This window comes from Hyperolius riggenbachi, chromosome 3 (genome assembly GCF_040937935.1).
Source record: "Hyperolius riggenbachi isolate aHypRig1 chromosome 3, aHypRig1.pri, whole genome shotgun sequence".
In the NCBI taxonomy this organism is placed as follows: Eukaryota; Metazoa; Chordata; class Amphibia; order Anura; family Hyperoliidae; genus Hyperolius; species Hyperolius riggenbachi.
The window spans coordinates 208,965,283-209,026,230 of NC_090648.1; the positions used below are offsets into that span (position 1 = coordinate 208,965,283).

Sequence of the window (60,948 nt, forward strand, 5' to 3'; positions counted from 1 at the left end):
CTTATCAGGTTGATAAGCTTTTCCAGTCCGCGTCTATTCCACTTGTTTTGCTGTGGAATATCTTGAAAACTTCTTCAGCCCCCGGCCCCTGTCTGCTTGTTCTGCTAGACAGTGTTTAATCAGGGTTTAATCGGCACCATTGTTAGAACCTATTCTATATCACCTTGCTTCGACACCATTAACTTCTTACAGTTGCGTCTCACAGACTGTGAGACCACTTGACTCTCACCACAGCAAGCAGGAGATAGACTTTTCTCAGGCTACTTCAATGTTTAAGGAGTTTATTCAGGAAACAGAAATACAGATAGATACATTCATCATATCCTAGCCATGCCAATCTTCATGTTGCGTTACAAGCTTCTTGATTAGACTTCCTGCTGAAGTCAATCAGGTACCTTCTTCCTAACTACGTTACACTAGACTACCTATGTACAGCATACATTATATCAGATTACATATAGAATGGAAATACTTAGAGGTCCCAGTCAGTATTGAGCTAGTGTGAAAGTCAGAAGCAGAGTGCCCTCCCCATCGCTCACTCCGGGTTTAATACCGACTAGGAAAGAGTTAAATATGACATCATCTTCGCCATCCCCTACATCAGTCTATTGGTGGACCTACTTGTGGTGTCATCATACACACCTACTCGATTAATATTTAATAAGGCATTTGACCTACATGCAGGAATGTGGATATTTACAAAACATGGCTGATGTTTATTGTTCTAGTGGCGGTACATGCCCAGGTCAGGGAGACCTGTGGCCTTGTCCACAGAACAGCTTCTTGGTATGTTCTAGTTCTGCTGACAGAACTGCAGATTTTCTCTCTAAGAGAAAATCCCCTTAAAGGGCAGGTCTGCTCATCAAGCCTTTTTTACTAACTCAGTCCAAATAACTGAGGCCTACTTAAATTATAACAATAGTGTCTGATTTATTGGTGATACTGCAGATCACACAATAACCAGACTTCTGTTTGCTACACCAATCGTTACAGAACAGCAGACCAAAAATGTCTATGGAGACACTGTGCACTCAGGTCAAACTGTTGACCACGGCCGTTAACGATCTTACCAATACGGTCAACACACAACAGACACAAATTAATTTATTGTCTGAGGTAGTGACCCGACTTCAAAAGACCAATGCATCAGTGTCATCCCCTGTAGTTAGTGAGCCCAGGATGCCTCATCCTGAAAGATTCTCAGGGCACCGGTCTGATTTTCGAAATTTTAAGCATCGTTGTTTATCATATTTTGAGTTACGCCCGGTATCTTCGGGTTATGAGAGTCAGCGAGTTACTTTTTTAAAAACTTTATTATCTGGTGACTCGCAGACTTGAGCTTACAGTCTTCCTACTGGTCATGAGGCATTAACATCCGTTCAAGAGTTTTTTAAAGCAATGGCTATTATATATGATGATCTTGATTGAGCTATGACTTCAGAGAGGAAACTCAAAACTCTCCGACAAGGGCATAACGCTGTTGAGACTTACGCTGCTGAGTTTAGAAAGTGGGCAGTGTCAGCCAGATGGGGGCAGTATGCTTTACTAGACTGTTTTTTATCAGGGTTATCTGATGCTGTTGCTGATCTGATGTTAAGCCACCCAGAACCTAAAACAGTAGACGAGGCAATCTCTTTAGCTGTCAAGATTTACCGTCGAGTTCGTTACCAAAGGCAGACTCGAGGTAGAGCTCCAGGAAGACCTTCCCCTGTTCCCTTCTCTGCTACTGCTCCTTCTTCTCCTCCTCAGTATAAACCGATGCAAATCGGACAATCCAAGCTCTCTGAGGTGGAGAGAAACAGGAGACCTACTGAGAGACTCTGCCTGTACTGTGCAGAGAAGGGTCATGTGGTACAGACCTGTCCCAGGAAGGCGGAAAACTCTATCGCCTAGGTGTGGCTGGAGGTACTACCATAGGCGATTCTGTATTACCTTTAAAGAATTGTCGCTTACTTCTCACGTGTTCTATCACCTCGGAAGATCAAGTCCAGTCTACCCAGACCTTTATAGACTCGGGTTCCGCAGCGAATTTTATGGATTATGATTTTGCTGTGAAGTTTGGTTTTCCGCTCCTCTCCTTGGGACGTCAGATTGTTGTTACTGCAGTGGATGAGTCACCACTGCAGGGCAAACAACCTCTTTCTCATACTCCTGTATTATTGTGTCAGATAGGGGCTTTGCATAGAGAACAGATAGTTTTTTTGTACTTAAGATGGCTACCTCCACTGTGATCCTTGGTATGCCGTGGCTTCAAAAACATTCCCCTCAGATCGACTGGAGTTCCAGGCAATTGTTGAGCTGGTCCTCCTATTGCCATCATCATTGTATGGAAAAAGTCACAGTTTGTGCTACCAAGATTCAAGTGAAGGGGTTGCCTATTCAGTATTCTGATTTTGCTGACGTTTTCTGTCCCAAGGCGGCAGACAACTTCCTCCTCATCGAAGTTTTGACTGCCCCATTGATTTAAGATCAGGTTGTATGCCCCCTAGAGGCCATTTATATAACCTTTCTGGACCTGAAAAACTTGCCATGCAGGAGTATATTCAAGAAAATTTAGCCAAAGGTTTAATCCGTCCATCTAGGTCCCCGGCCGGGGCAGGTTTCTTTTTTGTACAAAAAAAAAGACGGTGGCCTTTGGCCATGTATCGATTACAGAGGATTGAACAAAATTACTGTGAAAAATCGTTACCCTCTCCCTCTGATTGATGACTTGTTCGCTCAGATTACTGAATTGGGTGTCTTCACTAAACTCGATCTCAGAGGGGCATACAACCTGACTCGCATAAGAGAGGGTGACGAGTGGAAGACAGCATTCAACACACCCGATGGGCACTACGAGTACCTGGTGATGCCCTTCGGGTTGTGCAACGCACCCGCCGTCTTCCAGGAGTTGATTAATGAAGTCTTTAGGGAGGTTCTGGGGTGGTTCGTCCCAGTCTATTTAGATGACACACTAATTTTTTCATCTAATATTGCGGAACACAGGGAACACGTCATGTATGTTTTAAGGAAACTACAACAGAATTCCTTGTATGCTAAGCTCGAGAAGTGTCTTTTCGAAGTTTCTGAAGTTCCCTTCCTGGGGTACATAATCTCCACCGCAGGTCTCTCTATGGACCCCAAGAAGGTTTCTGCTATCCTAGAGTGGCCCCAGCCTATAGGGTTGAAGGCACTCCAGCGATTTCTTGGCTTCGCCAACTATTACAGAAAGTTTATCAAAGGATTTTCTTCTGTGGTCTCACCTCTCACTGAGCTTAACAAAAAAGGGGGCAGATACCTACAATTGGTCAGCAGATGCACAGTATGAATTCTCATCACTTAAAAAATTGTTCTGCTCCGCCCCCATTTTGAGACATGTGGACGTTACTCTCCCATTCATTGTTGAGGTGGATGATTCCGAGATCGGGGTTGGAGCTGTGTTGTCTCAACACTCCGGTCTGCAGGGCAGGCTGCACCCTTGTGCTTTTTTCTCTAGGAAGTTTTCTTCCGCTGAGAAAAATTATGATATTGGAAATCGAAAACTGTTGGCCATCAAACTTGCGTTTGAGGAATGGCGACATTGGCTCGAGGGGGCTGAACATACTATCACTGTCTATACCGATCGCAAGAACTTAGAGTATATTGAAGGGGCTAAACGTCTCAGCCCCAGAAAAGCCCGTTCGTCCCTGTTTTTCACGAGATTCAGATTCATTATTACTTACAAACCTGGTAGTTAGAACGTCAAGGCTGATGCATTATCCAGATGTTTTGAGACTATACAGCTCCCGACTCCCGAAAGCATCCTTCCCAAGAAAGTGGTTCTCGCTGCTACTGAGACTTGGGAGGATTGGGCATTTACTCTGAAACTTTATCAGCAGGAGGTTACCGAAGGGAAACCAGATGGAGTTCTCTTTGCACCACTACAGTTCAGATTAAAGATTCTTCAGGTTTTCCATTCTCATAAGAATGCAGGGCATCCAGGGGTTGCCAGAACGCAGGAGCTACTAGACAGATGTGTTCGGTGGCCATCCATTGTGTCTGATTGTAAAGAGTTTGTCGGAGATTGTTGTGTGTGTGCCAGAAGTAAGCCATCCAGGCGTGCTCCTGTGGGTACTCTACAGCTGCTACCAGTGCCTGAACAACCATGGACCCATCTGTCCATGGACTTTGTGGGTGAGCTGCCCAGATCTGAGGGGAAAACAGTCATATGGGTGGTAGTCGATAGGTTCAGTAAGATGGCCCATTTTATCCCGCTGGACGGACTCCCCTCTGCTCAAGAACTGGCAGAGCTCTTCATTCACCACATTTTCTGGTTGCATGGTATCCGGAGAATGTGGTGTCAGACAGGGGAGTCCAGTTTGTCTCTAAGTTCTGGAGGGCGTTCTGTCATCACTTAGATATGAACCTTTTTCCTCCGGCTACCACCCACAGACTAATGGGCAAACGGAAAGGGTTAACCAGTCCCTTGAGCAGTTCTTGAGGTGCTATGTGGCAGATGCTCAGTTGGACTGGGTGAAATTTTTGCCATTCGCAGAGTTTGCTCATAATAACTTAAAGAGCACCTCTTCAGGTTTCTCCCCATTCCAGGTAGTAACGGGGAGATCGCCCAAGTTCTCTCCACTGCCGGTAGTGTCATCTCCTTTTCCTGCCCTGGAAGAGTGGCAGGGAGCTTTGAAGGAGATTTGGAGTATGGTCAAAAGAAACCTAGGAAAGGCCTTTCAGACTCAGAAAAGACAGGCAGATAAGAGACGCTCTGTGGAGGAGGATTTTGCACCAGGTGATATGGTGTGGGTTTCTACTCGGCATTTGGCTTTAAAACAGCCTTCTGCAAAATTAAGTTCCCAGCTTTATAGGTCCATACCCCATGTCCAAAAAGATCAATAGTGTCACGTATGTCATTTCTCTACCTTCCAGTATGAGGGGTGTGAAGTCATTCCATGTGTCCCTGTTGAAGCCTGCTGTGCATGTGTATTCCTCTCGCCCCCCCCCCCTGTGGTGATTGATGGGGAACCTGAGTTTGAGATAGAGCAAATTTTGGACTCTCGGTGGGTGCAGAACTCCATACAGTACCTTGTTCACTGGAAGGGGTATGGGCCTGAGGAGAGATCTTGGGTACCAGGGCATCGCATGCATGCGGAGGAACTTAAGGAAAGGTTTCATGAATTACATCCTGAGAAACCAGGTAGACCGTGTCCGGAGTCCACGCCTCAAGGGGGAGGTACTGTAACATTCTCTGGAGATGCAGCTGCGGGCGGTCGGGATGCCCCCGCAGCTGCTTCGGTTTCCCTGTCGGGCGTTTCTCCTGTCCCTCCGGCATCTAGCACGCCGAGGAGGGGATTGTCGGTGGCTCATAGGGTGGCTTTGTCGCGCGCGCGCGCACAGACAGGACCTTTATGCGGGGAGGAGGCGCGTCAGATGACCGGCCGGTCAGCTGACATCAGAGGAGACTCTAGGCAGCTCTGATTGGTTGATGGGCGTGGGTGGGGCCGAAGGGTCTCCTCCGCTTCTTAAGCCTCCGAGAATCACTTGCAAACTGTCTGCTGTTGCGCATGCTTCATGTGAGCACTCAGACCTTAGATAGTTCCGGTGTGCTTTGATCTGGGATCAGGGATTTTACACAAGACTTGGAATTATTATTACTATTGTTATTATTGCTTGATTACCTGTGTATGACTCTGGCTCTCTTCTGACTTCTCTTCCGCTAAACGATTCTGTACTTTAGCCCACCTGATTCTGTTGCTGACTCTGCCTGAATTATCACTATCCTTTTGCCTGCCGATTTTGTACTGTATCCTGCTGTCTGTTGCCGAACTGATCTGTCTGACCACTGTACTCACCAGTGAGCCCTTGTCACTGGTGAGGTTTATTACTTATAGTACCCACCAGCTCCTCTGGTGAGGTCCTGCCAAAACTAATCAGTATTACAGTTGCACCAAGCACTATACACTTGCAATTACCTTGTTAGCTATATTTGAATTATTGGTGATTCTGCAGATCACCATATAATCAGGTATAGTGTCTGATTTATTGGTGATACTGCAGATCACACAATAACCAGACTTCTGTTTGCTACACCAATCGTTACATCTCCTAGCTGATATTTTAACACCTTATCAATAAAATGCCTTTTAATCAACCAGCAAGCAAGAAATTAATCAGAATAATTTTGACAGTACTCTTTCTCTAAGGGCCTATTTCCACTTCACGCAGATTGGATGCAGAATGAATGCAGAAAAACTGACTCCAATGAATGCCTATGAGAAAATCTGCATCAGAAAAATCGCGTTTAGTGGAAACAAGCCCATAGAAATTCATTGGAGTCAGTTTTTCTGCATCCAATCTGCGTGTAGTGGAAATAGGCCCTTAGGCCTGGTGCACACCAAAAACCGCTAGCAGATCCGCAAAATGCTAGCAGATTTTAAAACGCTTTTTCTTATTTTTCTGCAGCGTTTCAGCTAGCGTTTTGCGGTTTTGTGTAGCGGTTTTGGTGTAGTAGATTTCATGTATTGTTACAGTAAAGCTGTTACTGAACAGCTACGGTAACAAAAAACGCCTGGCAAACCGCTCTGAAGTGCCGTTTTTCAGAGCGGTTTGCAGTTTTCCTATACTTAACATTGAGGCAGAAACGCATCCGCAATCCAAAATCTGCAGCAGCCCGGGAGTATGCGTTTCTGCAAAACGCCTCCCGCTCTGGTGTGCACCAGCCCATTGAAATACATTACCCTAGCGGATCCGCACCCGCAAGCAGATCGCAAACCGCAGCGGAAACGCTCCGGTGTGCACTAGGCCTTACTGTTTGGTACTTTTTCAGTTGCAGAGTGCTGAAATGTTGTTCTAAACAGGAGTTGAAAAATGATCTAGAGAAACGTAAGAAAAAAGTGAATTGGATAAGGCATGTAGTGTGAAAGGAGCCGCTTGCACGAAATCGGTTTGTGCACATGTTATGTAATGTGAAAAAGCCCTATCAGCTACTTCAGGAATCTGTGTTTAACTTGGAAATATTTTCTGAGTGCCCGCTTGATCTCTTTATTCCTCAAACTATACACCACTGGGTTTAATAGGGGCGTCAGCACTGTATAATTAATGGTTACCAGTTGGTCATATTTTGGTGCATAGATTGTTTGGGGTCGAATGTACATAAAGGCTACACTTCCAAAAAATATCAAAACTACAGAGAAATGGGCAGTGCAAGTTGAAAACGCCTTCTTTCGTCCTTCTGAAGTGTTCATCATTAGGATTGTTATCAGTATTTTTATATAGGTCAAGGCAATAAATGCAGATGTCAGGATAATAATGCATGAGTTTATGATAAAGTCAGTAATGACATTAAGTGAAGTATCTGCACAAGCCAAATGCAGTAAAGGCGTCAAATCACAGAAAAGATGGTGGATTATGTTAGATCCACAAAATGGCAATAAGGATACCAATATTAGCTTGGTCACTGGACTCATGAAGCCACAGAGCCAACAGCCAAACATTAAAGACCTGCAGAATGTAGAAGTCATAATCATTGTGTATCGGAGGGGATTACAGATGGCCATGTAACGGTCATAGGCCATCACAGTTAGGAGATAATTTTCAGTAATTCCCAGTGAATGAAAAAAATACATTTGAAGCAGACATCCAGTCAGTGCAATATTCACTTCCCCCATCCAAAATATCACCAAGATCTGAGGGATGGTTACAGCAGTATAGCATACGTCCAGGAAGGACAACATGCCTGCAAACATGTACATGGGTGTATGGAGATGGGAGTCAAGCCAGATCACCAGAACTATGGTCACATTGCCAGAAATGATAAGAAAATAGACAAGAAGCAACATAACAAAGACAAGATGGCGAGAGGATTCCAGGCTGGAAAACCCCACAATAATAAATTGAGTAACCGTGTTGTTCATTGTAACATCTGCAAGTAGGAAAGAGCTCTTGTGCATTATCTGAAGGTAGACAAGCCTTGTTATTGCTTACAAATGATCAGCTGATATATTGCAAGAAAAATGTAGAGCTAGATAGTGTTATAATATCAGAGCAAATGTTTGTATAATAGATTAAGCAGGAATGAAGAGCCATAGGTTATCCTTAGTACTGCAGGTCTTTCTTGAGAGATTCAAGAAAACAATCTTCAGAGTTTTCCCGCCTATTTAAAAAGCTAAAAGCTATTTAATTCTGTAAACAAGCAATTCCCTAGCCTGAATGTTTTGCTGTCTAGAGAGTTGGGCAAATTAGTGTTAGGTCCTGTGTGGCCTCCCTGTAGCAATTCACATGGGCATACATAAAGCGTAAACAAATAAAGCATTCAATTAAATTAGATATACAGAATGTATATGTTAAAAATAATAGTTCTATGTTTTTGTTTTAGTTTTTTGTAACACTGTTAAATGTTAACTGTTTTTGTCCATTTCATTGGCGAAAGAGGCAAGATTCACAGTTTGCAGTCAAACTATAACTAGAACACAACTGTAGGGGTATTGCGTATAAAAGTTAAAGCCAATATTAATCAGAAGGGCAAAGGTGATAGAGGTCTAAATGTCCATATACAGAACATCCAAATAGCTGATGAGAGATTACATAATGGAACAGTAATAACAGTATTTTTTAAAGGGGCACTTGTTCGAGAATAAAGTGAGTCATAAATTACTTTTCTCCTATGTTGCTGTCACTTACAGTAGGTAGAAGAAATCTGACAGAAGTGACAGGGTTTGCACTAGTCCATCTCTTCATGGGGGATTCTTAGCAAGGCTTTTATTCTTTATAAAGATATTCCCTAAAAAGGATTTAAACAATGATGCTGGCCAGCTTCCCTGCTTGCTACACAGTTTTTTGGCAGTTGGACAGAGCAACTGCCATTCACTAAGTGCTTTTGAAAATAAATAGATCCCTGAGAATCCCCTATAAAGAGATGGACTAGTGCAAAACCTGTTGCTTCTGTCAGATTTCTACTACCTACTGTAAGTAACAGCAACATAGGAGAAAAATAATTTATGGCTCATTTTACTCTGGAAAAAACATACTTCTTATTTGTATATGTTTGCACATATTTTTCCCAATAGTGGACCTTTAAGTCCTGAATTTATTCATACACACATACAGGGCCGGACCTGCATGCATAATTCGAAAAGGAATATGTAAGTCCATCAGGCCCTGGGGATTTGGATGAGGGAAGTAACCTAATAACTTGTAGAACTTCCATGATAGTGATGGGGGCATTAAGTTATTTAAAGGGAACCTTAAAGCGGTATCGTCACCATAAAAATCAAATTTCAACAGCAACTGGTCTGAGTGTATTAAGTGATAAAGATGCTAATCCTGCATTCAAAACTTTTTCTGCTGTTATGATTTGGAGTTATCATATACCTTAGGAGCACTGGCTCTTTAGTAGTCGTTGCCAAAGAATTGCATGCTGGGGGTTCTTTTTATCTATAATATATTCCTCCTCTTCCCTTTATTTCCTTGCCTGCTGCTTATCTGAAACCTGATCCCCTACTCATTTGTGTTTACAAGCAAGGCTGAGGTGACTCAGCGATTGGAGGAGACAAGAAAAAAAGTAAAGGGCAGAAATGACATCACGAGTTAGCCTTAACTGTGGGCAAAAGGCATGGCCCCCAACAGGAACAGAATTCTCGTCATTTACTATATAACATTCACTGAAATCAAAACATGGACAGTACAATACATGTGTTATATAAGAAGATCAAGTATTTATCTACTTATATATGTGTTTTTTTTCCCTGGAATAGTATTGCTGATCCTACTGCTTTAACTGAGAGGGATATGGATTTTTCCTTTTAAACAATACCAGTTGCTTGGCAGTCCTGCTGCAGTAGTAGCTGAATCACACACCTGAAACAAGCATGCAGCTAATCCAGTCTGACTTCAGTCAGAGCAGCTGATCTGCATGCTTGTTGAGGGGATGTGGCTAAAAAGTATTAGAGACACAGGATCAGCAGGAGAGTCAGGCAACTGGTATTTTTTTAAAAGGAAAAATCCATATCCTTCTCAGTTTAGGTTCCCTTTAAGTTTTTTATCTGATGTTGAGGTATGTTAAGGCGTTTCAAGAAACTGTCAATTTTTGACAATTGGTCAGTGTCTGGGGTAGGTTGTGGAAAGTTATAGTAGTCAGTAAATATACGGGAATCCTACCATGGTCATAATGGGGAGTCCCATCTGAGTCGTTCATAGAATATATTGTTTGCTCAGAGTGTTTTGGGTTGAGCTCACACATGAGGATAGTGTGAGGCTTATTCCCTCATTCAAAGAAAAGTTGTTTAGTCCAATGTAGGCTTTTCTCTAACTGCTCTGTTTGGAGAAGGTGAATATCCTGTTTAACATTCTGAATTTTTTTTTTCGGTCAATAAAGCATGTAGTTTCAGTAGTTTATGTGACATCTGGCGTTTCTGTCAAGTCCCTTCTTCTATAAACATGCCATGTGTGAAAGCTATATGGGCCACCCAAATTACACAAAAGAGGACACAGATACTTCATTTGTGGTAAAAAAAGACTGTTGTTCAGTGACGAGTTTAGCAACAAAGTGTTTATCCAGCAGGAGTGTTTCGTTAAGGCCCCTTTCACAATGGCGCAGAGTAACGCTACACCAATGTAAGTCTATGGGGCGTTTCTTTCCTGCCCAGTGTGATGCAATGCGCTGGAAGTCTCCAACTTCACGTGTGGGAGACACAGGAAGCAGCGTGTTGTGGCCAGAATGCACAGTGACGTGCGGCGAATCAGAAGTCATGTGTAAGATTCTCGGGGCACTAATGGCGCCGGAAAGCTGAGACCCACGTTGAGGTGCAAGCCTCTGGGTCTCAGCAGGCCTCTGATGTCACTGGAGCGCATGGTGCTCAGCTCCCATTGGATAGGCGGCGGACACGCTCTCAGTATGTGCTCTGCCGCTGTAAACAATATTCATGTGTGTTTATGGCGTGTCAGCTCACCTGCTGACATGCCGCAATGTCATTGGTCATTTTGGATGCTTTTGCTTTCTGATTAGTTAGTCCTTGTATTTAACTCAGGTGAGCGCCCCTAGACAACGCTGTGATAGCATTAGCTTTGGGCTTGTTGCTGGATATGCGCTCACAAAAACCTTTTGACTCCTGTTGCCGATTTTGCCTTGTATCATGACCACGCTTACTTTAGATTGGATTACCCGTTGCCGATTCTGCTTGTTTCCTGACCATGCTGTACTGGATCACCGGTTGCCGACTCTGCTTGTTTCCTGACCACGCTATATCGGATCACCTGTTGCTGACTTTGCTATTGTACCTGGACTCTGTTTGATTGCCACCTGGATCGACCTTTGACTGGAAAAGGACTTGCATGAATGCTGCCTGCCCTGATATCTGGCTAGTACTAACCACGCTAACTCTAAGCACCTGATCTGCATACCATTACTCCTGCTTGCAGTCATCTGACTCTCATCTGGATCACCTCATCCGTCAGGCCTCAGGTGACTATATCATTGTGATACTGTGCTTTCTATTATTGCTATTGGTTCTGTTTGGTGGATACTATCTGTCAGTCTGTATGCTACATCTACCTACAGGGTTATTGTAGTTTTGTACTAGGTAGGAGTTTGTGCAGGTGTTATGGGCTGGGCTATATGTCAGTCATATGGGCATACAGCCTGACCTATAGTCATTGACCAGACAAGCCTAAAAGTATCACAGGCCAGACAGGGGCGTAGCTGCAACTCACTAGGCCCCATAGCAATTTTTTTGACCAGGCCCCCCCTCCCCCCGGCCAAACAAACACCTACTTGCCAGTGGTCTCCCTTTGATGGTGCTAACAGCCTTCTACTAATGATGTCTGTCACGGAACATCCGTGAGAAACGCAGGCGAATCGGGAAGATTCGCGCAGTCGATTTTCTGATCGCCCCCGGTTAGATTTGCTCAGTCTTTGCAGCGATCAGAAAATGACATTTTCTTTTTTTTAACTTGATCAAAGAGTCCCCTTCCTGGCCAGTGACTTGTTAATTAGCATGTGACTGGAATCTGGGCCTTAGCAGAGGTGTCAGAGTTTGTCCGAGCTGATCTCACTCAGATGTTAATTACCACACCAAAAGTCCTTTCATTCAGAGGAAGCTCCCCCAGCCAGGGCTCAGACTTGCCCGAGCCAGGGAGCCAGTTTAGAAGTACACGGAGTTTATGATTTTTAGCATGTTTAAGGAATACCGTTTATAGGAGAGATGTGAAAGTTATCTCATTCTGCTGGTCCGGATCTGGTGAATCTTTTGGTACTAAATTGAGGCTACTGACATACCCAGAAACCAAGGTATTCCGCTATTTCGTAACCGGGCATGCGACAGCACCCAAGTTTGATGTCATAGGAATTGTCATAATCTGAGGAATATTATTCTGTTATCCGCGCAAATGTGGCATTTGTCGGTTTTGAGTTACAGCATTTTATAAGTTTAAACCTAAAATTTCTCTCAGAGGGAATGAACTGTCATTGGTGGGTAATTCAGTGGGGGCAGGCATTGCCACACCCCCGAAACCAGCTTCATCAAAAGCACATTGCCAGCAGGCGTACCTTAGTCCTCCAAATTCCATCTTCACGAGAGCATGCTGCTAGCCAGAGGACCATGTGGTTAGCGGCCATCTTGTCTGAACTTTGCTCTTGAACTGAAACAAAGGAACTTTACAAGTTTTCCCAGAAAGGACATATTTCCACGAACTTTAAGTATCCTTTTTTTTCCCTTTTATCTTTTATACTGTGCTATTCGTCTCTATAATTGTTGATTTTAATGATTTTCTGTATATAAGACTATAATCAAAGTGAAGGGCCCGCCGGGTCATACACAGAATAACTATCAGGATAATACACAAAATACAATATAAATATAACTGGTCTAACTAGAGTACATATATATATATATATAGTATATATATATATATATATATATATATATATATATATATATATATATATATATATATAGCTCTGTAACTAACTGACTAGGTACAATGGCAAGACAAGGTCCAGCGCTCAGTGTACTGATAGCTTTCACAGACACCTGACAACTGACCAGACAGGATTTATATACTGGTCAGAGACAGCAAGCCCCGCCCCCTAGAACAGCCAATCAGTAGTTCTCCTGCGGGAGCCAGTATCAGCTGACTCTGTGTCAGCTGACATATCTCATACCTGTCTCCTCAGCCTATTAAGGCTGCCGTGAATCGTGCGCGCCTGCCTGGGGACACGGCCGGGATCGATGCGCCGATTCACGCCTGCAGGGAAGCCGGGGATGCCAGAAGAAGAGGAACACGCGAGCAGCTTCCGACCGCTGCCCGGATACGCCAGCGGAGCTGCCGGCATCAAGGTCTGTGACAGCAAGAAGCAGTCTTTAAACAATTTCATGCAGATAAATCGGCAGGTCATCATGGGGTTAAAAAAACCATTGAGCGCCTCAGGAGGGATGTTTGGTGGCCTTCGCTCAGTAAAGATGTTGATGTTTTTGTGAAATCATGTTCTGTTTGTGCCCGAAGTAAGGTGGCATGTACTGCACCTCAAGGTACCTTATTACCCTTGCCCTTTCCTGAAAAGCCTTGGTCTCATGTGTCCATGAATTTTGTGGTTGATCTTCAGGTTTCTCAGGGTAAAACTGTCATTTGGGTAGTGGTGGACAGATTTAGTAAGATGTCACATTTTGTACCCCTTCCTAAACTTCCATCTGCTAAGGAATTAGCTCAGATATTTGTTGAGAATATTTTTAAAATCCATGGGGCTTGATTCACAAAAGAGTGCTAACTGATAGCATAGCCGTTTCCGCGCGAATTTGGCAAGCTTTCTGTGACAAATTGGGAGTTTCTTTGTCATTTTCCTCTGGGTTTCATCCTGAGTCCAATGGACAAACTGAAAGAATGAATCAGTCAGTGTAACAGTATTTGAGATGTTTTGTTTCAGGTTGTCAAGAAGATTGGGTTCACTTTTTGCCATTTGCTGAATTTGCTATGAACAATCAGGTTAATAGTACTACTAAAATGTCTCCTTTTCAGATCATTTATGGTTCTAACCCCAAGTTCAATGCACTTTCTGGTATTTTCAATCTTCCTGAGTTAAAGGAATGGTCCTCAAGGTGTAACCAAATTGGGAACAAGTACAGAAAAACATTAGGAATGCTGTCAATACCCAGAAATTGTTCTCTGATATGCACCGAACTGTTGAGGATGAATTTATGCCTGGAGATTTAGTTTGGGTCTCTACCCGTCACATTCCTCTACGCCAGTCTTCTGCCAAGCTGGGACCAGAGTTCATTGGTCCATATCCAGTCATGGAGAAAATTAACTGTGTAACTTATAAAGTCAAATTGCCCAGATCTATTAGAGGGGTTAACTCTTTTCATGTTTCTCTGTTGAAATCCGCAGCTAATTATAGTACTTAAGACCCGCCACCTCCACCCATGGAAGTTGATGGTGAACTAGAATTTGAGGTTGAAAGAATTCTTGACTCTCGTATGGTGAGAAATTCATTACAATTCTTAATTGACTGGAAAGGATATGGGCAAGAAGTTTCTGCTAAACCAGTTCATGCTGATTTAGCTATAAGTGAGTTTTTTTTAGAAGAATCCTGGGAAATCCAGGTTGGAGTGTCCAGAGACCACTCCTAAGGGAAGAGGTACTGTAAGATCCTTGGGGCACTCATGACGGCCGCGAGACCCACGCTGAGGTAAAAGCCTCTGGGTCTCGACAGGCCGCGGACGTCACTGGAGCGCATGGCGCTCAGCTCCCATTGGATAGGTGGCGGACGCGCTCTCAGTACGCGCTCCACAGCTGTAAACAATAGCCACGTGTGTATGGCGAGTCAGCTAACCTGCTGACATACCGCAATGTCATTCGTCATTTTGGATGTTTTTGCTTTCTGATTGGTTAACTCATTTAACTCAGGTTAGCGCCCCCAGACATCACCCGTGATAGCATTAGGTTTTGGCTTATTGCTGGGTATGCGCTCACAAAAACCTTTTGACTCCTGTTGCCGATTTTGCTTTGTATCTTGACCACGCTTATTTTAGATTGGATTACCCGTTGCCGACTCTGCTTGTTTCCTGACCACGCTATATTGGATCACCCATTGCCGAGTCGACTCTGTGCTTGTTTCCTGACCATGCTATATTGGATCACCTGTTGCTGACTCTGCTATTGTACCTCGACTCTGTTTGATAGCCGCCTGGATCGACCTCTGACTGGATAAGGACGTGCATGAACGCTGCCTGCCCTGACATCTGGCTAGTACTGACCACGCTAACTCTAAGCAACTGATCTGCATACCATTACTCCTGCTTGCAGTCATCTGACTCTCATCTGGATTGCCAGATCAGGAAGTGAGCACAAAAGAGAGCCTCACTTCCTGCTTGGCCCGCAGCCAGAATGGAGATCACAGTGCACTGCCGCGGGAATCTCCAAAGTCTTTTTTTTGGCATTGCAAAGCGGTGCAATAAGCCGATTGCACTGCACTAAAACCACAGGTCAGCAGTGTGAAACCGGCCTTAGTCTCCAGTAATGGAGTCTATATGTCTTGCGAGCCTAACGAGCTCAAGGCTTTCTCCCTGGTGGGTTGACCATGCTAATGAATGGATGTCTGCTCCTAGTAAGAGAGGAATGACTAGGGCCTCAGCAAAAAATGATATAATCTAGAGTGAGATGTGTGAGGTTGTAAGAAGAAAGTGCATTCAGTAGAAGTGGGATTTGAGATTTCCCATGTAATGTCTGGCAGATCTTCTGCTTTCTATTAGCTGCTAAGCCCCAATCTATCACAACCTTCTTCACCCTATGTGGCTTGAACGGGAGGTGAGGAAATAACTAGCTGGGTGATATTAGCTAGTGGGAGAGGTTACACAGATCACCCCAGGAATTATGGACAAGGGAGCAAGATTGCTCAGAGCAACCACAGCTCTGAGCTTCCGATAACCGCCACAAATAAACAAGACACAATGGTTGCTCAGGGCGACCGCAGCCCTGAGCCTCTGATGCCCAGCACAATGAGTAACAAGACAGGCAACAGACAGACAAATGGAATGCTTGTCAGCAAACAAGACACACTGGTTGCTCAAGGCGACCGCAGCCCTGAGCCTCTGACTAAGTAACAAGACAGACAATAGACAGACAGACAGACAGACGTAATGCTTGCCAATCTGATCACTGTCCCAGCGATAGCAAGCATCCACACTGACTTGGACAAGACAAACAAGAAAGAGCGTAATTAATAGCAACCACAGCCTATAGTTAAGTCCTTAGGAACAGGACTAGCAGGAACAGACAGACAGGAGGATTGTTTGCCCAGCAATAGCAAACATCCACACTGAGGCTAGGTGACTGAGGTAGGAGCGTACCTAATAGCAACAGGTTCTACAGTCACGTCCACAGGAACAGAGCAAGCAGGAATACTACCAGTCACCAATGTGGTGAAGGCAGTTCCCCACTAACAGGAAGATAAAGACCTCACTGTACCCCCGCGAGTGCAGTGAACGTCCAGGCAGGCAAGGCAAGTGCAATACAATAATACAACTTTCACAATATGGACCCAGCAACAACTCAGGCAAGCTGTACGCTATGTCGACGAGGTCTGGAATGAGAGGCAGGATTTTCTACGGATATCAGCCAATGGGAACAGACATGCAAATCCCCACACAGCTGAGTGGTAATCGTGCAATCCTGTGCTATACTAATTGAAGGCTGCAAGCTGGCTGTGAAAGTATTCTCATTACAAATGCATGCCAGATTATGCAACCACATGCATGTAAGAAATCCACAGCTGTCTGGCTGCAGTTCAACCGCAGCAAGCCATAGGCAGATTCATGACAACATCCTGGGCTACTCTGAACTGCAGAGTGATTTCAATTAGCAATGACTCTTATAGCAAATGCAAACAAAACCAAGCAACCAAATGCAGGTAGAAAAATCAAAACTGCTCAGTTGCAGTGGAGCCTTACAGTACCCCGCTCCCCCTTTAAATGTGACTTCCAGGCACCTACAAAAACTGGCATAGTTCCCTTGGACTACCCAAACCAGAAAATCAGATGCAGAAAATCCAACAAACTGAGCTGACTGATAATTCATGAAGGTCGGGAAAGCCCGACAAAACCAAATTCCAGAAACAGTCACACCAAGACCGAACCAATCAGACCCAGAACCTCCAGAACCATGCCCATCAGTACTGCAAGCTTCAGAGTGATACCCGTCAGAACTGTGATTTTCAGAATAATGCCCCCCGGAACTCTCCAAGCGATACCCACGACCTTCCAGGTACTGTCCAAAATTGCCAAACTTTTCAATGCAATGCCCACCGGAACTGTCCTTTCCAACACAGCACCCACTGTCGAACCAGTCCAAGGTACCAGGGCAAGTTTCCTCAGAGATCTCCCAGAACACTTTGAAGCTCCATAGAGACCCTAAGAGGTTAGAACACCCTTTAAGTTCGCATGGAGAACTATCAAGAACTCCTATGGAACTTAAGGCAATTCCAAAGCCAGGCTTACAAGGACAAACATCAAGATCTGGGCTTTTAGAGACCAGAACCATATCTGGGCATGAAGGCAGACTAGCAATTTCAGGACATGTCACCACCAAGGAAGCATCTGAGTACGCTGACACACAAGACACATTTGGGCATACTGGCACACAGAGCACATCAGGGCACACTGGCACTAGAGAAACTTCTGGGCATGTCAAGGAACTGCGGACCTCAGAGCCAGCCATGGCAAGACCAAAACCAGAACAGGGCTGAGAACCATCATGATCAGACTTAGCAGTCACTGGACTTTCACTAAAGAATTCTGAATCAGACTTGGAAGTCACTGATTCAACCAAGGCAAATGACAAGCCATATTCAGGGGTATTAACAGGACAGCACAAATCTTCTGGTATATGCACTTAACTAGACAGGGACCCACCACCAACTACACTGGAGTGAAGCTCCGAAAGAGCTGCCAGGCAGGTCGGTGTTACAACGACCCCCAGCGGACTGGGCAAAAGTGGGGAACTCGCTGGACAGGAAAGAAACCATGGAACTTTTCCCATACTGGACAGAGAATCAGAATTCTCCATGCTACAAGGCAGGATTTCAGGAACACTCATTGGACAAGACTGAAATTATGAGACCTCTGCTACATCTACCAGAGGTTCAAAATTATCCATGATACAGGGCAAGTCTTCAGTAACATTCCGAGGACATGGTTGGAATTTCCTGGCTGCTACTGCATCAGAAAGGAACTCAACAACATTATCTAGACCAGACTGTGTACAAGGTAAAACCACTGAAGTGTTTGCTGGACTAAGTAATGATTCTGTGACTTGAACTTCACTGGACTGGATTACTGAGTAATCCATGGTGCAGGGTGAAACCACTGAAGCATCTTCTGGACAAGGTAATGATTCTGAGACATCAAATTCACATAACAAAGGCTCTGTATTGTTCACTGAAGCAGATGAAAGTGCTGAAACAGGAAGATCAGAATACAGAATTTGTGAAACTAAAGTCAAGTTCTTTAATTGTGAAACTGGAAAATTCAAATTCTGAAATTCTAAAGTTACCAAGCGTAACTGCTGAGACTCCGAAACTGAAGGCAGTCAGCAACAGACTGAGTGCATCCAGTGGTGTCTGTCTGCTGGATCATATTGCTTGCAAGATGCAGCAAACAAATCGGAAGGAATTTGTATTTTTTTGCAAAACGTTTTGCAATCAATTTAATAAATTCCAGAGGGTTGTCCTCTCTTCTCTTCTCTTTCACCAGCAACTACCTCAGCCCAAGTTCTCATCTTACTATCAAGCAGGGCTGTGGAGTCGGAGTTGGAGTCGTGGTTTCATAAACTGAGGAGTCGGAGTCAGATGTTTTTTGTACAAAATCCACAACCCTGTTAAGTATTAGACTAAGGAGTCGGAGTCGAGGAGTCAGAGCAATTTTGGGTACCCGGAGTCGGAGTTGGTGTCGTGGTTTCATAAACTGAGGAGTCGGAGTTGGAGTCGGAAGATTTTTGTACCGACTCCACAGCCCTGCTATCAAGCAAATATAAGATAATAAACCTGGAATGTTAAAATGCTGTAGTTGATCTGAAAAAAAGTACATGAATTCAAAATTTTGCAATTCTGCAAGAAAGTCAGAAATGACTCGTTGCCTCCATTATATGGAGTTAAAGCAGCAAGATGTGCATCTTTTTTTGGTTGTTGAGAAGCAAAACTAACAAATGAGGACGTTGCTAGGGGCAACCGAGAGACATTATTGACATTGATTATTGAGTACTCCACATGCTGACTCCCAGAGAGATTATGCAAAACTTTTTTTCCCAAGCATCAATCAAAGGCATCACAGAGTTATTCATGCACAAACCAGAGAACTGTATTTCAATCCAGCACCCAGTAATAAGTGTGTGCAGAGGCCTAAAGAAATATGCTATACAAAGAAGGTACCACTTTAAATGGCCCATAAATTGCACTACACTTGATCATAGAAAAGTATAAAAATTTATTATTGCATCAATAAACACCACTAAGTAGCTGTAATAGATAGCGGAGATACCGCCGCAGAGTCAAGAGGCATGGCGGCTATCTCCGCGTATCAGCCGGCGGCCTCTGCCGCGCAGTTACATGCTGCTGCTCTGCCTGGTCCTTCTATTGCACATAGATTGAGGGCTACGCACGCACGCGCCAAGCGACAGGACCTTTATGCGAACAGAAGGGGAGTCAGCTGATCTGTCTAGTCAGCTGACTCCAACGGTACTTTGGATTGGCTGAGTGATGAGGGCGGTGCTGCGGAGCATTTCTGTATATATACTACTGGTCTGTCAGTTGCTCCGTGTCTGCTGTTGTGAATACTAGCGTGTTAGTGCTCAGACCCTAGTCAGATCCCAAAGTGTGCTAGAACCAGCTGGAGCTGGGAATCCACACTGACCTAGATTCTGTTGATAGCTGAAAGTACTAATTGCATTGTATTATCTGTTATGACCTTCTGCTTCCTTTGACTATTCTCCTGCTTGTTGATTCTGTACCTCTGCTCATCTGATTCCTGTTGCCGACTCTGCCTGAACGTGACATTGAATCAGCCTTCTGTCTTTGTACTTTATCTGTCCATACATTGCCAACTCGGCTTGTCTGACCTTCCTGTCCTCATCAGTGGGCCTAGCCACTGGTGAGGGATCTGTAGAGTCTTCACCTGCTCCTCAGGTGAAGCTCAGCTGCAGTATTGTCTGTAACACCTGCGCCTCAGGTGTCCACTAGCTGCAGTATAGTCTTAATCACCTGCTCCTCAGGTGATCATCCTGTGCAGCACTGTCTGTAACACCTGCTCCTCAGGTGTCCACTAGCTGCAGTATAGTCTTACTCGCCTGCTCCTCAGGTGATCATCCTTTGCAGCACAGTCAGTGGTCCCTGCTCCTCAGGTGGCCCCTGGCTGCAGTTTAGTCTTAATCACCTGCTCCTCAGGTGATCATCCTTGCAGCACAGTCAATGGTTCCTGCTCCTCAGGTGTCCACTGGCTGCAGTACAGTCTTATTCACCTGCTTCTCAGGTGAGCATCCTTTGTAGCACAGTCAGTGGTCTCTGCTCCTCAGGTGACCGCTGGCTGCAGTACAGTCTGATTCATCTGCTCCTCAGGTGATCATTGGCTGCAGTACTGAGTCACCCGCTCCTCGGGAGATCTCCTCTTCCTCATTACTGTTGCACCAAACACTATCTCACATTGGTTATCCTGTGTCTGGCTATACTAGCATTATTGATGATTCTGCAGATCACCACATAATCAGGTATAGCATCTGTATTATTGGTGATACTGCAGATCACCAATAATCAGAAAATCTGTTTTGCTGACACCACAGAACAGCAGACCAAACATTATGGACGCACTGCGTGACCAAGTTGGAGTCCTGACCACCGCGGTAAACAATCACTGGGGTGATTAATACCCAACAGACTCAGATAACTCAATTGTCTGGGACTGTACAGGTACTCCAAACAGCCGTTGATGCAGTGTGATCCCCTCCAGTCACGGACCTTCGCATGTCCGTACCTGAAAAGTTTTCTGGCCATAGATCTGACTTTCAGAATTTTAGGAATCGTGTGTTATCTTATTTTGGGTTGAGGCCTTACTTGTCAGGATCGGAGCACCAGAGGGTAACATTTATAAAAACCCTCTTGTCAGGAGATTCACAAACATGGGCATATAGTCTTCATGCAGAACATGAGGCCTTATCCTCAGTCTAGGAATTTTTTAAGGCCATGTCCATTATTTATGATGATCCGGATATTGCAATCACTGCTGAAAGGAAACTAAAGACCCTCAGGCAGGGTCGTAATCCGGTGGAGGTTTATGCTGCGGAGTTTAGGAAGTGGGCTGTGTCAGCTAGATGGGGAACATATGCATTGCTAGACTGTTTTCTGTCAGGATTGTCTGATGCAGTATCTGATTTGATGTTAGGACATCCAGAGCCTAAATCTATAGAAGAAGCAATTTCTTTGGCAGTACGGGTAGATCGCCGCTTACGCTATCAGAAACAGACCCGTGGCAGAAATGCTGTAAGAGCTGTCTCCTACGCCTCCTCTCCACCCTCGTCACCTCCAGACGAGCCGATGCAAATCGGACACTCTAGGTTGACGCAAGTGGAAAAGAATCGCAGAAGGTCAGAAAGACACTGTCTATACTGTGCTGAGGAGGGTCACATTGTCCAGAATTGCCCTAAGAAGTCGGGAAACGCTGCCGCCTAGGTGTAGTCAGAGGTAATACCTTAGGCGAGCAGTCTTTACCTCTAAACAATAATCGTTTGCTCCTTCCTTGTTCCATTACCTGGGAAGGTCAAACCACTCTTACAGAGGCCTTTGTGGACTCCGGCTCTGCAGCCAATTTTATAGACTATGACTTTGTAAAAAAATTGGGAATTCCCTTACTCCCTTTAGACCGGCAGATTTTGGTCACAGCGGTAGATGACTCTCCGTTACAGTGTAGACAACCTCTTTCCCAGACCCCCTTATTAATGTGTAATATAGGGGTGTTCCATAAAGAGAAATTGCAGTTCTTTGTCCTGCAAATGGCAACCTCTACCATCATTCTTGGTATGCCCTGGTTGCAACTCCACTCCCCTCAGATTGACTGGGCTTCAGGTCAGCTACAGAGCTGGTCAACCCATTGTCATCATCATTGTTTGGAGAGGGTTGCTGTTTGCACTACCAAGGTTCAGGTTAAAGGGGTGCCAGTACAGTACGCAGAATTTGCTGGTGTGTTCTGTCCAAAGTCTGCAGATAAACTCCCGCCCCACCGGAGTTTTGATTGTCCCATAGAGTTAAGATCTGGTTGTATGCCTCCTAGAGGTCATCTCTATAATTTGTCAGGGCCTGAGAAGCTGGCGATGCAGGAATACATTAAGGAAAACTTGGCCAAGGGTTTCATCTGTCCTTCCGGGTCACCAGCTGGGGCTGGGTTCTTTTTTGTACAGAAAAAGGACGGTGGGCTTAGACCTTGTATTGACTATCGAGGTTTAAACAAGATCACTGTAAAAAATCGTTATCCGTTGCCTCTGATTGACGATTTGTTTGCTCGGGTGACCAATGCCAGTATCTTCTCCAAGTTAGACCTGCGAGGGGCATTCAACCTGGTACGCATTAGGGACGGTGACGAATGGAAGACGGCGTTTAACACGCCCGACGGGCATTACGAGTATCTGGTTATGCCCTTCGGGTTGTGTAATGCCCCTGCCGTCTTCCAGGAGTTAATAAATGAAGTTTTCAGAGAGGTGCTGGGGAAATTTGTGCTAGTGTATCTAGAGGACATACTGATTTTTTCTCCTAATTTAACAGAACATCGTAAGCACGTTAAGTTTGTGTTAAGAAAATTAAGACAGAATTTGCTGTATGCAAAGCTAGAGAAGTGCCTCTTCGAGGTCACTAAAGTTCCTTTTTTGGGATATATTATCTCCACTTCTGGCCTCTCCATGGATCCAGAAAAAGTCTCTGCTGTTTTGGAGTGGCCTATACCTGTAGGCTTGAAGGCACTCCAAAGATTTCTTGGCTTCGCCAATTACTACAGAAAGTTCATCAAGGGGTTCTCCTCTGTAGTGTCACCTCTCACCAATCTTACCAGAAAGGGGGCTGACACTTACCACTGGTCGGCAGAGGCACAGTCCGCCTTTGCCACATTGAAGAGACTGTTCTGCTCCCATTCTGAGGCATGTGGATGTCACCTTCCCTTTCATCGTTGAGGTTGATGCATCAGAAATTGGGGTTGGGGCTGTACTGTCTCAGCGCTCGGGCCTGCAAGGCAAACTACACCCATGTGCCTTATTTTCTCGTAGGTTCTCTCCTGCCGAGAGGAACTACGATATTGGCAATCGAGAGCTCTTGGCCATTAAGTTAGCCTTTGAAGAAAGGCGCCATTGGCTGGAAGGGGCAGAACATACCATCACAGTCTATACAGATCACAAAAACTTGGAGTACATAGAAGGGGCCAAAAGACTTAGTCCCCGACAGGCCCACTGGTCCCTATTCTTTTCAAGGTTCAGATTTATCATAACGTATACACCAGGTAGTAAGAATGTCAAAGCAGACGCTCTGTCTAGGTGTTTCGAGCCTGAGACAGTTCAGTCTTCAACCCCTGAGACCATCCTACCACAAAAAGTGGTGCTGGCAGCTACTGAAACTTGGGAGGACTGGACGGTTACTCTGGGGCCTTATCAACAGGACATTCCAGAAGGAAAGCCTGAGGGGGTCATGTTTGTACCACTTCCTTTTCGCCTGCAACTCTTACAATTATTCCATTCCCATAAGAATGTTGGCATCCCGGGGCTGCCCGAACTCAGGATCTATTGGCCAGATGTGTATGGTGGCCTTCGCTGGCACTTCATTGTAAAGAGTTTGTGAGAGAGTGCTCAGTTTGCGCCAGAAGTAAGCCCTCTCGTCAGGCACCAGTGGGCACATTACATCCCCTACCAGTGCCAAATGAACCCTGGACTCATTTGTCTATGGACTTTCTGGGAGAACTCCCCAGGTCTGAAGGCAAGACGGTCATTTGGGTGGTAGTTGATAAGTTCAGTAAGATGGCTCATTTCGTCCCTCTGAAAGGACTCCCCTCGGCCCAGGAGTTAGCTGATCTCTTCATTCAGCACATTTTCCGGCTGCATGGCATTCCGGAGAATGTGGTGTCAGATAGGGGAGTTCAGTTTGTGTCGAAATTCTGGAGAGCCTTCTGCCATCAGTTAGGTATGGACCTTTCATTTTCATCGGGCTACCACCCACAGACCAATGGTCAGACCGAAAGAGTTAACCAGTCCCTCAAACAATTCCTCAGGTGTTATGTGGCAGATGCACAGTCAGATTGGGTAAAGTTCCTACCATTCGCGGAATTTGCGCATAATAACCTAAAGAGTGCCTCTTCAGGATTTTCCCCTTTTCAGGTGGTCTTGGGAAAATCTCTCAAGTTTTCTCCATTACCTGTGGCATCTACTCCTTTTCCGACCCTGGAGGATTGGCAGAGGGCATTAAAGGAGATTTGGGTGTTGGTTAAGAGGAATTTGGGAAAGGCTTTCCAGACTCAGAAGAAACAGGCGGATAAGAGTGGAAGTTTTCCAGAAGTGTAGAGTGGAAGTTTTCTCCAGGGGACATGGTGTGGGTATCTATGCGGCATTTGGCGCTGAAACAGCTGTCACCCAAGTTAGGACCCAGATTTGTAGGCCCATATCCTGTGTCCAGAAAAATTAATGATGTCACATATGCAATTTATCTCCCAGCCAGCATGAGAGGTGTGAGATCATTCCATGTTTCTTTGTTGAAGCCTGCGGTGCACGTGGATTCCTCTCCCCCCCCCCCTCCCTCTGATGGTTTACGACCAAGCTGAGTATGAGATCGAGAAGATTTTGGATTTTGGATTGGTGCAGAATTCTGTACAATACCTGGTTCACTGGAAGGGGTATGGTCTGGAGGAGAGAACTTGGGTGCCGGATTGTCGCATGCATGCTGAGGATTCAAAGAAAGAGTTTCATGAGTTACACCCTGAGAAGCCGGGTAGGAAGTGTCTGGAATCCACTCCTCAGGGGTGGGGGGTACTGTAATAGATAGCGGAGATACCGCCGCAGAGTCAAGCGGCATGGCGGCTATCTCCGCGTATCAGCCGGCGGCCTCTGCCACGCAGTTACATGCTGCTGCTCTGCCTGGTCCTTCTATTGCACATAGATTGAGGGCTACGCATGCGCGCGCGCCAAGTGACAGGACCTTTATGCAAATAGAAGGGGAGTCAGCTGATCTGTCTAGTCAGCTGACTCCAACGGTACTTTGGATTGGCTGAGTGATGAGGGCGGTGCTGCGGAGCATTTCTGTATATATACTACTGGTCTGTCAGTTGCTCCGTGTCTGCTGTTGCGAATACTAGCGTGTTAGTGCTCAGACCCTAGTCAGATCCCAAAGTGTGCTAGAACCAGCTAGAGCTGGGAATCCACACTGACCTAGATTCTGTTGATAGCTGAAAGTACTAATTGCATTGTATTATCTGTTATGACCTTCTGCTTCCTTTGACTATTCTCCTGCTTGTAATTCTGTACCTCTGCTCATCTGATTCCTGTTGCCGACTCTGCCTGAACGTGACATTGAATCAGCCTTCTGTCTTTGTACTTTATCTGTCCATACATTGCCAACTCGGCTTGTCTGACCTTCCTGTCCTCATCAGTGGGCCTAGCCACTGGTGAGGGATCTGTAGAGTCTTCACCTGCTCCTCAGGTGAAGCTCAGCTGCAGCATTGTCTGTAACACCTGCGCCTCAGGTGTCCACTAGCTGCAGTATAGTCTTAATCACCTGCTCCTCAGGTGATCATCCTGTGCAGCACTGTCTGTAACACCTGCTCCTCAGGTTCCACTAGCTGCAGTATAGTCTTAATCGCCTGCTCCTCAGGTGATCATCCTTTGCAGCACAGTCAGTGGTCCCTGCTCCTCAGGTGGCCACTGGCTGCAGTTTAGTCTTAATTGCCTGCTCCTCAGGTGATCATCCTTGCAGCACAGTCAGTGGTCCCTGCTCCTCAGGTGTCCACTGGCTGCAGTACAGTCTGATTCACCTGCTCCTCAGGTGATCATTGGCTGCAGTACTGAGTTACCCGCTCCTCGGGAGATCTCCTCTTCCTCATTACTGTTGCACCAAACACTATCTCACATTGGTTATCCTGTGTCTGGCTATACTAGCATTATTGGTGATTCTGCAGATCACCACATAATCAGGTATAGCATCTGTATTATTGGTGATACTGCAGATCACCGATAATCAGAAAATCTGTTTTGCTGACACCAATCGTTACAGTAGCATGTTAAAAACACTTAGCATATTCCGCTCCATGACAATTGCCTCAGTAATGTCACATCCTATATCATAAATATTTCATCTTAATCATAGGTAAGTATAGGCAGATTAATTAGGTAATATAACTATCACCTGTGGTGGTCAATCAAGACCATCAATAGGTGAGAAACACGGGTTCAGAATGTATACGCCTATAGTGCATAAGTGCAAACATCAAGAGGTCATAAGGACCAAGGAAATAGTGTCCAGTGAAATAATATAAGTAAATGAAAACAGAAACAAACAAAAAGATATGATGGTGAAAGTGCTAGAGGCGACAATAATAACAGGCACCAGGATGGACAGTGAGCATAGGAGGTGATGCCATTACCGAGACCTAGGTAGGATGGATGGGCCAGGAGAGGAAGAGGGAGCCCTTGGCGGACGACTATCCACCGGTATCGCGGCGTCCAAGCCGCTTTTTCAAGAGATGTGGCAGGGGAGAAGCTCCTGTATAGAATGGCGTATAACGCCAAACTAAGTAGCGGAGGAGGAAGTCACGTGAGCGAGACGTCATGTCCACCCACGTGATGCAACCAGGAAGCCAGTCGGAGATGCCTCCTGTACGCACGGAGCCACGTTGGAATGCAGGGAAGTGAGTATCTCATTCAAGTCATTGGGGAAAGAGCATGTCTATGCAAGAATTACATCACCTGCCACATAAATAATATGGCAGTGGGGGCACACGTATCAGATATTACAGAATATATATAATGATGCACCATCAATCTTGTTGTTTGCACATGACATATATTATTATATTATACATTCCAGCATACAATTTTGAAAGGCAATACATATTAGACCTAAATTTATGCATTATAAATCATATATATATATAATTCCATACACTTCAGTTATATAGCCTCTGTTGCTATCCCAAACCCTACTAAGGTCCCCCTGCACTCTGCAATCCCTCATAAATCACAGCCATGCTGTGAGGCTGTGTTTACATCTGTAGTGTCAGTCTCAGCTGCTCCCCCGCCTCCTGAATAGCTCCGGTCCCTGCCCCCGTCCCTTCACTCCAATCAGCAGGGAGGGAAGGGATGCAGGCGGGGACTGGAGTTTTGCAGGAGGCAGAGAGAGCAGCAGACTGACACTATAGAGATAAACACAGCCAGCTCTGACAAGCTGCGTGTCAGCAGCGCGGCTGTAATTTATGAGGGATTGCAGAGTGCAGGGGGACCTTAGGGGGGTTTGGGATAGCAACAGAGGCTGGGCTGTATAGGCAGATCCAGCCTCTGTATGCAGATAATATTCTTCAAACCCACCTCGGGTTCTCTTTAAGGGCATTTCTGGTTTGGCCTACATATATTTGAGGGCATGTGCATTTAAGGGCATATATCACTCCAGTAGATCTGCAATTGATGTATTGTTTTAATGCATAATTTCTAGATCCCGAGGAATCCGTAATAGAAGTTTGGCGTCTCATAAAGGGGCAAATATTACAATTACCACACGGATAGCTGCCTATGATAAGTGAGCCCTGCGTGTTGCCCACTCTATGTCTAAGTTGGCTCGGACAAAGTCTGTCCTTGAGGGTAGGGCATTTCTTGGCTGTAATGGATGGGTGAGCAGTAATGTGCTTTTTAATGTCCCCATCAGATAGAAGGATAGGCCAGGCGCCTCTTAGGGCTTTGTATATTTGTGACCAGCCATTATTAAAAGTTGTACTCAGTCTTACCACATTATCGGGCTTTCGAGGTCTGTGGTTAATAAGTTCATGTCGTTTTTTCAGACGTGCTCTGTGGAATGCCTGCTTGATGACCCTCATAGGATATCCCCGCTCCAGAAATCTCTGTTTAAGGTCAGCTGCTTGTGCAAAAAAATCACTGTCATTAGTACATAATCTCCTTAACCTAAAAAAATTGGCTAACAGGGATGTTATCTTTCAATGATCGGTTGTGTGCACTCTCATAATGCAATAAACTATTTACCGCAGTGGGTTTACGATAGAGGTCGGATGAAAGTGTACCATCCTCCCATAGTTTGATTTTGACATCCAAGAATTCAACTTCGCTAGTAGACATCTGCATCGTAAGAAAAATGTTCATATCATTAGTGTTAAGTGCATCGATGAATTGACGACACAGATCAGTTGGACCATTCCACATAATGAGCAGGTCATCAATATAACGATACCAACTAAGAATGTAAGGCTGGAATGTCATGAACTTGTCCCCGAAGACCACCTCCCGTTCCCAGAATCCCAGAAACAAATTTGCAATGGCCGGTGGCCCATGCCGGTGGCCACTCCACGCAGTTGTTTGTAATGCTTGCCATTGAATAGAAAATAATTGTGTTCAAGTACATACTGTAATAATTTCAGTAGGAACATGTGGAGGTCTGAGTTGGTTTGATCTTCCATCTGTAAGAAGTATTGGGTAGTGAAGATGGCCCACTGGTGCGTAATGTTCGTGTATAACGATTCAACATCACAGGTAACCAAAATGGAACCTGGAGGGAGAATGATGTCATCAATTATGCGTAAGAGGTCCAAGCTGTCACAAAGATAAGGAAGAAGGAAGTCACGTGGTGCTGCATAAAAAAGTCAAGAAAGGCACAAGAATTTGCTGTTAGACTATTGATGCCGGAGATTATTGGTCTGCCAGGAGGATTTTGAAGAGCCTTATGTAACTTTGGCAGCATATAAAAGGTCGCAATTGTAGGATTTTTAGCATGGCTATTTTACCATCACTAACGCAGTAGGAGCACTGGTCGTTAACTCAGGTTAGTGCGTGTTGCTATGGTAACATGCAGGGTAATGCATGTGGAGCTAATGTGTTAACGGCCTGTGCTCTCCCTATGCTAGTAGCAGTAAAATTGCTGTGTGCTACCTGTGCATGGCAACTTTACCGGAGTTTAGTGCATCAGGCCCTTTGTCTCTACAATCAATGTTAGCTCCAAGGGGTGAACAGGAACATCATAGGAATAAAGAGGTTCAAAAGGAGGGAGGGATCACACTTGTGTCTTCAGGGAAACAGGGCCGATTCCCAGTGTTTTGTCACTAGATGAATGCATGTTGTCTGTGATTGACCACAGGCATTTGTTTACGGTAACCAGTAAACTTTCATGAGGAAACGTAGGAAATGTGCAGAAAAGTAGTGCAGGTTGTATTTTTATGAAAATGCTGTACAGAATTGCAGATGGCTTCTGAAAACACAGTGGCTAGAGTGACCAGACGTCCCGGATCGCCCGGGACGCGTCCCGGATTAGGGGTCCGCAGTCCCAGGCAGCATGAGGTTCCGGGAAACGTCCCGCTTTTAGCTGCGGGACGTCCGGCCTCGGGACTCTGGCCACTGTAACTGCATGAACTGGCAGCGGTGTCTATAGACGCCGTGCCAGTTCATTGCCCGCAGCCCCGCTCCAGCCTCCTTAGTCTTCCGGTGTTCTGACATCGGCAGGCGAGCAGGGCTATGGTAAGATGGCTGCCGAAGCCCTGTACTGGAGACTATTTGTGTCTCCAGTATAGGGTTTCGGGCGCCATCTTGCCGTAGCCCTGCTCTGCCTGTCAGCGCGGGAGACTGTAGGAGGAGCAAGACGGTCCCAGGAGCAGCGCGCCAGAGGCCGGCCAGGAGCAAGAGGAGACTTCTTCCAGGTGAGTAAATGCTTTTTTTCCCAGGTGAAATGTGCCCCCATTGCGTTTATTTTGTGCTGAAATGTTGACCAATGCGTTTATTTTGTGTTGTAATGTGCCCACATTGCGTTTATTTTGTGCTGAAATGTGCCCACATTGCGTTTTATGCTGAAATGTGCCCACATTGCGTTTTGTGCTGAAATGGGCCCCCATTGCGTTTATTTTGTGCTGAGATGTTGCCCATTGCGTTTATTTTGTGCTGTAATGTGCCCACATTGCGTTTATTTTGTGCTGAAATGTGCCCACATTGCGTTTATTTTGTGCTGAAATGTGCCCACATTGCGTTTTGTGCTGAAATGTGCCCACATCGCATTTTGTACTGAAATGTGCTCACATTGCGTTTATTTTTGGCTGAAATGTGCCCACATTGCGTTTATTTTGTGCTGAAATGTGCCCCCATTGTGTTTGTTTTGTGCTGAAATGTTGCCCATTGTGTTTATTTTGTACTGTAATGTGCCCACATTGCGTTTATTTTGTGCTGAAATGTGTCCACATTGCGTTTTGTGCTGGAATGTGCCTACATTGCGTTTTGTGCTGAAATGTGCCCGCATTGCGTTTTGTGCTGAAATGTGCCCCCATTGCGTTTATTTTGTGCTGAAATGTGCCCACATTGCGTTTATTTTCTGGTGTCTGGGGTAACTGTTGCTGCATTTATTATTTAATGGTCATAGTTGGCTATGTTTGCTGCTTTTCACGATTTACATGTTACCGCTTGGAAAACTAATCCAAAAACAAGGCCTGACATACCACTGCTATGAAGACGACACCCAACTATATCTTTCCTTCAAGCTTGGTGTGACAGACCCAACTCTAACTATAAACGCCTGCTTACGTGAACTACAGCAATGGATGAATGACAACTGGCTGAAACTAAATGCAGACAAAACTGAAGTCCTTCTGATTTGAGGGCAGAGCATGATAACAAAACAACCTAACTTGCAGTCTTCATCACTGGGAATAGGAGGCACGGATCTACGCAGCTCTGATCATGTGCGTAGCCTGGGAGTTCTAATTGATGGGAATTTAAACTTCAGAACTCAAATCTCTGCAGTGGGGAAATCATCTATTTTCACCTGAAGAACATTGCAAAAATCAAGCACCTCATCCCCCAGAAGATCTGCCAACCGTAGTCCATGCCTTCATCACATCCCGACTGGACTACTGTAATGCTCTCTACACTGGCCTTCCAAAAAAGGTCTTGTACCGCCTACAGCTGATACAGAATACTGCTCCTAGAGTGCTAACCAACCAACCCCGTCACTGCCACATAACGCCAGTCCTGCACTCCCTTCACTGGCTACCTATAGAATGGAGGGTCCTATTCAAGATCGGCCTACTGACATTTAAATCCCTGAATAATCTGGGCCCTGGATACATGAAAGATATGTTGCAGCTGCGTAGCAATCCCCGCATTCTCAGATCCACAGGTTCTAATAATCTAGTCATACCCAGAGTCCACTTGGAAACTTTTGGTCCCAGAGCCTTCTCTTATGCTGCCCCTACGTTTTGGAACTCCCTACCTCAACAGATCAGGACAGCTCCATCCCTGGCCGTGTTTAAATCCAGACTGAAAACCCACCTGTTCAGTTTGGCATTTGCAGAATTATAACTTTTGTTGTGTGAATACTTCGTCCTACTATCAATTACTGAATCTGAGAGAGCCTAAGCGCTTTGAGTCCTATGGGAAAAAAGCGCTATAGAAATGTTATTGTATTGTATTGTTACGGTATACTATTAAATAGCATCACACAGTTTCTGCACACCCATGATGCGAATCCGCGTTTGACCACATCATGGCGTAAACATTGCTTTCTTATGCCTCGCTGTTACATCATTATGTTAGCTCCGCCTATACAATATCATGGCCAAGCCCATTTTTTCACACGGCGCCCCTATTTTTGAGGCGCACATCCCCCCATTTTTCGGCCGCCCTCTCCCCCCCCCTGTCCCAGGTTGAACCGACAAAAATCTGGTCACTCTAACAGTGGCCCCATAGAAAAGCATTAAGCAGGGGTCAAACATCGCACATGCATGCGTCACTGCGTTTTGTCCCTTTTAATGCATAATGTGCAAACACTTAAGTAGTGCATGTATTCTTGTATCGCGGACTAGAATCGCATACACAAACCACAGAATCGCAGTAGGTCCATAGGGAAACATAATGAGCTTTTCCACATGCAATTTTGTATTGCAGTAAAATGCTTGCACACAATTTTGTCAAGTGTGACCCCTGCCTTATCGCCTATCAGCTTGGCCAATCTATCAGCTGGCATTCTTGAATTATGAATACAGGTATTTTTAGCTCATCCCTACTCCTGCACGCCTATCTGCTCTCAGGAAAAGACTTCATGCGCTCTACATTAGCGCAATAACTTTCATCTGTCACTGCACAGTACACTAGATAGTAGCTTTTGTTCTTACTTCCGGTCCGGAGCCCGCATACAGTATTTACCTAAACCACGATCTAAACACTACCATTGAAATGTGGGTCACATTTCAGTATTTTGTCTGTGCACATAAAGTTTCTTCAAAGGGCTGTTGTGAAAGTCACATGATCAGTGCATGGCCAGCTGACAGGAAGCTTTCCATTTGCTGGCACAATGGTGAGTGTGTACACTGTGTGATCTGCTGAACAGACTTCTTTATCTCCCTTACGAGCTGTAATTGTTTTCATTTGATAAAATGTGTGTAGATGTGGCTGTAGTTGATATTTTCATACACTGATCTGGATCTTCAGTGCTCATATGTATACACTGTGTTGATCAGCTATAAAAAGCACTTGTTATATCAGCCAGTTATCTTTCCTGCTTGTTTTCATTTTTGCATGTTCATTTTTGTCACTAGAGAGAGTTTCCATGTATGTGACAGAACTGTCAAGGGCTATATAGGCAGCTTACTTTAAAGTGTCAATAGCTTTGCAAGAAGCTCCAAAACAGCAACAGCTTATGTTGCATTGCTGCTTACTAGGCAGTAGTTATGAATTAAACTTTTCAATATTTTAGGATTTACAGTTACTGATGTTATTGGTGGCTGAACTGGATGAGCTAATTTGATTTAGATTCTAATGATCATTTTGCTGACAGTTTGATAAGTGAACCATTATCTTTTACTATGATCAGTACTGTGCAGAGTTGTGGTTTAGGCTGGATTTACACTGTATTACATATTGCATGTGTTAAGCTTTGCACACATGCTGGATGAAACTAAGCCAATAGCGACCGTCTCTGCATAGAATCCTGCATGTGTACAGTAGTTCCTCACCCCTCTAGACCACTCGGCAAGCAATCCGTCCTGGCTGAGCAACAGCTATTGTTCTCCCCATTGCGGGATGCTGCCTTGCAAGCGACGCATCTGCACGACCTGGACCCTGCATTGTCACCTGGGGGATTAGGTCCCGATCCCTGTCACCAGATATTGAGCATGCATACAGGGCTTGATAATGTGTGTGAACTTAAATGGACCCTGTGTGAGTTATAACATGCACATTAATTGAATGCCTGCATGCAGAGAGTTAGAATAGATCAGTTACAATGCAGAGATGTGAACAGCCCTATAAAATTGTATGGTCTGTAAACTGACATGCAGAATTAGTCTGCAATGCAACTGATGCCCTGTGAATGCACCCTTAGGCAAAAAGTTGCATAAATCTCTTTAACAGGGCACTGACAGCAAAGGTAAAACAATGTTTGAACCATGAAAAAGAGGAAAAATGCTGTTAGGTTCTTACTTTCTTTTTGTTGCACTGTAAGCTATAAAAGAGCATACATGAAAGAAAGGTGTCTGGGAAAAAAACGGCATGGGGATTGCCACTTGTAAAATCTCGCTAAGGTTAGCGATATTGTACTAGTGAATTTAGATGGTAAAATATCGGTAAATCGATATTTCACTATGGCTAAAACTAACCCTACTCTCACGTAGAAACCTTCTGTGGTGGGGCCTAACCCTAAGACCGCCCCTTGGTGGCGTCTAGCTCTAAGACCCCCCCTCCCCTGGTAGTGCATAACCCTAAGAGCCCAACACCCCCCCCCCCAGTGGTGCCTAACCCCAGGACCCCCCCTTGGGGTGCCTAATCATGCGCCCCCAATTTTACCTTCAAAAAAGCTGGGTATTGTGGATTTGCGGAAGCTGCGATTTGCGGTAAAATTGGGCGGCCACCGCCATTCACCCAATTTTCCGTTCAATGCCACTAAAAGCGTTTTTTTTTCATAGGCGCCTATAGCGGCGCCGTTTTTTCCGTAATGGCTCCTGCACCCTTTTTTCCTGCTTCAAAGCTCGGGTTCAGAAACGCATATTACCTAAAGAAATGGAAGTCTCAGGATCCAAATGAGGCCTTGCCCGCTGGTCCCCTGGTGCCGCTCACACACCCTCCAGCTGATCAGGGCCACATATCTCTTCTGGCACAAGCTTGGCCGTGCCTTCCCTGTAGCCCTTGTCGGTAATCTTTGGAGCATCAGCGGGACCAGAGGATGTGGGAGGGAAGCCCCATTAGGATCCAGAAACTCCCCTCTTCTTAGGTAAGCATGTGATCTGGTACCTGAGCTTTGACTCAAAGTAGTGTTCAAAGTGAAATAAGCTTCTTCCCCTACACTTTAAACAGTAGCAATTGCGGCAGGGATGCTGGACATGGAGGACTGCATTAACAGGGGTGTGTACACTTATTATATTAGCTGTATATGCAAGATTAGCATAACACAGATAACTCCAGTGTATGCTTTATTTAGCAGCTTTTTCTTTAAGGCCTCTTTCACAGTGTGACGTTAACATTTTATAACGCAGACTAACGCACAGCAATACAAAGTCTGTGCGACATTCACAGTGCACACGTTGTGTGTAACGTGTAGCAATATTTAGAAAGTGAATGCGTTTACTGAGTTATGTGTGTTGCACATGCTCAGTAAGGTTTTTAAAAAAATAAAAAGTAACGCATGCGCCGTTTTCGTTCCATCACTGTGCGACGAAAACGGCGCACCAAACGCAGGGCTAAAGAATGTACTATAACGTCCAAGTTAAAGCCTTTCAATGCGTTGCATTAGGGGCACGTTATGCGACCTTAACGTCGCATCAAACGCAACGTCCCACTGTGAAAGAGGCCTTAAAGTGAACCTAAAGTGAACCAAAAAAAAATTAGATTAACTCACCTGGGGCTTCCCTCAGCCCCCTGCAGACGATCGGTGCCCTCGCAGCCCCGCTCAGATGCTTCTGCACCCGCCGGCGAACACTTCCGGTTTGGCCGTCACCGGCCGACAGGCATGGGAACGCGAGTGATTCTTCGCGTTCCCATGCCTGTCGGCCGGTGACGGCCAAACCGGAAGTGTTCGCCGGCGGGTGCAGAAGCATCTGAGCGGGGCTGCGAGGGCACCGATCGTCTGCAGGGGGCTGAGGGAAGCCCCAGGTGAGTTAGGCTGGTTTCACAGTGGGACGTTACAGGCGCACGTTAGAGCAGCCTGTAACGCAGCCCACCGCACAGTAATGAAAAATCAATGGGGCTGTTCACAGTGCGGACGTTGCGTTACATTGTAACGCTGCGTCACAAGGCAACGTACTGCATGCAGTACTTTGGACGCGGCTGGGCCGCGTTAGACTGCTTGCACATGCTCAGTAATGTTGGGGAGGAGCGGAGAGCGGCCAGGCACATGGCTAATTAATATGCACTGCACGTTATGACGTGCAGTGTTTACTTCCTGGAGCAGCCGCTCTGTGCGTCGATTGGCCGGCGGGACCACGTGATGCCGCATGCGCACAAGAGTGCGCATCACGGCATCACTGACGCCAGAGTGAGCTGCACAACGCGGCTCACTCTGACGTCCAGATCCAGCACCACCAGGCGTTCCGTTAGGGGGACGTTATGCGACCTTAACGCCGCCTCTAACGCAACGTCCTGGTGTGAAATTAGCCTTAATCTCATATTTTTTTTGGTTCACTTTAGGTTCACTTTAATGACATTTCTGATCATGAGAAGATGTACATGCTGTCTTGTAGCCCTAATCTGTCTGTTTTTCCATTACTTACATACACTGGCTCGCCACATTTAGGGTAGCCATAAATCCAGGGCTGTGGAGTCGGAGCAATTTTTGGGTGCCTGGAGTCGGGAAAAAATGCACCGACTCCTAATAAATTTAAACTGTAATTAAAATAGAAATTATTCTATTTCTCAGATAATAGTCATCATAAATGTGTATATATACAGTAAGGCCTGGTGCACACCAGAGGAGTTTTTCTGAGCGTTTTGAGTTTTTAAATCTGCTGCTAATGTTATCCTATGTGTCTGTGCACACTGGAGCAATGAGGTTTTCTAAAAAAAAACCATAGCATTACATTGGGAAGAGCTTTTAGAGGTTTTAAAAGCTCTTCCCAATGTAATGCTATGGAGTTTTTTACAAAACCTCATTGCTCGAGTGTGCACAGACACATAGGATAACATTAGCAGCAGATTTAAAAACTCAAAACGCTCAGAAAAACTCCTCTGGTGTGCACCAGGCCTTATATCTTAGTCCACAAAAATGAAATAAACCAATCCAAAAGTAGTTACTTGTGTTGCTTCAATAAAGCAGTCCCCGTATTTTTAAAGTCAGATATACATATCTGATTGTGACTGTATATATGATGTGTAAACAGGAATCTTTTATATATACTAAATAACATCTATGTTGTAAAAATAAAGCCTGATGTGTAGCTGTGTCACTAATAGAGATGGTCAATGAGATAGAAATAATTCTGCGTTGATGCTGGTTTATGCAAATGTATGCACTCCCTTTGCTCATGAAATCAAATAATTTGATATGTTGGTAAAATTTGATTTGATGACTACCTATTAACGGGTACCTGAGACGGATGAAAAGTTTTATACATACCTGGGGCTTCCTCCAGCCCCCTTCATGCTAATCAGTCCCTTGCTGTCCTCCTCTGCCACCTGGATCTTCTGCTATGAGTCCCGGTAATTCAGCCAGTCGGCACAGTCTGGCCGCATGCCGCTCCCACAGCCAGGAGCATTCTGCACCTGCTCAATAGTGCTGCGTAGGTGTAGTACGCTCCCGGAGGTGGAGTAAGGCATGCACACTACACCCGACTGGCTCAAGTACCGGGACCCATAGCAGAAAATCCAGGTGGCAGAGGGGGACAGCGAGGGACTGATTAGCCTAAAGGGGGCTGAGGAAGCCCCATGTATGTATAAAACTTTAATTCCATCTGTCTCAGGTTTACTTTATTACACATTAGCACTATACTCTACATACAGTATGTATGCACTCCCCACAGAGCTGCAGGGAATCCACTGAGAATGTTGTGCACATTGAACTCAGATGTGTTGTCTATCACCCATAAACCTGGTTCAGCTTGTGCATGAATAATGTGTAATAGAGGAAGAATCTCCTTATTCCCCTGCAGAGTACCTGCACATCACTCTTACATGTACCCACAGTTACAATGCCTAGGGCCTGATAGATGTTCTTTATTCCTGTCTGTACCTTCTGCAAGTACTCTTACCAAGGACTAGGTTTAGTCTAGAGGCAGAAGATCCACCAGATATCCAGGTAACTGGTATTGTTTAAAAGGGAATAAATATGGCAGCCTCCATATCCCTCTCACTTCAGTTGTCTTTTAAAATTCCTAAGGCCACATACACACATCAGACCATAGTCTTTTGAAAATGAAAGATCACAGACCAATCTTACCACCCTTCATGTAGTATGAGAGCCATACTCTACACAGTCTTTTCTATGGAGCTGAACTCCACATCAGAAAAAAATCTTTGCAAGATGCTGCACACACAGATGCTGTACAGACACAAAAGATCAGTATCTGCAAAAGATCTGTTCCTGCCAAAAATCCATTCCTGCAAATTGCAATGATAGTCTATGAGATCTGCAGATCATCATACACACATGATTTAACTGACATTCATCTGCAGATCAGATCCACCAGGATGGATTTTCAGATCTGCAGATGATTGCTTGATCTGCAGATGAATGTCAGTTAAATCATGTGTGTATGATGATCTGCAGATCTCATAGACTATCATTGCAATTTGCAGGAATGGATTTTTGGCAGGAACAGATCTTTTGCAGATACTGATCTTTTGTGTCTGTACAGCATCTGTGTGTGCAGCATCTTGCAAAGATTTTTTTCTGATGTGGAGTTCAGCTCCATAGAAAAGACTGTGTAGAGTATGGCTCTCATACTACATGAAGGGTGGTAAGATTGGTCTGTGATCTTTCATTTTCCAAAGACTATAGTCTGATGTGTGTATGAGCCTTTAGTGTTGGTAGTTAAGAGATGCATTTCATGTTACATACATTCAATCAACAAGATTGTAATATGCAAATTAGAGGAGTTGGAGTCGGTGGAATCCTTACCTGAGGAGTCGGAGTCAGTGTATTTTTGTACCGACTCCACAGCCCTGCATAAATCTAGTGATTCTGATTCTATCGACAAAGCATTCAACTTCAGTATGGGTGATCAAAAGTCCATTGACTAGTGGCCCACACACTACAGGTGATATCCTATACGATTCACGTTCTCTAATTGATCTGAACGATGTTGCGTCTCCATTCTCTGAATGCAAAAAGTCGATTGAATGACATGTGAACAGTAGCTGATTCCTGTGCGATCGACCGATATCTTGCATCCTGCTCAATCAGCTAAGCTGGTCGATTCAACATGTCATCAGCCACTTTTCATCGATTGGGTAAACTGGAACACATTCAATTCTCTCTCAATTCTATAAAATGTTTGAATCAAATGATGAATCGTACAGCCACATCGCTAGCTGTATGGCCACCTTTATTTCCTGTAATGATCTGTTGTCTTGTTTCTGTTTTCTAATCCACACTTGTTCTGTTATCTGTTTGCAGAGATTCCGCTTCTGTGGAGATTTGGATTGCCCTGACTGGGTTTTAGCAGAAATCAGCACATTGGCTAAAATAGTTAAGTATACAGCTATGTGCAGAAATAGTGGCGCACACCACTCTTATGTTATCACTATGCATACAATAAGCTGGAGGTTATTCAGTAGAGTCCCTTAATAGTAAAGGTTTTGTTTTGTTTTTTACCAGAAATTGTTATACTCAAGCAAATAAAGTATATTATAGTACTCAATCTTAATTCATTCAATAATTGGGAGTGATTTTTCTTTTTAAAGTAAACCTGAACTGAAAATTAAAAGTCAAAATAAGCTTACACAAGTCATACTTACCTTCCATGTAGTCTACTCCTCAGTGTCTTTCTCCTGTCCCGCGTCCTGTTTGTTCACTGTGATCAAGAGAATTTTCCGTCCTCCATTTTGAAAATAGCCATTACCCATAACAGCTTTCTGGTCAGCACACAGTTAAACTGTAACATCGCCCACTTGAGCTATAGGGAAACATGGACATTTACCTGGTACATCAGTTTTCCTCTCAGCTGTAACTGACATCAACTGATATATAACTGACAGCAACTGATATATTTCAGTTCTGACAAAATGTTGTCAGAACTGGAAGGGATCATTGTCAGAAGAAAATGGTGCGCTTCTGAAAGGAACTGATGGCAACGTAACTATGTAATGTTCATTTGAAGTTACTTCATGTGTTTATTTTAAATATTTTTACTCAGTACAGGTTCTCTTTAATGCTTCAGCAAGTGAGCACTGACAGCTTCTAAGCTAGCTCAAAATGCACAGTGCTGAATATGCAGGGATTTGCATGCAATAATCCTACAACAGCTTGCACAAGAAGCATAGGTCTCACCAGGTAATGCAGGTGCAGTACTGATTGTCCACTACTCTGTCCACATTACTGTACATCCTGGGTGATACTGTAGTGTTGCAGCTATGCACAAGCAAATCACACATTACAGGCAAATCATGGATGACAGTAATCAGGCAGCAGCTTACACAGGACGCTTAGGTGTCACCGGCTGTTGCTTTTGAGGTAATCCACTTATGCCCATAATTGTGTGCAGATAGTGAGTGGGCTACAAGTAGCTGCCAGCCCACCCACAACTCATGGGTCTCCAACTGACATATGCCACATGCACCCATCCACTTTCCGGTATAGCCAAAGAAGCCAAGAAGAAGAAGTTTACTACAGCCAAAGTTCTATTATATCTGTGTTTACCAGGGGTGCAGCTAAGGTTTTGGTGGCCCCAAGCAGCCCATGACTTGAGTGCCCTGTAGTGTAACTTAAATATATTAAATGGTCAGTATTTCACATAAATGAGCCCCTCACCTGGCTTCTGTCTTGTCTTGGCTGGCTGGCCTGTGTGCTGTACTCTGGTGGTTATGCTGGGCTTGCGTGCTCCGTGTCCGCGGATAGCATGCGCCTGTCTGGTCGCCGCCGGTCTGAGTGCAGAGGCAGCAGGTACTGGAAGCCGGCACACTGCGGGGGGAGTGGAGTTTATAGACTAAATTGCACCCAGGGCTAGGGTGTATAATTCGGCCCCAGGTATAAGTTCCCCCCCCCCCCCCCCCCAGTATAGGAAACCAGGCATAGTTGCCTCCACTACAGGGTAGCCCATATAGTTGTCACCAGTATAGGTTAGATAAGCAGGTGCCTCCAGTATAGGTTAGATAGGTGGTCCCAGTATAGACTAGATAGGTAAATTCCCCCTGTATAGGTTAGATAAGCAGGTGCCTCCAGTGTATGTTAGATGGATAAGGAGGCCCCACTGTAGATTAGATGGAAAGATGGCCCCACTGTAGGTAAGATAGGTTAGGTAGGTGGCCCCAGTATAGACTAGATAGGTAGGTTCCCCCTGTATAGGTTAGATAAGCAGGTGCCTCTAGTTATGTTAGATAGATGGTCTAGATGGATAGGTGGTCCCACTGTAGGTTAGATATATAGGTGGCCCACTGTAAGTAAGATAGGTTAGGTAGGTGGCCCCACTGTAGGTTAGATAGGTGGCCCCAGTGTAGGTTAGATATATAGGTGGCCCCACTGTAGGTAAAATAGGTGGCCCCAGTGTAGGTTAGATCGATATATATGGCCCCAGACTCCAGTTTTAGAGATGTAGCGAACTGTTCGCTGGCGAACGGTTCCAGGCGAACTTTGGGGGTTCGCTTTCGCCTGCACCTGGCGAACTTTTGCGGAAGTTCGATTGGCCCCATAATGCTCTATTGAGCAAAACTTTGACCCTCTACATCAGTCAGCAGTCACATTATTGCCAAACACACTGCTCTCACTGCTGGAGGCCCGCCCCCCTCCCTCCTCCAAGCAAGGTCCTTATGCCATTTCACTCACTTGTCTGCCTACACTAATTAGTTAAGGGACAGCTGCTACCACCTCCCTCCTCCCACCTCCTTTCTACCCTTCTCCCTTCTACCCATTCCCTCCTCCCTCCTACCGGAGGAAGGAGGGTCTCATCTGCCAGGGAATTATACTATTTCAAAAACCAATTTACATACCATAGCTGGGAATCGAACCCAGGTCTAACTGTGTGGTGGGCAAGCACCCTAACCGCTGTACCACAACAGTACTAACTGAAGCTGGCCAAGCATTTACTATTTATGCTCAATGCAATAGAAACATTAGGTTGCTTAAAGGGGAACTGAAGAGAGAGGTATATGGCGGCTGCAATGTTTATTTCCTTTTAAGCAATACCAGTTGCCTGGCTGCCCTGCTGATCCTCTGCCTCTAATACTATTAGCCATAGCCCCTGAACAAGCATGCAGCAGATCAGGTGTTTCAGACTTCAAAGTCAGATCTGACAAGACTAGCTGCGTGTTTGTTTCTGGTGTTATTCAGATACTACTGCAGAGAAATAGACCAGCAGGGCTGCCAGGCAACTGGTATTGATTAAAAGGAAATAAATATGGCAGCCTCTGTATACCTCTTACTTCAGTTCCCCTTTAACTGAGAGTGATATGGATGTTTCCTGTAAACAATACCCGTTGCCTGGCAGTCCAGCTGATCTCTGTGACTGCAATAGTGGCTGAATCACACCCTGAAACAAGCATGCAGCTAATCCAGTCTGACTTCAGTCAGAGCACCTGATCTGCATGCTTGTTCAGGGGCTGTGGCTAAAAGTATTAGAGACACAGGATCAGCAGGCGATTCAGGCAACTGGTATTATTTTAAAAGGAAAAATCCATATCCTTCACCGTTTAGGTTCCCTTTAAGGATTTGTAGCATAAAAGCCAACTCACATTGGCTGGGATTTGAACCCGGGTCTCACTGTGTGGTGGGCAAGCACCCTAACCACTGTACCACAACAGTGCTAACTGAAGCTGGCCTAGCATTTACCATTTATGCTCAATACAAGAGAAAAAATAGACAAGACAAATAACATTTATATCACGCTTTTGTCCTGGCGGACTCAAAGCACCAGAGATGCAGCCACTAGGGCATGCTCTATAGGCAGTAGCAGTGTTAGGAAGACTTGCCTAAGGTCTCCTACTGAATAGGTGCTGGCTTACTGTCTACTTTTTCTCTTGTATTGAGCATAAATGGTAAATGCTAGGCCAGCTTCAGTTAGTACTGTTGTTGTACAGTGGTTAGGGTGCTTGCCCACCACACAGTGAGACCCGGGTTCAAATCCCAGCCAATTTGAGTTGGCTTTTATGCTACAAATCCTTAAAGGGAACCTAAACGGTGAAGGATATGGATTTTTCCTTTTAAAATAATACCAGTTGCCTGAATCGCCTGCTGATCCTGTGTCTCTAATACTTTTAGCCACAGCCCCTGAACAAGCATGCAGATCAGGTGCTCTGACTGAAGTCAGACTGGATTAGCTGCATGCTTGTTTCAGGGTGTGATTCAGCCACTATTGCAGTCACAGAGATCAGCTGGACTGCCAGGCAACTGGTATTGTTTACAGGAAACATCCATATCACTCTCAGTTAAGGTTCCCTTTAAGCAACCTAATGTTTCTATTGCATTGAGCATAAATAGTAAATGCTAGGCCAGCGTCAGTTAGTACTGTTGTGGTACAGCGGTTAGGGTGCTTGCCCACCACACAGTGAGACCTGGGTTCGATTCCCAACTATGGTATGTAAACTGGTTTTTGAAATAGTATAATTCCCTGGCAGATGAGACCTTCCCTCCTTCCTTCCGGTAGGAGGAAGGAGGGAATAGGTAGAAGGGTGGAGGGAGGAGGGTGGAGGGTGGGCCCTTGAAACATGTTTTCTATCATTTTTCCAGCCAGTAGAATTTTTTTCAAATTTTCAAAGTTCGCCTCCCCATTGAAACCTTTCACGGAGGTTTGCGACATCTATATCCAGTATGGCCCCTCGTGTTTACTATACCAGCTGTTGCTTCCGTAAACTTATAATAGTGCTTGGCCGGGAATTGGATATTTAGTTTACTATATCAGAGTTTACTATAATGAGATTATACTGTATTTCGATTCAACCTGTCTAAATGATGGTGCAACTTGTGCATAGTAGAATTTTCACATTTAGTGATGAGCAAGAAAGCAGCATCCACGTGCAGATAAATCAATTTCTGTTAAAACCTCCAATTTCTTTCACAATCCTTAACAAAAAAATACATATCCATAAAAAACAATTAGATATCACATGAAGACACAGCTCTCAGTACATGCAAGGAGGTGCTGGAGGGTTTCTGACAATTTTTTGCAGTGCAACTAGCAAATTTTTAAAGGGACTCCGAGCAGTGCAGAAACTATGGAAAGATGCATATCATTTTAAAGCTCTTTCTCCTCTTTCCAATGATATATAAACCGCCACCCTACGCCTTTTAGTTTTCGCTATTTTCGCTATCGAAATTGCCGCGGCCGCGACTTCGATCACGAAAATAGAGAAAACTAAAAGGCGTAGGGCGACGATTTAGGTGTCGCCAGAAAGAGGAGAAAGAGAGCTTTAAAATGATATCCATCTTTCCATAGTTATATTGTATTACACAGGGCGACTTTTTCCTAAAGTCAGCAGCTCCATTCTGCTAAATGGAGCTGCTGACTTTAGGAAAAAGTCGCCTTGTGTAATACAATATAACTATGGAAAGATGGATATCATTTTAAAGCTCTCTTTCTCCTCTTTCTGGCGCCACCTAAATCGTCGCCCTACGCCTTTTAGTTTTCTCTATTTTCGCGATCGAAGCCGCGGAAACTTCAATCGCGAAAATAGCGAAAACTAAAAGGCGTAGGGCGGTGGTTTATATATCATTGGAAAGAGGAGAAAGAGAGCTTTAAAATGATATGTATATTTCCATAGTTTCTGCACTGCTCGGCGTCCCTTTAAAGCCTGCTCATCTGAAATTGAAGTTGATGCACCTGAATACAGCTTTCTTGCTCATCATTAGATAGCTGAGTTTGAACTTTGTCCTCCTTTTTCCTGTACAGTATTACAGTGACACCTGCATCCTCACACAATTAAATAAATACAAATGAATTAAATCATTGATGCGGCACCAATTTTCATCCAATTCCATAAAATTATCGATTTGGATGGTTTATTAGGTCGAGAAATTGGTAGATGTATGGGCACCTTAAGTAGTGTCTTTATAGTACAATTAATTTCTTCTCCTATTATGGGGGTAATTTATGTCACAGATCCATCACAGATCTCCAAGAACCTGCAGCCACAAGAAGCATCTGCACATGTCGCAGAGCCTGGCCAAATCCACTGCAAAACTGATTTGTTAAAACAAAGCAAAGTGCCTTGATAAATGTCCCTAACTGTCTTCTATTCTGCTTTCAGTCCTCTGTTAAGTTGAAGCTGATCTGTGCCCAGGTGCTGAAGGAACAGCTGGGAGAAGTGATCGATGTAAGTTGGATAGACAGAAGAGCCTGTTGCTAGAAAGGGATTATGGTTTCAGCTAATTACAGTTTTATCTCTTTTACAGTATGAAAAGATCCTGAAGCTGACATCTGACGCCCGATTAGGTAAGGAACGTGATTGTTTCTGCACCTTCCACATGTCAGGATAAAGGTATAACATTTGTCTCCATGGATACAGTCTTCACACTATCTACTAACTGGTGCATAAAGCAGACCTGTCTCCATGTGTAATGAGAATAGAAACCCAAAAGGGGGTCTACAGAAGCATTATTTAAATGCTAGTTTTCTTTACTGGTGTCACATGGAGGCATATTGGGCTCCCATTTCACTGATGCTAGAATTATTGAGACGTACAGTATATATTTTATTTCAGTGTTATGCTACAGTATCAGTGTATACCCTTTGCATAATATATAAATAAATATGAACAACTATAGGGGGATATGTCTTTATTAAGGTTGGGCGCCTAGAAAATTCCCCCATACGCTTTCTTGACCCTCCTATAATTACGTTCACTTTTAATTTAAATATATATCTTGCAAGCACATTTAAAGGGAAGGTTCAGGGAGGGTGGGTAAAAAATAAAAATCAAATTCCACTTACCTGGGGCTTCCTCCAGCCCGTGGCAGGCAGGAGGTGCCCTCGCCGCCGCTCCGCAGGCTCCCGGTGGTCTCCGGTGGCGCGCCCGACCTGGCCAGGCCGGCTGCCAGGTCGGGCTCTTCTGCGCTCCAAGGCCGGGAACTTCTGCGTCCCACGCCGGCGCTCTGACGTCATCGGACGTCCTCCGGGCTCTACTGCGCATGCGCAGTAGTTCTGCGCATGCGCAGTAGAGCCCGGAGGACGTCCGATGACGTCAGAGCGCCGGCGTGGGACGCAGAAGTTCCCGGCCTTGGAGCGCAGAAGAGCCCGACCTGGCAGCCGGCCTGGCCAGGTCGGGCGCGCCACCGGAGACCACCGGGAGCCTGCAGAGCGGCGGCGAGGGCACCTCCTGCCTGCCACGGGCTGGAGGAAGCCCCAGGTAAGTGGAATTTGATTTTTATTTTTTACCCACCCTCCCTGAACCTTCCCTTTAAAATGGCTTTGACTATTCGTATTACTGTATATCACCATGCATGTACTTGGCAGGGTTTGACGGAGCATGCTGCACCAACGTCATGTTACACACAGGGCTACACAAATGCAGTGGTCAGCAAACAAGTTTGTCCTGTAAAAATGCACAGATGTGATTCACGCACCTCCTTTAATATTCTTTTTGTTCTTTGGTCCTCTCTGCAGAGTCGGGAGACATTAAAGCGACAATTGCTGTACTTTGCTTTATTCTGTCAAGTGCAGCCAAGCACAATGTCAGCAGTGACAACCTGTCCAGTGAGCTTCAACAGCTTGGCCTTCCCAGAGGTGAGGAAAATGGAGTCCTTTATTACTAGGGCTGCTGACTTTTATGTCAGAAGTAATGTTGGTGTTTGAATTCGGGACCACGCGGTTCAGAACCTGACCAGCTGTGTTTAGCCACAAATAGTGCATTCAGGATATTTTTGATTTGTATAACATATGGGCACTCGCTGAGGCATTGTTGCACACCCAGTAGTGGCTGGACAGGATACTGGCTTGTGTCAGTTACAGAACGATAAGGAAGACACGGCACTCTGGAGCTGTATGCAGCAACAAGCTGTATTGGAGCAGGCGATAACACTACATGTTTTGGGCGGAGCCCTTTCTCAGGTGTCAGTTACAGGATTGGATATAAACCCCAACTAGTGTTTATTGGATAAAGAAACAAAAAATCACATGGAACAATGAGGCTGCAGGATCAGGGATAACCCTAAGGGCTCTTTCACATTAGGGCAGATTTTCTGCGTTTCAACGCAAAGGGTAAAGTTTGCGTTACCCAAGGTGAAATGAAAGTCCATAGACTTTCATTTTAGCTTTCACATATAACGCAGCCTTTTTGTGCGTTGCGTTACACTGCACCCAGGCGCAGTTTTTCAGCCAACGCTAGCTTTATGCGTTACAATGTTAGTCAATGTAAAACGCACACTATGCGCGTTTTCAATCCGTTAACGCAGGCAATCAGTCCCAGAATGCAACAGAGGAACAATGTAGAAAGTTGAAAACTAAAAGAAAAAAAATTACCTGCGTTTTTCTATGTGCTGTAACGGATTGAAAACGGATTAAAAACGCACACTCACTGCAGTGCAACGCATATCAAAACGCATTAAAAGGCATACAACAAAACGCATGCTTTGAGCGTTCTCCAACGCAAGCTCTGATGTGAAAGAGCCCTAAGGGCCCTTTTACACTTAATCAGTTACTCTGTTAAAACTGAAAGAAAACTAATTTTCAAAGTAAGGCCTCTTGCACACTGCAAATGAATCCGATTCAGATTCCGCTTTTTAATCAGTTTTTACATCCGATTCAGATTCCGATTTGCAGTGTGCAGGGAGCAAACTGCAAATCGGAATCTGAATCGGATGTAAAAACTGATTAAAAAACGGAATCTGAATCGGAATCACTTGCAGTGTGCAAGAGGCCTAATACCCATGTTTTCCTATGATGAAAATGAAAGGTAATCGAGCGCTTCACACCAGTATAGAGCTCCAAGCTGCCAGAGGTAGATTCCAATCCAAAAAATGGAACTGTAACAACTGAACATGTACACCTCAGCGCTGTTGGAACACCCCAATCTTTCAGCCAGAGCCTGCAGGCACCACGTGCTCAACAGCGGTATATAGTGTCCACCACCATAGGACAAAACAATATTCCAGGCTCAGTAAAATTCGGGTCACCAGGGGTTAAAATTTTAATCAAATAATTGCATAAAACATAGTAAGAACAATATAACTTACATTGTGGGCCCATGCACACTGGACCCAATTGCTTATCAATCGCTCATAAGGTATCTGCACCGAAAGAATTCAAAGTGCACCTTATTACATGTAGGTAATGTGTTCAGAGATTAGCCCGTCTCTCCTTCCCTACCAGGTTTCAGCTCTATGCCATCATCCCCTGATGACGGCATAGAGCCGAAATTTGGTAGGGAAGGAGAGACGAGCTAATCTCTGAACACATTACCTACATGTAATAAGGTGCACTTTGAATTCTTTCGGTTCGCGGACTTTTGCGCGCGCAAAGTGCCGCGATTCGCGCGACCGCGGACTTTTGCGCGCACAATTTGCGAATTGCGGCAAATTGCGCGTGCAGAAGTCCACGAACGGCACTTCACGTGCTGACTGTTTAGCACACCCGTGCTAAACAGTTTGCACCGCTTTGTGAATCAAGCCCTATATACCGTTGTTGAGCACAGGGTGCCTGCAGGCTCTGGCAGAAAGATTGGGGTGTTCCAACAGCGCTGAGGTGTACATGTACACATGTTTTCCTATGGCACCTTTCACACTTAACGTGTTTTAACTGAAATCTTTGTCACAATGCACTGCTATGGAAAAAACGCGTACTAACGCACACCAACTGATTAAGTGTAAAAGGGGCCTAAGAATTTGCAAAAATGGAATTTGCACACAAATTCTGTTATTTGTTAAATGGGCCAATGTACTTTTTGTGGTGTAACCATAGGTCTCATAGGTTTACACCAGGTTATTATTTATGTACACTTGCAGGTTGTTTCATCAGAACTCTAGATGAGTAGATTATAATGTGGCTATATGATAGATCAAGACCCTGTGAAATCCTCTAACCCTCTGAAGGTTGTAGGAAAAGAAGATTCCCTTTTGATACAGACTTAAGGCTCATACACACATCAGACTATAGTCTTTGGAAAATGAAAGATCACAGACCAATCTTACCACCCTTCATGTAGTATGAGAGCCATACTCTACACAGTCTATTCTATGGAGCTGAACTCCACATCAGAAAAAAATCTTTGCAAGATGCTGCACACACAGATGCTGTACAGACACAAAAGATCAGTATCAGCAAAAGATCTGTTCCTGCCAAAAATCCATTCCTGCAAATTACAATGATAGTCTATGAGATCTGCAGATCATCATACACACATGAGTTAACTGACATTCATCTGCAGATCTGAAAATCCATCCTGGTGGATCTGATCTGCAGATGAATGTCAGTTAAATCATGTGTGTATGATGATCTCATAGACTATCATTGCAATTTGCATGAATTGGATTTTTGGCAGGAACAGATCTTTTGCAGATACTGATCTTTTGTGTCTGTACAGCATCTGTGTGTGCAGCATCTTGCAAAGATTTTTTTTTGATGTGGAGTTCAGCTCCATAGAAAAGACTGTGTAGAGTATGGCTCTTACTACATGAAGGGTGGTAAGATTGGTCTGTGATCTTTCATTTTCAAAAGACTATGGTCTGATGTGTGTATGTGGCCTAAAGGTGGGTACACACGTCAGATAAAAGTCTTTGGAAAATGAAAGATCACAGACCAATTTTACCCCCTTTCATGTAGTATGAGAGCCATACTCTAGACAGTCTATTCTATGGAGCTGAACTCCCCATCAGATAAAAATCTTTGCAAGATGCTGCACACAAAGATGCCCGTACACACGCAACAAATCAGTATCTGCAAAAGATCAGTTCCTGCAAAATGCATTCATAGTCTATGGCATCTGCAGATCCCATACACACCTTGTTTAATGGACATTCATCTGCAGATCAGACAATTATCTGCCGATCTCAAGATCCAACCTGGTGGATCTGATCTACAGATAATTGTCCGTTAAACAAGGTGTGTATGAGATCTGCAGATATCATAGACTATGAATGCGTTTTGCAGGAATGGATCTTTTGCAGGAACAGATCTTTTGCAGATACTGATCTGTTGCATGTGTACAGCATCTTTGTGTGCAGCATCTTGCAAAGATTTCTGTCTGATGGGGAGTTCAGCTCCATAGAATAGACTGTGTAGGTATGACTCTCATACTACATGGAAGGGGGTAAGATTGGTCTGTGATCTTTAATTTTCCAAAGACTTTTATCTGACGTGTGTACCCACCTTAAGGGTCAAAGAGAAATGAAACCTGCTAGGACCAATTCCTGTCTTATCGGGCGCCTGGTGATGGGCACCCATAGGATTTCTTATAGCTTGCATTCTCTGGGTGGCCACTAAAGGAGATCCCACAAGACCATAAAAAGAACATCCGCAATGATGGGCTTCACATCTTACAGATGTTGGGTTTTCTTATCTTATTTGTGATCTTTCTGTTCTAATGTGAATGTTTTCTCTAGGAATTTGTCGACTGTCGTGCATTGGGTTTATTAAAATCTGTTTTAATAAAATAAATATATCTTGTTTGCAGAACATGCCGTCTCTTTGTGCCGCTCTTATGAGGAAAAGCAGACAGCATTGCAAGAGACACTGAGAGAGAACAGTCTGCGCTGTAAGTGTTTAAGGTGTACATGCCTGCGCAATACATTCTGCTTCTACACCTTTATAATCCTGCTCACAATGGTTCATCCCATTCATGGCCAGATAGTCAAATGTGCATAATGATTTGCTTTCTGAGATGTTTTTGTGTCAAACCTTTACCCAGAGCGGGGCTGTTCAGAGATGACCCAGAGCGGGGCTGTTCAGAGATGACCCAGAGCGGGGCTGTTCAGAGATGACCCAGAGCGGGGCTGTTCAGAGATTAAGAAACTGACATTTTTTTAAAAAAAATTGTGTTTTATGGTCCGAAAAATACAGGTCTTTGCCTTGGAAGAGGGAGGCCTCTGGATCCTCCAGAAGCTTCTCATGTCCTCGTGGAGACCACCACTTCTTCTTGTCAGGACCCTCCGAAAGCTCACAACGGCACTCCTGCATGTGAACGAGAGAAGACGCACTACGCAGGCATAGGACGGCTTGCACCTGCGCAGTAGCACGGAGCCACCTCTCTGGCTTGTCGGAAAATGCCGAGCCTAACTGGAGCAAGCCATCTTTGCCTGCGCAGTCCAGATGTGCTCTGTCAAGGAGCTTTGGGGAGCCCCAGTGCTGGAACAGTGAGGTAGGGGGGTGGGGGCGCTACTGAGGTAAGAGGTCTATTTGAGCTTTTTTTCTGTATAGGTAAACGATAAGGCACACTCCAGAGAAATGTGACTTAACTTCAAGCATTGCTAAATCCTAAATATGCTTATTACGGGCTGAGGACAGCACCCAGGTCAGGCATGTTCCTAATAGACGCAGGTAACAGTAGTAGGTGAGGACAGTACGTAACCAACTTTCCACAAATCTGTACTGCATCAGGCAGTTTAACACTAGCAACTGCAGAGGTGTGATCAACCTGCTGAAATCTTGTCTATTATCTGACCGTGCAGAGCAGGTTAATAGTCAGCATCTAGAAGGTATTGATTGTTTACCTGAGCTGCTATAAATGTGTATGCCTAACAATAATTCTGCGTTCTACTATATTGTGTAAAGGTTTGTAATGGTTAGCATTTAATGGGCACTCCAAGGTAGAGGGACAGAGGTCCATTAGCAAGGTACTGTGTTTGTAGTAAGCATCATTAACATTGATACCAACTATAAAATGTTGTCATTTTACTAAAATGTCAGGCTAGGTTTACGCTTGAGCCTAAATCAGTCCATTTCAGGGAATGGACCATACCAGGCATGTCAATGGATCCTATATTAGGTATAGGATTTGTTCAGATGTACTGACATGTCCAATAAATCTGTTGTTTGTTGTAGTGATGGAACACAAAGTTATGACTTGCACAATTTTTTTTGGTAAAGTCCTGCTGTGATATGTCTGTTGCAGCAGACACGCTGTAAGTGTTGAGGAGTGTCAGATCCACCTGCAATAAGCTGCTCTCTGGAACTCGCTCCCTCCAGCCACCAGACTCTCCCCCACCTTTAATACTTTCACACAAGCTCTCAAGACTCACCCTTTCATGCTCGCATACCCCCCTACACCAGCACCATAATATGTTCTGTTAGACACCCTCTCAACAGATGCACCTATTGTCTCCACCCCCACCCTTTAGATTGTAAGCCTCTGGCAGGGCCCTCCTCCCTAGATGTTTCCAGCTTGATTATGCAATCTTACTGACAATCACCCCTTTTGTGGACTAGAACAATCTCTATTTTGACCTATGACACTGTATTGTTATCAAATCATTTGCATGATCTTGTTTTGTTGTGAGTTTCCTGTATGTCCTAACTTGTATGTTACCCCTTTTATCTATTGTGCAGTGCTGCGTAATATGTTGGCGCTTTATAAATACAATAAATAATAATAACAAGGGGGTTGTGCCATGAACAGGCTTGTTAGATCCCCTGTGACCGCACACGGCCCACACCAGTTCCTTGCATGAGCCCAGCCTAAAGCAGCGTACACACGCCAGACTTTAGGCAACGACGGGTCCGTCGTTGCCTCCCGCTGGGTGGGCGTGCCAGCGACAGTCCGGCGTGTGTACGCTCTGTCGTCAGACTGATACGGCTGTGTCTGAGCGATCCGCCGGGCGGATCGCTCAGAAACAGCCGTATCAGTCTGACGACAGAGCGTACACACGCCGGACTGTCGCTGGCACGCCCACCCAGCGGGAGGCAACGACGGACCCGTCGTTGCCTAAAGTCCGGCGTGTGTACGGACCTTAAGGCTACGTTTCCACTGTAGCCAATTTGCAGCGTTTCCCCGCATGTAAATCCGGATGTAGAATTGCATTCTATTGAAATCAATAGACTGCTTCCGAATCACATGTGGGGAAAAATAGTGCCTCCTGCATTTTTGAGACATAACATCTGAATTCACATAGAGGGAATCAGATGCAAATTTCTGATTAGCATGGGTGCTGCATCTAATTTGGAAAGTGACAATGCACCCTAGTGGATACATAACCTGGGGCAGTAAACAGCTTTTAGTGTAGATCTACTTTTCTTGTATTTTACTTTTTTATTTTAGGGTATTTTGAAAGTACAGTAGAAGCTGGCTTCCATTTCTTCCAAGCTTACTTTTGATCTGCTAGTATGACAAGTAATGGTACAGTATTATATTCAGGTCAATGTCCCTTCCATTTTGTTTAATTTATGGGGTATTTTTATGTCCCTGCAGTGTCCCGCTTATCTTCAGTAAATTGGCGTGTTGACCAGACCCTTAGCTCCAGTATTCTACAACAAGTGAATGAGCCTCTAGTCCACCTTAATCTACATGTGACAGATACCAGAAACTCCACTCCCGTTGCCCTAACCATATCATCCAGCAAGTTACGGGTTTTGCTGACAGGTGAGCCAGTTATAGTACAATCTTACATGATTACTTGTCGCCTTGTACAGATAAAGCATACTTGAATGGACATGTGGCATGATGAGATAAACCTCAGTATACAGTATTTATGTATAGTATTAGTTCTACTAATAAATTGTCTAAGGGCCCCTTTTTATTTTCTTATTCATTTTGACAATTATGATTGGTTGTCCCAAAAATTTGAAAGCATTTTTTTTTTCATTTGTTAGAGAAATCTGATCGAATTTCCTGTTTTTATTTGATAAAAGATCAGTATTGTTGGATTTTCCTGATCAATTATTCTCAAAATTGTATGGTGTGTGTGTGTGTGTGTGTGTGTGTGTGTGTGGTAGATTGTCAATTGCTTGATGTATAGACCCAAACAAGAGTTCTCAATCCCTTTTTTTTTTTTTTTTTTTCATAATTGGGGAAAAATTGAACGATTTTACAAATGTTACAATCTGTCAAAAAAAAAATGCAATTTTGAATTGAAAAAAACATTTTAAAAATAGTATGGTGTGTGGCCACCTTTAGAATGCACGGTGTAGAGATTAGTTACAGTTCACCAGCTTCACAAAATCTAGCTGGTTACTACTGACACAGGAAGTTCATTTCCCCCTCCTGTATCTAACTTGTTCAAAATATGAGCGATTGCGCTTAGTTTGTTCTCCCTGCAGCATTTACATTTGTACACAAACACCCCCCCCCCCCCCCCCCCCAAACATGGTCTCTGTACCATGTTTAACCACTTCCGGATTCTCGGAGCGTATATACACGCCCCTGAATCCAGAAGTGTATACCATGGAAACGTTCCATGTCAGCTCACGGAGGGTGTCTCCGTGAACACCCTGCGAGCCGATCGGCGGCTCGCAGGGTAAATGTAAACACACGGGGAAGATCTTCCCCGGTGTTTACATGTATACGGCGCTGCTGCGCAGCAGCGCCGTAGAGGAGATCGGCGATCCCCGGCCTCTGATTGGCCGGGGATCACCGGCATCTGATAGGCTAAAGCCTATCCCATCAGGCGCAGGACGGATTTCCGTCCTGCGCCGCTCACAGGGGGAGGGAGAGGGAGGGAAGGGGAAGGAGGCCAGGAAGCGCTGCGGAGGGGGGCTTTGAAGAGCCCCCCCCCCGCAAGCGCAAGCAGCCGGCGGCGATCAGACCCCCCCAGCAGGACATCCCCCTAGTGGGGAAAAAAGGGGGGAAGTCTGATCGCCCTGGCTGCTAGCTGATCTGTGCTGTGGGCTGGAGAGCCCACGCTGCACAGATCAGCATAAAATGTCATGGTGTGGAAGTGGTTAAGGCGAGAATGTCCAGACCCTGATGAGTGAATTGAGCTGAGGAACATTTGTGTTTGAGTATTATGCAAACTACACATTAGTCCAATGACCTTTTTGTCAAGTCAGACCGTGACTTCCTCCTGATCATCTAGCTCAGGGGTCCCCAAACATTTTCGGTCAAGGGCCGGGACAACATACTTCAGACTGCTGGGGGGCCGGAGTATAGATACAATAATGTAGAAAAATATAACATTGAGCTTAGGTATTGTAGAAAGCACCATCTCTACGTAATACATTTTGTGTGGGTAGCCAGTAAAAAAGCCTCAGAGGGCCGCATTAGGCCCGCGGGCCTTAAGGTGGGTACACACATCAGATAAAAGTCTTTGGAAAATGGAAGATCACAGACCAATTTTACCCCCTTCCATGTAGTATGAGAGCCAATTATCTGCAGATCTGAAGATCCATCCTGGTGGATCTGATCTGCAGATAATTTTCCGTTTTAACAAGGTGTGTATGAGATCTGCAGGTATCAGACTTTGAATGCATTTTGCAGGAACGGATCTTTTGCAGGAACTGATCTTTTGCAGATACTGATCTGTTGCATATGTACAGCATCTTTGTGCACAGCATCTTGCAAAGATTTTTATTTGATGGGGAGTTCCACTCCATAGAATAGACTGTGTAGAGTATGGCTGTCGTACTACATGGAAGGGGGTAAAAATTGGTCTGTGATCTTTCATTTTCCAAAGACTTTTATCTGACGTGTGTACCCACCTTTTAGTTTGAGGACCACTAATCTAGCTCCTACAGTCATGTTCCCCTCCCACAAAAAGGTAGAATGAGTGACACCATGCAGGAGACCAGGCTGATGCAGTGATACAGAAGCCTGAAAGGCACTATTAAACTGGATCTGAGGTGAACTTTTACTAATTGCATAATTGTGTTCCTTTCCTATTGTTTATAGGGCATTCCTCAAGCCAAATACTTTTTTTGTTTTTGTTTTAATACTCTAATTCCCTATAAACTAAATAAACCACGCCCACAGGTTGTCAGAGAGCCTTGGCAGTAGCAAGGGCTCATGGGAGCTCAGTCTGGGCAGGAGGAGAAGCCATTGATTTCAGAGGCAGAGGGGAGGAGGGGGGGATTAGGTTTTTTTCACAGGCAAAGGCCTGGTGCACACCAAAAACTGCTAGCAGATCCGCAAAATGCTAGCAGATTTTGAAACGCTTTTTATTTTTCTGTAGCGTTTCACCTAGCATTTTTGCGGTTTTGGGAAGCGTTTTTGTGTAGTAGATTTCATATATTGTTACAGTAAAGCTGTTACTGAACAGCTTCTGTAACAAAAACGCCTGCAAAACCGCTCTCGTTTTTCAGAGCGGTTTGCGGTTTTCCTATACTTTACATTGGAGGCAGAAACGCCTCCGCAATCCAAAATCTGCAGCAGCCCGGGAGTATGCGTTTCAGCAAAACGCCTGCCGCTCTGGTGTGCACCAGCCCATTGAAATACATTATCCAAGCGTCTCCACAACCGTAAGCGGATCGAAAAACGCTGCCGAACCGCTCTGGTGTGCACTAGGCCTTAGTGATCAAGATACAGATAAGCCTGCCTCTGTGTAATGTTTACAAACCACATGGCTGCTGTCATTATATCACAGGAAGAAATAAACATATTCTATTAAAACTGTTTGTAGCTAGATTTGTTGTGTAAACTATCTAAACTTTAGATAAGATATATAGACAAGTTACTTGTTATAGTTAGTCTTTCATCTCGGATCCGCTTTAAATATATATTTTGTATTAAAGAGAATCTGTATTGTTAAAATCGCACAAAAGTAAACATACTAGTGCGTTAGGGGACATCTCCTATTACCCTCTGACACAATTTCGCCACTCCTCGCCGCATTAAAAGTGGTTAAAAACAGTTTTAAAAAGTTTGTTTATAAACAAACAAAATGGCCACCAAAACAGGAAATAGGTTGATGTACAGTATGTCCACACATAGAAAATACATTCATACACAAGCAGGCTGTATACACCCTTCCTTTTGAATCTCAAGAGATCATTTGTGTGTTTCTTTCCCCCTGCAGCTCTCATCCACTGAAGTGTCAGGCTGTTTCTTCCTGCAGAGTGCAGACAGCTCTGCCTGTATGTAATTCCTCAGTATGTGAAAGCCCAGCCAGCTCAGAGGAGGATTTATCCAGCTTGTAAAAGATAAGAGAGAAGAGAGAAGCTGTCCTAATCTAAATAATACACAGGCAGTGTGCAGAGAGGGGCCTGGAGGGGGGAGATGCATCACAGAACCACAACACTGAAGAACTTGGCAGCCTTCCAGACACAGGCTGACAAGTCTGACAAGAGAGAGATAAGTTGATTTATTACAGAGATGGTGATAGTAGAACGTGCTGCAGTAAGCCAGAACACATTAGAATAGCTTTTGGAACTTGTAGGATGATAAAAAACCGAATGCAATTTTTGTTACGGAGTCTCTTTAAGATATCTTTTCATATTTACATTATTTCAGAAATGCATATGTTGAATCTGCAATTTTTTTTATTTTTTAGAATTAAAGCAAGCTCTTGAGATGATGAATACCCTTGATTGAGCTTGGTGAAGACTGGACATCTCCCCATCTAGCGAACATCTGCGAAGAGACGATAGGTTGTGTAATAAATGAAGCACTTGCTCTGGATAACAGCCGTATAAAAGCTGTCTACAATGACCTGCTAAGTGAGAAATCTGTGCTCACACAAGCCAGGCAGAAGCTGATAAGTTACAATGGAGGACTGATCTGTATCTGCTCATCATTATGGACCATACCACATGCATCAGACCACGTGTTGGCTCTACACTGATGTAAACCAACAGGAATGAAAAGTGTCATTTTACTTCTCTTGATGATAAATATATTGGCGCAATAACAGCTATTTTGTAATTTAATGTTATTAAAAATGATCTGTTTCACTTTGTAGTCTGAGTTTCTAAAATTGCTAAGTTCACTGATCGCTTCTTTGAAACAATGGCAGCTGTATACTGCTTGGGGCGCGCTTTGATATATTACCTATTGGCTGTGCAGAGTAGGGAACCTTGCTTTATACTGGGTACACTCAATACTTTTTTCCACTCCATTCTGCACTTGATTCTATTAACTTCCTCTCGTTTTCCTTAACTTTTTCCATTCACTTCTATGACAAATCGAGCCAAAAAACTATCCGAAGGCATATCAGACATGTCGGAAATTATCAAACCCATCTATTGAGCGGAAAAACGTATGGTGTATTCCCAGCATTATACACCTGGCATCGGTCAGGTGATTATAGCAGATAGACACTCTTGTTTAGCATTTTCAAAGGGCCTATTCACTATGTGTGGTACTGTCATTTATGATTCGGGATGATGGTTCCATACTGGAATGCTGTTTCTGAATGATTTGGAACAGAACAAGAATTTCAAGCACAGTGGATTGCGGCGGGGGAGGTGTATTATCTCACCCTTGACGCTGCCCCTAATGATGCATTCCAGCTATTCCTCCCTCCAGCTGTGGAGGAGGAAGCATTGAGAGCTGGAACACAGCATGGAGGGCAGCATATGTTCTGTTCCAAATCATTATGATATGGAAAGCTCATGCCTAGCTATGACCACCGCACATTGTATGCGATCCATTGACTGTCATGATGATGATTTAGATCACACACATGTAACGCATCCAGGAACACTTTATCGCATGGCACGTGATTTCCTGTTGAGTTGTATTGTGTTGCGGCCACTTATGTCCACATAACACCCCGCTGTGAGTTGGGAAACACATTTGTGAAATTGTGTTCATGCATGTGTTTTGTAGTGTGAATCCTTGCCATGTGGATTGATAACCTGATTTTTTTTTTTTTTTTTTTTTTTTTTTTTTATCTGAACAGAAGTGGTTTCACTTTTACAGTTTAAACTTTGAACTTTTAGCATCTGCTTGTATTTTTTATAGCATGGCTGGGTAAAAGAGAGATGGTAGATTTTAGCTATGGGCAAGTTCATATTTTAGGCTGCTTACACACTAAGACGTTACAGGCGCACGTTAGTGCGCCTGTAACGCTCCCCCAACGCACAGCAATGTAACACAAGTGGGCTGTTCACACAGCCACGTTGCGTTACATGTAACGCTGCACGTTCTCCGGAAAGTGCAGCATGCTACGGCGTTGGAGCGGCTATAGCCGCGTTAGACTGCACATGCGCAGTGGGGGGCGGAGAGGAGGCGGGGAGAGCCAGCTACAGTAGCCGCGCACATGGCTACTTAATATTCACTGCACTGGCGGTCGCTCATTGGCCGGCGGGACCACGTGATGCAGGGTGTCTCGCTCCGCATCACGTGGTCCCGCTGGCCAATCAGCGCAACTCTGGGAGACATTATAGGAATCGAGCCGCCTGACGCGGCTCACTCTACCGTCCTCACTTGCAGCACCATACGTTGTGTTAGGTGCACGTTATGCGACCTTAACGTAGCACCTAACGCAACGTCTTGGTGCGCAAGTAGCCTAAGAAACAGAACAGTAAGTGTTTCATCGGCTTGATTCATTCTAATTACTAACACATTTTTATTGGGCATGTTAGGTTTATTAGTCGATATTACATCCTGCATTACTATAGTGTTTAAAAGACAACTGTAACGAGAAGGATATAGAGGCTGACATTTGTTTTTTCTTTTAACCACTTCGCCGCCCGGGTACAGTATATCTACGCTCCTTTGGACTTCAGTTCCCCGCCCGGAGCGTAGATATACGCACCCCCCCGGCGCTGTCTGCACTCCCACGTGCGCGCATTCCCGCGATCGTGTACGCCGCCGCCCGCTCGCCCGGATATCAATGAACGGGAAAATCCATTCCCGTTCGTTGATTTCTGCCCCCGCAATGATCGGCATGCTTCTATGAGAAGCAGCGCGACCATTGTGAAAAAACTGTTTCCCAGCCTCCCTTCCTGCAAGCGTTCTTCCGACGCTTGTAGGACGCCTGCAAAAAAAAAATGTTTGTGGCCAAAAAGTAATACTACACCCAAAAACATTTTTCACATGCACTTACATTATTATCACTATTAATTTTAACTCATTAACTCCCACACTCCCCAATTGTTACCAATATTTTATTTTTTTGTAATATTAAAATAAATGTAAAAAAAATTACAATAAAAAAAACTTAAATAGTTACCTTAGGGACTGAAATCTTTAAATATTTATATCAAGAGGGTATAACACTGTTACTTTATAAATTATGGGCTTGTAATTAGGGATGGACGCAAAACTGAAAAAAATGCACCTTATTTGCAAATAAAATATTGGCGCCAAACATTGTGATAGGGACATAATTTAAACGGTGTAATAACTGGGACAAATGGGCATATAAGTTACATGGATTTTAATTATAGTAGCATGCATTATTTAAAAACTATAATGGTGGAAAACTGAAAAAGTTTTTTTTTTTTCCAAATGTTTTCCTATTTTCCCATTTAAACACATTTAGAATAAAATAATTCTTGGCATAGTATCCCACCTAAAGAAAGCCTAATTGGTGGTGAAAAAAACAAGACATAGTTCATTTTATTGTGATAAGTAATGATAAAATTATAGGCGAATGAATGTAAGGAGCGCTGAAAGGAGAAAATTGCTCGGATGCTGAAGGGGTAAAACTCCTCAGTGGTGAAGTGGTTAAACAATACCAGTTATCTGGCTATCCTGCTGATCCTTTACCTCTAATACTTTTAGCCATAGACCCTGAACAAGCATATGCAGATCAGATCTGATAAGATTAGCTGCATGCTTGTTTCTGGTGTTATACAGACACAACTGCAGCCAAATAGATCACCAAGACTGCCAGGCAACTGGTACTGTTTAAAAGGATATATATATGGCAGCCTCCATATTCTTCTCACTTCAGTTGTCCTTTAAGTAGAAAGCGCAGGTCCAGAGACTGAGCACTGTCCAACCTGGGGGGGTGTATATCCAAGAACTTGGAAAAAAAAAACAAAAGAAAAGGAGGAGCCCAATTTAGTGTAGTATGTTGTCAATTGTGAGTATTAGGTGTTTAAATAAAAATGAGGTACTCACAAACCAGGGTTGCTCAATCGACGCAACCACCTTCTGCGCATGTGTGGAACGACCGTCTAATTTCTATGGAGGGGTGGGTTATTGCTGTATCCTGGCTCAAACTTGACTATATTTCAATCGGAAACACTGCCACCGGTGTGCTCCTTTTAGATGGGAAGGCTGTGCAGTCTGTCTTTTGCTGCGTAAAATGATGGACATTGGATACTCTTTTGAAGGCCACAAAAGATGGCAAGGAGGGGTGATCGCTATGCGGCAGGTCCTATCGTTGTGACGCAAAAGCTGCAGTGCGTCCTGTGCAGTTTACCCGGAAATGAGGCATACTTTCACTGTAAAGTATGCCTCACCTCACTGTGAGGTGCACTGCAGTAGTAATGTGCAGTGTGACCTTTCGGGTCTGTTGTGGTGCAGTTGCAGAAGAATCACCACATCAAACAGGCAAAGCGTGGAAGGGGCCTAAGGCTAAGATTCACACTGGAGCATTGTGGTGCATTGGATATTATAATCGCATTGCTAATGGGATGCAACTAAGTTGTGCTGTTCACATTGGTGCAGTGAAATTAGTCAGCATGTGAGGCATGCTATAGGGCATTGGACGTGTGCAATTACAGCGAAGCATACTTCAATTTGACTATGCTTCACAGTATGTGTCACATAGTGTGCCTAAAGCACACTGCAAGATTTTATCACCATTGTGTTCTGATCATATTTTTACAAGGAACGGCCAAACGATAACCTTACTGCCATTATCCATATTCACACCCATTCACAGTAGGCTTTGCATTCCCTGTAAAAGTA

The 60,948-nt window shown here is 44.5% G+C and overlaps 2 protein-coding genes across 2 annotated transcripts; one reads left to right on the forward strand and one right to left on the reverse strand.

The window, feature by feature from the left end:
- Positions 1–6,947: 6,947 nt before the first annotated feature.
- LOC137562268 (olfactory receptor 6N1-like) lies at positions 6,948–7,877 on the reverse strand. Its single transcript, XM_068273601.1, has one exon. The coding sequence runs from the start codon at positions 7,875–7,877 to the stop codon at positions 6,948–6,950; it is 930 nt and encodes a 309-aa protein (XP_068129702.1).
- Positions 7,878–32,443: 24,566 nt separating this feature from the next.
- On the forward strand, positions 32,444–57,032 carry COMMD4 (COMM domain containing 4). The gene is made up of 8 exons (XM_068272556.1): positions 32,444–32,506; positions 38,753–38,824; positions 44,533–44,598; positions 44,678–44,717; positions 45,888–46,007; positions 49,891–49,971; positions 52,621–52,791; positions 56,633–57,032. The coding sequence occupies exons 1-8, from the start codon at positions 32,504–32,506 to the stop codon at positions 56,671–56,673; spliced, it is 594 nt and encodes a 197-aa protein (XP_068128657.1). The 5' UTR covers positions 32,444–32,503; the 3' UTR covers positions 56,674–57,032.
- Positions 57,033–60,948: the final 3,916 nt, after the last annotated feature.

What these genes read in the sequence shown, in the direction of transcription:
- LOC137562268 (XM_068273601.1), bottom strand. Translation starts at nt 7,877, where the DNA reads ATGAACAACACGGTTACTCAATTTATTATTGTGGGGTTTTCCAGCCTG.
- COMMD4 (XM_068272556.1), top strand. An exon ending in TCAGCACATTGGCTAAAATA is followed by an intron (nt 38,825 to 44,532) that starts GTTAAGTATACA and finishes TTCTGCTTTCAG; the next exon opens with TCCTCTGTTAAGTTGAAGCT. An exon ending in GTTACGGGTTTTGCTGACAG is followed by an intron (nt 52,792 to 56,632) that starts GTGAGCCAGTTA and finishes TTTATTTTTTAG; the next exon opens with AATTAAAGCAAGCTCTTGAG.